The 70,377-nt window shown below is 52.8% G+C and overlaps 1 protein-coding gene and 1 long non-coding RNA gene across 4 annotated transcripts; one reads left to right on the top strand and one right to left on the bottom strand.

Annotated features, from left to right (window-relative positions):
- Nucleotides 1–27,630: 27,630 nt before the first annotated feature.
- On the bottom strand, nt 27,631–33,427 carry IRF2BP2 (interferon regulatory factor 2 binding protein 2). Of its 2 annotated transcripts, none has more exons than XM_016163365.2 (2): nt 31,760–33,427; nt 27,631–31,237 (listed from the first exon to the last, which is right to left on the bottom strand). In XM_016163365.2, the coding sequence occupies exons 1-2, from the start codon at nt 32,799–32,801 to the stop codon at nt 30,522–30,524; spliced, it is 1,758 nt and encodes a 585-aa protein (XP_016018851.2). In that variant the 5' UTR covers nt 32,802–33,427; the 3' UTR covers nt 27,631–30,521. The 2 variants fall into 2 exon arrangements, with proteins under 2 accessions (XP_016018851.2, XP_036091489.1); XM_036235596.1 differs by having other exon boundaries at nt 31,808–32,892.
- Nucleotides 33,428–33,573: 146 nt separating this feature from the next.
- On the top strand, nt 33,574–47,025 carry LOC107520033. 2 transcript variants are annotated; one of them, XR_004955467.1, is made up of 3 exons: nt 33,574–33,819; nt 45,725–46,018; nt 46,350–47,025. It is a non-coding gene; the product is annotated as an uncharacterized LOC107520033 (long non-coding RNA). The 2 variants fall into 2 exon arrangements; XR_004955466.1 differs by lacking the exon at nt 33,574–33,819 and adding an exon at nt 39,624–45,429.
- Nucleotides 47,026–70,377: the final 23,352 nt, after the last annotated feature.

A 70,377-nucleotide genomic window follows, 5' to 3' on the forward strand; every position in this document is an offset into this window, starting at 1 on the left:
ATTGTTCACTTAGTGATACAGAATGAATACTTTCCATAAGAATAAATGTTCTTCTACAACATAATTTTTAATGGCTGCCTAGATAATATTCTTCTGTATAGATGTATAATAATATACCTAACCAATCTCCTATAGTGAGATTTGCAGGTTGTTCGTAATTTTTCATAGGATAAACGTGTTATTATTAACTTGTGAAGAGCATGCTTCACATATTATCCTTGTGACTATCCTTCTGAATAACATACGATTATTTTCTTATAAGAAATTCCTATAAGTAAAATTGCATTAAAGTATATACATCACAGAGAATATTAAATTGCCTCTAGAAAAGGAGCATTACTTTATAGTATCACTAGTGCGAGCTTTTGAAAACATGATTTACTGGCAAATATGATTTCCTCTGTTTTGCCACTTGGAACAATTAAGGCAGAGACGGGGTCGTGGTGGGGACTCCACGGCAAGTCCAGGGGACGAGTCGCCTTCGTACAGATGAGGGACACAGTTTTACCTGTGTGTTATGTACACTCGCGTTTAATTCTCAGAACTTAAGGAGTTATTTTTTTATCCCTATTTCCAGGTAAGGAAAGTGAAGCTAAAATCCTTGCCTTTCCATTTGTCACGCCACGTTTCCCCCACGGCTTTCACATGACGACCCAGCTGTGATGCAGTCGAGAATCCTAGTGTGTCTGCAGCATGGCAAAGACCAGACCCGTCAAACCAGGCAGGCACAAACACTCACCTTTAAACGCATCGGTGATGCAAACATTCTCTTTTTTGATAAATGCAGCCTAAGAGGTCTTGCCCCTGGATTTATCCTTCAGGTAAAAATAGCTCTAGAGTTTTGCCCTCTTTTCTTGGGGGCGGGGGGCCCGGAGGGAGGGTGGGGGTGGAGGCGGAGGGTGAGGAAGAGAAACACGTCTTCCCAAGAGGACTGGGCGAGGTGTGAGAGCATGTCTTGTCCGTCTAGATTGGCAGGCTTCCTGCCTTGACTCAGAAGTGGAGAATTTGCTTTGGTTTCCTGACTGGGTTGCCTTGTTTATCAGCCACAGGGCAAGAAACATGCCACAGCAATGATACAAAGTTGACATGTCACACTGAGGGAAAGGGAGTTACTCGGCAGGCTGAGTCACAGCTCTGCTGCAGGTAGAGAGTGCGGCACCCCGCAGAAGGCCAGGGCAGACTGCCAGACTGCCGGGCTGCGTAACAGGGAGAAACAGGTCTGCGGATGACCCAACACACCCTTACTGTTTTGAAATTCCTGGATTGTAAAAAAAACCGCGAATGACCAAGTTTCGACAAGATCTCCATTCACTCTTACTGTGTGACAAAAATCAATCACAAGGTTGCACAAAAGTAGGGCATTGCATTCACAAGGGCAGTGGTGACGGTCCCTTATCTGGGGGGGGGGGGGCTTGTCGCCCTCACTCAGACTCACGCTCGTTTGGGTGGAGGCTGAGTTCTACCTTTTTCCGTTCTCTGCCCCATCGGCTGTCACGGACACTGCCATTTGTTCTCCAAACTGCGAGCCCCAGAGCCCGCCAGGCCGGAAGACAACAGCTCAGCCTGTCCGGCCAGAGAGTTAAGAACCTGCCCCTTCTGCCCGCACAGCAGCGAGGCCCCCGAAGGAGCGAGGCCCCCGAAGGAGCGAGGCCCCCGAAGCAATGCACTCTGGCCCGTGACCTAGCCGGCAAGCTATCACTCTATGCCTCAGTTTCCTCTTCTGTGAAATAGGGTTAACAGAAGGTAAAGCGAAGGCGGGCTCATCGGCCATCGGCCTGTGACGAGCTTCCAGAAACGCCAGCGCTGTCACCTGCTCACTCGATTCCGCTGCCCCGCCCTGCTCCGTGCGGCGGCAGGCCGCGCTCAAGGTCGGGCATTGGAACGCAGCGTTTGAGTTCAGCGTCCGGTAATTATTAGATGCCCGTCGTCCGACCCGAATGCTAGCAGTAGCGACAGAAGTAACGGCCAACGTTATTTCGTGCCTTGCTTGTCGTACTATCTTAACCCTCACAGCAACTTACTAACATAGCTAATATTATTCTCCTCATTTTACAGATGACATAGTGAGGCTTAAAGAGGATATGCAATTTGCTCAAGGTCCCACAGCTTGTAGGGTTCACCCAGGAACGCTATTCCCAGAGCGCACAACCCTAACCGTTATTCTGCCTAACGTCTCTCACCTGGTTTTTCTAGCCACAAGCACCTCATCATTCTATCAGTGGGTACACAGGACATTTTTCTTTGTCTGCCTTTGTCCTATTCTGTGAGGTTCTGTTAGGGCTGTGGAATCACCCAGGTGGAGGATGGGCAGTCAGAATCCTTCCTATAAACGGATGTACACACAACGTGCAGGAGGATTTTTCCGCAGAAGTTGCTTGCTGGGGGGCTGCCAGGGGCCGTGTTTCCCAGAGTGCAGACAGGGTCTTTCTTCGGAGAAGAGGACGAGGTCTACAGAAAAAGAGAAACAGAAACAGGTAATCAGAAATAAACGATGGCGGCTGCTTAGAAGCCCCGTTTCCGGCCCAGAGGCCCTGGTTCTCTTCGTTCCCGCCTAGCTGTTGCCGACCCAGCACTTCCACTGCATGAACCACTAGGCCCTCGCGTTTACATGAGTCTGAGTTGTGCTTTTATCTCTTGCAAGTCGAGAAGGGGCGTGAGAGCTGCAGACAAAAGGAGCACAAATGTGAAGTAAATTTACTATTAGTGAATCCGGTAAATGAGGTAGTGTTCTGAAAAACCAAGCTAATAGGAAATCATATTAAAAGCTGAACCCACTTTTAAAAGCGTTTGGTCCAAACCCCTCATTTTACAGAGGTGGAAACTGATTCGCAATTGCTCGATATTACAGGCTGGGGATGGACTCAGTGTCTGGCTGGACGCAGGTAGCCCCGAACTTTCCCCAGTACTCTTCCCATCACCCACTCTACCTACGGCTCAGGTAAGTGAACAGACAGATGAATGCACAGGTAAAAGAGTGTATAGACAATGGGTAGATCAGAGAACAGATCAACCGGTAGATGGACGGATGGACACTAACCAATAGATGGAGAGAGAGAAACAGGTTGAGTGGAAGGTTAAGCGTATAATGAAAACCATTAGGCAACTGAGATGAAACTAAGAGACGGTGTAGTCGGAAAAACACAGGACTGACAGAAAAATCTGGATTCTCCTGGCTCTGCGCTCCCCAGCCGCGCTTCCCCGGCGAAGTCCCCGAGCCGCCGTGGGTCTCGATGTACAACAGGGGGTCGTGGCTGTGTGTGGAGAAGCATAACAGAGTGCTGTGTGCAGCTGAAGGAGGGTGACGGGCTCCCACCCATTTATGAAACCCAGTGTTTGTACCGAACGGTGAGCCCCCGAGGAATGGGATCATCCTTGTCAGTACCCGATGCTCAACAGGTATTTTTGTTAATGAGCAAATTAACAGCATGGTTTTTATATGTGCTGTTCCTCAACACCATGACCCAGCCCAGCTCAGGGGCCCGTCCAGTCAACACAGACACCGAATTAAACCCCAAACGGCACATGCCAAGAGGGATGCGGAGGCTGGGGGTGGGGGGTCCATGGCTACCCCCCGGCCTCACTGGCTTCATCTTAACGAACTCTGGGGACTGGCCAATCCCTCTTCACCTCCCATAATCTCTAATCCAGTTCCGTCTGTCTTTTGTTTCTCTTAACACATTCACTTTTCCTGTCGCCTTGGAAATGTCCTCTACTTTTAAAAAAGATACACGCGGAGGGAAAAAAGCATTAGATGCCCACTTCCCATAATACTTAGAAGCCGATTCTAGTTATATTTCATATTTAAGTGTCAAAAGACAACTTTTCAAACGTTCTGACCACGGATCGGGGAGAGATTTTTTTTAAGCTAGACCAAACAAAATGTAATACTCATTAGAAGAAAAAAAGATTGATAAGTTACAATTCATTCAACGTTCGGATTTCTGTTCGCCAGAAGGCCTCGCTCTCCAGCTGCAATTTAATCGAGAGGTGGAAGCCGTGTGGGTGTATGTCACATTGGCATTGCCACCCCAGTGGTGAGGTGTTCGGCCAAAGGTCGCTGCCACACCCTGCACGGTAGTAAGTCAGGATGACACACACCTGGCCGGATCCGCGCCTTCCCATGAGGGCTTTAGCTAGGCGACTTAGGGACCGGGGGATGGAGCGTGGCTGAGCACGTGCCAATCCTTTGTTACCTGTGGAAACAATGTAAACGTGCGACCTAACCGATGTCATGAATGCCTCGAGGAAACGGGCATATCTTAAATTTCTCTGGCTCTTCAGGGCTGGGACCACTGAAGGCCCCAGCGCAAGAAGGGGCGACGTGAGAGCCATTCGCGCTCCGATGGGAGAGCTATCGCACGGTTCTCACCGGGGCTTTCTCACTCCTTCGCGCTCATGAACCAGCGGGTGTCCCCTCTGGCCTGTCAGACCACCGCGTCCGAAACCAGAGCGAACAGCAGCACGGTCACGGCCACGGCTACGGCCACACCCATTCTGCGTTTCGCGGCTTGCGAACGACTTCCGAGCGCGATGCCTCGTCTGAACGTCGCAGCAACCGAGTGAGATCGGATGTTCTTCGTTTCGTTTTACAGACGAGGAGACAGAAGTTCGCAGTGGCTGTGTGACTTTCACACGGCCATACAGCCGGGGCTCGGAATCCAAGGCAAAGGAAAAAGAGCGGGAAGGACCGTCATGCCCTCGAATGGAACTGGGGACACGGGCCGCAGCGAAGGAGGCCGCGGCTTGCTCCCCGGAAGCGCGTTCTGCTCACTCCCGGCGTTTTGACGGGGGCCGTTCCGCCGCGCCGCAGACCGAGAACACCCACGGGTCAGGGGACGGGGCCCCTCCCGGGCATCTGTCGAGACGCCCCGCCCGGCACCGACCCTCACCTCTCGCGTCTGGGTCTGATCCGATTTCCCTGACCCTTAGATGTCTCGCATCACAACTCCAGCGCCCAGTATTTTTCGAGGCGTTTGTTTCTCCAAGTTCGGAGAGATCGTGCCCAACGGCGATGGTACCCGCGGCCGCCCTGTAACTGCGGGCCGCACGAAACGCCTCGGACGCACTGTCTCACTCGGTCTCCCAACGCCTCGATGAGGCAAGCACTATTTTTGTCCCTCGCTGACAAGTGAAGAAACGGAGGGACGAAGAGAGGAAGTCATGTGCCCAAGGTCACCTGTCGCCCCACCAGCCTTTGTAGTCTTGAAACCCGTATATATCGATATTGGGATGTAATTGGTTGGTTGAAATAAATACGGAGCGGCGCCGAGCGTGTGGAGACCCTCCCCAGAGCGCGCCTTGGGAGACGGGCGATTTAAAACCTAAGGCAGAGCAGAGGGGAGATGAGGCCCCTGCTTTCACCTGACGAGAAGCAAAGTCGGCACTTCGAAATGCTACGTTGGAGGGACCAGATCCAGGGTAGAGAGGGGCCCTTCAGGCAGGAGGCAGGCGCCATAGGACGCAGAGACAGGCCAGGGGCAGACGTGTGAGCAGCTTCTAGAGGAAACGTGAGTGTCCGAAGCGAGTCAAAGCCTGGCACGTTGCTTCTGGCTCTTTCCTGGACTATCGGACGACTGCGCCCCAGCCCCTCCCCACCTGGGGCTTGTGGGGCTGGGCTCAGGGCCTGGCTCTCTGCGTCCTGACCACCTCTGCCAGCCAGTTCAGGCTGCTGTCCCTCCTGCCCCCGGGCCCAGAGTCCCAGCTCCGCAGACAGTGATATCATTCTCCGGCTGCAAAAATAACCGTTCTCACATTCAAACCTACTTCCTCCTCTTTTCCTTGGAGTCTCGTTCCCCTGACAAATGGCTGGAAGCTTCTGGTAGGAAGTAAAACTCAGTCGAGCTTCGGAGATAATGAAAAAAGACGAGATTCAGAATTGCGCCAGTGACCGGAGCGGTGGCCAGGCGACCTGGTCCCCCTCTGCTGGGCCTTCGCCCCTCTGCTCTGACAAGGGGACTTCTCTGCAGATGAGCAGCCGGTTTCGGGGCTGGCTGTCAACTTCTGGAAATGGCCCAGGTGGGGAGAAAGGAGGGGACTTCTCTCATCTACTGTCTCTAACAAATTGATGTCAAAGCCGGCACAGGCCTAATGTTTCAGAGTTAAGCCATCAGGACGGGAAACGCTCGAGAGCCGAGTCAGACACGGTGGGGGACAAACGTGGTAACGGATTCGCGAGCAGGTCCGCGCGCCGCAGGGGCCCCTCTCTGTGCTCGCCGGCCGAGCGCCGCTCGGCTCTTCCTCGCAGGTTGCCTTTCTAGATGGTGAAGACAGGCTGTGCTCCGGGCCTCACACCTCAAAGGGCTACGCGCGCACAAACACACAGGAGTAACACACACACACATGCATGCACGCGCACACACACGCACACATGCGCATATATACACATAAGCACACATGGACACATACATGCACACACATGCACACAGCAACATGCGCGCACACGTGCGTGGTGCGCACACGTGCACATGCACATGCATGCACATGCACACACGTGCACACGCATGCACATCAGTGCACACATGCGTGCACGCGCACACAGGCACTAAGTCACACATGGGACTCCAGCACCTGAGGTGCGGGGCTCAGTGCAGGCACAGCCACCTGCAACCCTAAACCTGCACTCTTGTGACCAACGCGGCTCAGGCCCCAGGGACGCCTCTCCTGTGCTTGACCAGGAAGGCGCCGAGACGATGGCCGTGCACCACCACCCACTTCGGGAGTGACCACCGTGCAGGGGCACAGCGGAGGCCCGAGCCGCAGACGCGCTGGGAGAAACAGCTCTGTTGCCCGTTAAGTTCTCCTCTCCCACGGCAAGGACCCAACGAAGTCTCGCGCGACGAGGAGGATTTCCCGGGACTGTCGCGAGTCCCTCCCCTCGTTCTCTTCACAGTCCAGCCGAGGGCCCCGGGGGCACGAGAAACCCACGGGCGGCACATGGGACAGTTTGCACACACTTTGGCTAGAGTTTGCGACATTACGCAACTCACATCTCCGGCTTTTGTGCATGAATATAGTTCTAGATACAACGTATGCGATGCGTAGAACCAGTTTTGACATTAGTGACTGAACGGACTTCGCTAGAATTGCAAATAGTTTTTATTTTTACAAAGATATGCAAGAAGATGTAATTAAATCTTTTTTAAAAAATCTGAAAACTTCCAGATTTATTTAAATACTTTTATTTTAACTTTTTTGCATTTGCTAAGTAACTTGTACTTGGCATTTTGGTTATAATAAATCACTTTGAATATTTTGGAAGAAAAATAAATTCTTTGAAAAATATATAAAGTAATTCAATGTTTACCTTCTTACATTAACATTAATTTACATATTGATGAAAATATATTCAAATTTTATACATTTTAGTACAATTACATTCTTTTAACCTGTTAGATTATTGCTATCAATGGAACACAGATTGTGACCATCTGGATTATAAGAATATAATGAATTAGTTTGCTGAAACAAAGGCAGCAATACGTTTTATTAAATAAATATATAGTGACCTGCGGATTTACGCGTTTATTCATCTTACTCATCCACACAGTGCTGGCCAAACGATATCCCAAACGAGCTTATAAATGATCACATTCCCCGCTCCCTTTGATATCTGGCTAACTTTTAGTCGTAGAAAGGCCCTGGCTCTACCAATGTTTTCCTCTCTTGTGCTGTGAGGATATGTCACAGCGGGTGGCTTTTAAGTGCCCAGGCATGCAGCACACAAGCCCCAGGCCCGGCGAGTGACCCGGCGGACTGCTGGCCGTGTGCTGTTTTCTGACTTTCACCGAGCGCTCTCTCCCCGCAGGCACCTGGATTTTGCTGGCCCGCGCCGCAATCCTTCCACGTAGGCGCCGTCCAGGTGAGACAAGGGGTCTGAGACATGGGCGAGGAGTCGCCCGCCCACGGTCACCGTGCCGCCCCGACCCCATCCCCACGGCAGCGGCCGACGGGCCGTGTTCCCTGCCCCCCTGGCTGCTTCCGAGACCCTTCGGTGGTGCCGCACTTACGTCGCCCGTTATGCGCCTCTCTGAAACTACCCGCATCGTTACACCTGTCACGGATTCAAGCTCGTTAGGTAACCTAAACACACTGCGCGCCACGTGCAAACAGACACTTGCTACGTTACATTTTTAGCACAATTATACTTGTAAAACCTTTGAAACAGCTTAAATGCCTAATATATGTAACGGATTTAACTGAGTTAATAAACTCTGGTATAGCTGTTCAATGGAATATTACGCAGGAAGTGAAAATGATGCTGACGAAGGCTATAACATGGCAAATACTTATGGCATAAAACACTAAGTAAAAAAGCACATAAAATGTGCACATATCACATGTCAAAATAACATAAAAATTAGGCTCCACATGAAAACAGGCGCTAGCAAGGAAAAAGAAAATACAACGAAATGCTAGTAAAAGTTGTGTCTAACAGTGGATATTGATGGATCAGAGCGATTTTTTTTCCTTTTTGTTCTATTTTCTATTTGAGGGATTAGGCAAGTTTCGCACTGAAAAAAAATATATATTCATTTAGAATGCATTTCTCTTTGAAACAGTAATGATGAATTTGGGCACGATTTTGTATAATTCGTGAACAGGCATGCCACTAATCTCCTCGGCTCTGTGCCTTCCTCGAGACGCGAGCCGTGTGGCTGAGGGGGGCTCCGGGAGCCTGCCCACCCTTGGCAGGATGTGTTTTAGACATCGAGCGCTCCGCTCCGTCTCATAGATTAGGAGGAGCAGAGAGGAAAAGAACTTGGGGTCTTGAAGCTTTAACACAAACTCTGCAGACAGAAAAGTTGTGTCACTTCCTAAAGGAAGCGCTGCCCACGGAAGGCCGCCGGGCCTGGGGCCACACCCCAACGCCACGTCTCCGTAGTGAGCAGCGCCTGTGGGCTCACCGTGGCTCCCAGCCTCTGCGAGAACTCCGGCATCCTCCGGGGGCGCAGCAGACGGGAAGCGAGCCTTGAGGGCCATAAGGACATCCGCGAATCGCTAGGTCGAAATGCTCGGGAAAAGCTGGCATGAAACCGCTGTAAAGCGACTCTCCGCCGCCGGCCTTACACACGCCTTACACACGCCTTACACACGCCTTCGCCCGCGCCCGTCTGGTTTTTAACACCGAGAGCGTGAGGCACACCAGGGCGAGTGCCGAGAACAGGACGGACCGACCGACGGGAGGCTCGGAGCCCCCGTTCTCTCCCCTCGCCCCCCGCGCCCCGCCCCGCCACGCGCCGGCACCGGCTACACGCCGAGGCCGCGACGTCAAACCAGTCGGGGCCCTGGCACCCGCGGGCCGGCGCGGAAGGGTGGGCCTCGGCTTGTGCCGGAGGCAGACCCCGGCCCGCCCGACCCCACGGCTCAGGATCTGGAGTTCAGCAGGTCCCTGGGGGATTCGAGGGCTCGCCGACGGTCGCGAAGCGCTGGCGGAGGACCCCACGGGGGCCGGCCTGTGTCTTCTGCACGCAGTTACAATACGATTCAGGGTCGGCGTCGTTATTTAGCTTTCGTGAACTAATTTTGCTTATTTTACACGTGTCGCCCAGAAGTATATGTGACTGTCTCGGGATCCACGGGCTCCGTCACGAGGGCAGTGACTGCCTGTGGCAGTGAGAAGTCCCTGCTGGGAGGCTTTGCGATGGGGACAGATAGGGACGGAGAGCGGAGAGAAGAGGAAGTGGGCGTGGGCGTCTGCGGCCGGAGGTCAGGACACCGTCAGCCGAGGGGCCATCGCCGCGGCGGTGGGCGCCGGCCTTGGTGGCGGCTGCAGCCGAGCGGCACACACCCTCCCTCCGCTCAGAGACCCAGTCGCCTGCTGAGCTTTGCCCCTGAACCTGCAGGTGGCCCGCTCCGCGCTCAGCAGAGAAAGGCCTGGAACATGGCGGGGCACCGGCCCACTCCAGTGACCCGCCTCTCCCTGCCGGAAGGAGGATTCTGGGGATTACAGACTGGTTTGTTTTGTTTTGTTTTGTTTTGTTTTGTTTTGTTTTGTTTTGTTTTGCTTTGCTTTGCTTTGTTTTGTTTGGAGTAAAGTTTCATTTTTGCTCTGATCGGCCTTTCCTCTACCTCAATAAATTAAATTTGAGACAATACACATGCTTCAGAGAGGATGCTTCAAGGACAAAAAGGATTTGGAGTTTTAACAGAGAGTATTCTCTTCTTGGTGTGGTTTTAGACCTTATTGGGGGCCGGAGTGTCCAAGTCAGGGGTTAGACGCCAAGGCCTATAGTCTCGCCTGCATCTCCAGACAGCCGGAGTGAACCCCTCATCATACAGGTAGGTGCGACCTCACCTCCCTCCAGCCGTCTGACCCTCTGTGTCATCGGTGGACACCAACTCCTGACTTAGAAGTTATTAGGAGGGAGGGGCATAAATAAAGATGGCAAGTCTCCCCCCGTGGGAACGGCTAGACACTAGCCCTCTTTATCCACGGTTTTGCTTTCCGCAGTTTCAGTTACCATGAAAATATTAAATGGACAATTCCAGAAACGATTCGTAAGTTGTAAATTGTACATCTTTCCGAATAGTGTGATGAAATCTCACGCCATCCCTCTCCATCCTGCTTGGGGTGTGGCTCAGCCCGTGGGCCAGAGAATCCACACTGTAGACCAGAGGTCCCCAACCTTTGTGGCACCTATGAGCATCTAAGGCCTGAGGATCTGAGGTGGAGCTGAGGCGGTGATGCTGGCGCCAGGGAGCAGCTGTAAATACAGATGGAGCTTCACTCACTGGCCCGCCACTCACCTCCTGCTGTGCGGCCCAGATCCTAACAGGCCACGGACCGACCGGGACCTGTCTGGGGACCCCTGCTGTGAATGCTCCCTAATGGCTATCAGACCAGTTAGAGAGAGAGAGACCACATTCACATACCTTTTTTACAGTGTATTGTTATAATTGTTCTACATTATTATTAGTTATTGTTGTTAATCTCTTGCTGTCCCTAATTTCTATAAACTTTATCAGGTGTGTACGTACAGAAAAATTCATAGTGTATATAGGGTTTGGTACTGTTCGTGGTTTCGGGCGTCACGGAGGGTCTCGGCACATACCCCCCTCAGATAAGGGGGATCTGCTGTATCGACAACATTTTATATGTTACAGCACACTTTATATGTTTTGGCGTGTGCAGAGGGTTCAGGTGCATTTACTGTCGATGGAAATAAAAACGGTCTATAGTCTACGAAGCAACAATTTATAAGGTACCAATGTCTTGTATCTAACGGCTGTATTCCAAACTATACACAGAGCATCGAGAATCAGTCAAAAGAGCCGACTCCGGACAAAATCCCTAAGACTGAACAGCCTGGCACGAGACAATATCAGGGCAGGGAGATAAAGTCCCCCGAAAAGCGTGTGGACGCACAGCGCAAGGCGCCGGCACCGCTGTGGAGGTGACCCCGCTGTTCCCGGGGAGTGTGGCGATCGGTCACACGAACTCAGGAGCCCAAGCGACCAAGTCGAAACCCAGTCGAACCGGCACTTTGCGATTTTAAGGCAGGGAAGCATATTACTTACTGAAAATGATTAAAGTCACATAAATTCATCTTAAACCCGCATTTTCTAGAATGTACTGAAGAAGGTTTGAGCATTCCGCAGCAGAGACTGTGGATTCGCGTCTCCACGGAAGGTTCTGGGGGCCCGAAGAAGAGCCCCGTCTACAAGAAGGAGCCTTTTCAAGAGGGGCTTCACGTCCACTATGGCTCCGACGAGGAACTCGGCTCCCACACAATGACAGCTTTTGTTTCAAGTGACACTTCTGGGGCGGCTTACGTATTAGTCTCCTCAGGCTGCTGTGACCGAATGCCGCAGAGCGGCTGAAGCAACAGACGTTAATTTCTCACAGTTCCGGAGGCCGGAAGAGTCGGGTGCTGGTGGGAACCCACTTCGGGGCGCCGCCTTCTCGCCTATGTCCCCACATGGCAGAAGGAGGGAGGGGGACCCCCACCGGGACCCCCACCCCGGCCTCTCGTCCTCTTCCTAGGGGGACACCATCGCCCTCATGACGTCATCTAAACCAAACTGCCTCCCGAGGTCCCATCTCCAAACACTGTCACATCAGAGGGCAGGGCTTTGATGTGTGAATTTGGGGGGCGGGGGGAAGGACACAAACATCCAGTCCACAATAACTTCCGAATGTCAAGGTACAACAGGAACGAATGCTGTAGCAGGCCTCGTCGGCGCCTCCGCGACAGTTAGCCGATGACAGATATTCACTCGTTCGTTGACGGACACTTCTGGGCCACTGTGTTAGTTACAGTACTCTGGACACAAGCAACTGAGAAGCTGCTTAAAAATGCAGCTTCTCGTCTTTAAATGAACACACAACTTTTTAATTTGGCTTTTCAGAACATTCGAAAATCAGGTTTGTTCCTTTTCCAACCCAGCACTCGTCTCTGTCCTTTATTTCCTCCCACCCAGTCCGATCTCCCCGGACACTCTAGAACGTGCAACGCTGTCTCCCGCCCGCGGCAGCCGCTCCCTTTGCCCGCACACCTACCGACCATCTGGTTGACCCGCGAACTCCTGCCCACGCCCGCCCCCGGCTCAGAGCCAGGCGGGGGCTGCGCCTTGCACGGTCCTGCCGCCCACGGCACGTCGTGTGAAGCAGCTGCTATTTGAGCTGGGTTAAAGGACAGGAGGAATTTCTACAGAGGGGCGGGTGGGGACACAGAGGCCTCTGGGTCCAGATCATCTAGAAAAAGCCTTGGAGACCCCAACACCTGACACTCTGGCCAAGAAGAGACAATCTTGTATTTTACAGCGTCCGTAGGCGGGTAGACATCGATTTTCTAACGCGGGGGAATGAAGTCTACATACTGTAAAGACCTTTTCGTCTGCGTCCCTGGGAAGGACGTGAGTAGCACGGCCATCGGGTTCAGGCTCCTGCCTCTCGCCGCGGCGCGTGCCCGGGAAAGGTGGTTTGCTGTCTTTCTCAGTTATTTTCACAGAGGAGCCTCACCCACGTCTCTCTCATGCTCCCCCAGAATAATTTTCAAACATGTACCAAAAGTCCCCGGCACAGCAGATAACCATCTGGCCCCCGAGCAGGGCGCGTGTGCTGGATGCGAGCCCGCGCGTGTGTGCATGTCATGTGTGCTTGCACATACGTGTGTACGTGTGTGTGTGTGTGTTCGTGCACGTGCGGGGCAGTGAGTCCAGGTCCCAAACGCGGCCAGTGCCTCAGCCCTGACGCTCAGCGCGGGGCTGGCGGGGACCAGTCCCGGTCATGTCTAAAGCCAGGATTCCCTTTCACCCACAGCAGACAGAGCATAAAAATATCTCGAGCGGGCATCTTTCCCGAAGGGGGGAGGCAGTCCACTTTCCTGGGAAATGCTGCCTATTTAAATAAAAACATGTCCACTCAAGGAGGAGGGGTTTTAAACTTAGCTGAGGTTTATTTCCCAGGGTGTTTGGGAGGGGGAAAGTGTCGAGTGGCCTTTGGGGAACCCAGAGAAAAAAGCTGACATGTCCCTTCCTTCTGCAGGGATCAGAAGCGAGGCAGGGGAGGTGAAGCTGTCCTCTGGACCCTCCCCTCACAGAGGCCCCGCCCCGCTCCCTCCTCCCGCCCCAGCCCCTCGGGCACCTCGTCCCCTCCCCCCTCACGAGCCTTATTTTCAAGCTACCCAAAAATAACAACACTCGATACCAGGCCTCTGAAGGCTTTGGCTGGGGTCATGTTTCCAAATTCTTGACTCGAGTATTGTAAATGAGAACTTTTTTTTTTTTTCCCTTTCCAGTCAGGCTATTTTTTCCCTCTTTTTTTTTTTTTTTTTTTTCTGGGGATGTTGGGAGAACCCCAACCAGGGAATCAATGCTTAATGGGTCACAGGGTGTGAATAGTAGTGTTGAGAAGTAACACAGGACTCTTTGTACTATCAGGCAACTGAACCTAAAAAAAAAAAAAGAAAAAAAAAGGAAAAAGCTTCCAAACACAGCCCTGAGCACACCAGCCCCGGGCTCTGCCGGTCGGGCAGGCGGAGGGGCGAGTCGAGGCTTCTGCTATATTTGTCCACTCCAACATTCCACTACGGACTTCTATTTAGGGCCTGGCTGTGTACGCAGGATACCCTATTCATTAAAAGGAGACTCAGGAAAAATCATTCCCTATATATTTTCGTGCTGCTGAGAGTTTCTAGGCATAAATTATGCAAATAAAGTGAGTATTGAAGTGCAAGCCCTCAGGTCTGGGCTCACAGCCCTGGGCCCTCGCTCTGGAAGGGTCCTTCCCTTGCCCACGAGGACGTATAGCAAGCTCTTCTCATCCATAAAATGGGGACAAACATACCTGGTCACTAAAAGTGACATGTGTTGCTTGGGGGGGGGCTGTTTAAATATGAGATGTTGTCCTAATCAAAGTCAACGTTCATCAGGAGTCAGCTGATGCAAGGTCTCTTGAATTCCCACCAGTGGCTGCAGCTGGAGATACGGAGCGTGGATTAATTTCGACAGGCCCGAGGGTGTTTTTCTGGGTGACGGTGGCAATGGGTGGCGTTATGAGGGCTGCCAATTCTTCTGTGACAGTGAAATCACAAGGCTCTAACAGAGGTACTATTCTCCCGGCGGACAGACCCAGGCCAAAGGGCATGTGACCGAGCAGCTGACAAGTGCAATGATTCTCAGAATCGTGTGGCTCAGGATGTGTGCCGGCTACTAAGAACTGGGATTTTAGAAGCAGAAAGTTCAGGTTACAAGCCTACTGGGCAGAAACTCGAACTCCTGGCGCTGGCAACATGCCCCAGGCACTCGGGGGCCGGCCAAGGTTCTGGCCGACCAGTGTCCTATGTTTAAATTCTGAGCCTGTCAGCAAAAGAAGTGGTTGGAACTGTCCCCTGACTTTGCGAATCGGCAAAATAAAGTCTCCTTTGGCAAAGAGCCTCTTCCTTTGTGGACTCGCCTGCAGGCCTCTTGAGCAGGATTGGCCTCTGGGATGCCATGGGCCCCCTCCCCAACTGCCTGTGCGTCCACCTTCCGGTGGGTGGCACCGGGTGGGGGGCAGGGGTGACAGTCTCGTTCAAATTATTGCATTAACCAGAAAATTAGCAGGAAAACAAAATAGTGGGGGGGCCTAAGCCAGGCCCTCGCTGGGCCTGGAGGCACCTCAGAGCTGGTTCTACCCATTAATGAGGGCGAGGATCTCAGTGGCTGCGTTCAGTGGGGCCGCGCGGGCAGAGAAGGCCAGGAGGGTCTAGGCAGCACCGGCTGGTCCTGGCGCGCACAGGACTCGGGCGGGCACCGCCTCCACACGCTGCAAGGTCGTGTCCTTCCGAAGGCACAGATTCCCGGGACATGGGTGCTGCTCTCAGCCCTGCCCAGGCTGCTGAGGGAACAGAGCCTTAGAAATCACTGGTGGGAGAGTGCGGGGCTCGTTACATTGTTACCGAATTTGAACCCAGACTTTTGGATGCGGAAACCTGGGCAATCACTTTGTTACCGAATTTGAACCCAGACTTTGGGATGCCGAAACCTGGGCAATCACTGACTTTGCTACACGCCCTCTCCCCACGCCTCCCGCCTCCCCGGCTCAGTCCAGCGCGCATAATGCATCTGGGACTCAAGGATGTCTCTGGGGGTGTCTGAGAGGCCCCGTGATGAAGGGGGCAGTGTCGCACGCGCCTAAGAACGCGCCCCACTGGAGAGGGCTCCTGGCTCTGTCCACACTCCCAGCGCCCAGCAGGTGGTCCGAGCAGCCGATTAAAGCCCAAGTCTCCACCGCGAGGCAAAGGTTCCCACGGGCTGGCCCTCCCTTGCCGAACTGCGGCAGGAGCGCGCCCAGGCTCCGTGCGTGATAGGCGCCCCCGCTCCGCGCGTGGTGGGCACCCGGCGGACCTCGGTGCGTGAAGGGGTGCTGCCTGGGCCTGGAGCTGCTGACCTTGCAGGTGGGATTTGAGCTCGCTCTCCATGCCATAGACTGATGAAAAGAAAAGCCGCATTTCACGAACATCTGTGCACACCCATGAAACAGCATTTAGACGCATCCTAACTGGTGCAGGTAGAAACGAGCCCGTGTTCTCGCTCGATTCCGCCGTAAGAGGCGGGCGCGCGCGCCTCTCCGCCTCGCAGGGTGACGTCCTGCGGCTGCTGCGACGCGCGCCCTGGACTCCGGTAGCTGCACTTGGAGACGCCAAGTCCTAGCCCGAAGTCACGCCGCCTCTGCGCCTGCCGAGAATTCCCGAAGGAAGATAAAGAGGTCAGAAACCTTCACCCCCTGCAGCCCCGACTCGACCAGCAGCCCGGAGTCACTACCCTAAGGGGCAACTTCGGACGCCTTCGGCGGGGTCACTGCTCCTCTTTCTAGTTCTGAATCGCGTGGATCCGCGCCTTCCCCGGGAGGCGGAGCTTGCAAAGGCCTCCACCGCATCTCATCCCCGCTGCGGGACGTGCAGCGCGGTGCCCGGTGGCCGCCAGCGAGCGAGTCACCGCGCCCAACGGGCAGTGCGCAGAGCGGCGGGCGAAGCGGCAGGGCGCGTGCACGCGGGGCTCGTCAGAGGGGCGCCGGGCGTCCCCTGAGCACCCGGACTCCCGCCCCGCTGCGTTCGGCCGGCCTGGCACCTGGCGGCCCGGCCCACTTCCCCACCGGTGTGTCTTTGCACCGCGTCCCACCGTCCTCGCGTCACCCAGGGGCTGGGGAGCAGGCGGAAGGGCTCGTGTTAGCCCAGCCTAATGACGAGTCCTTTTTCTTCACTCGTCTGGCCCTTTCGTGTAAATGACCCACATTCGCGGCCTCGGAGTCATCTTCCGGCCTCCTTCGGGTCCCTACCCTAGATCAGATCAGTTTCCCAGCCTTATCAACTCCTTCTTGGAAATGTCGCCTCTGCTACCTCGTCCTCGGCCGCCATCATGGTCCAGTGCCCCAGAGGGGGAGTGACCTCATGGCCAGGCAGCAGCCTTGTTCCATTCCTTATCAGACCCTCTGCCCGGGTCACTTCCGCCCCGGCCACCGTCCTCACGAACCGCCCTGGACCACTGCGCCTGCATGCCCGAGTCCCACTGACCCGCATTAGTCCAACTTTACCCCCATAATCACCCTTCGGTCAAGGGGTCACGATTCTTCTTCTCGATCCCCATTTGTATGACGCCAATTTCTGCTCTGCCCGATGCATCCCCGCGTCCCCTGGGAGCCTCCTCTTAGCCTCGCGGGGTCCGCCGTCCCCATGAGGCCTTCCGCTTCCATCCACTGCCTCTCCCGCTCCCTTCGGGGAGCCCTGCACCCAGCATTTGGCCGCGGCCGCCCTGCCGCTGCTCGAATGCTGCCTCAGCTCCGAGACACACTCCAGTGTGCTTAAGCTCGAAATGTCCAAAGAGACTCTAACCTCTTCCAGAGCAGGGTCTGAATCTTATTTCTGCTGTGTTCTTCACGGTTCCTGCCAGAGAGAACTTACAGAAATAATGCAATGTGCTCGTGCTTGTGCTCGACTCGATCTTTGCTGAGGAAAATGAGACAAGCGTTAATCAAGAGACGTTATACATATTCTATTTAGGATAAAGCGTGGCTCGCGAGGGTGATTTTGTTTGCAATGGCCACTGCCGCTGCTTCTTCCTTTTCTGCTTTTTCTTTCTCCTTCGCGCTTTCTCCTTCCTGTTCGTCAAATCCCTCTCTCGCGCGGTCCAGTCCTTTTTCTGTGAGTCACGAGACTGCTAGATCATTAAAAATTACAATAATCTGAGATCCTCAGTGCCTTAACATATAGGATGCATACAGTCAACATTTGTCGAACGAATTAATTCATGAAGCTTCTGGTATCTACAATCTGTAAAATCCCAAACATCTTCTTCGTTCTTAATGCCTAAACACTGGCTTTTCAATGTTATAGTCCCCTAAATACTTTACCTATTGCCGTTTTTCTGTTTTTTTCTTTTTTTTCCCACCTTTATTCTGTTCTCGTCAATCTTCTAGTGTTCTCTTAAAAATGATTATTTGGCTTTTAAAATACCCTCTTATGAAATACAGTTCCCTGATTATTAATTACAATTGTTGGATATTATCATATTTGCTATAGCAAAGGGTAATCCACTGAGATTAATCAGCGGAAAAGGTGCAATTGATGACATGACCTCTGCACACTCTAAGAGAAAAATTTAACGCATTAATGAGAGATGAGGTTGTTGGTGCATTTGTCTCCAAAGTCAGTTATATATACATATTTCTAGAAATCACCTTGACTCCCAGAGTCAGGGTGGGCATGGCCATTGATACTCCCCCTGAAGCCCTCCGTTGGCTGTGAACACCACCCTCTGTGCACAACGGGGCCGTCAGTGACGTTAAATGCTCACGTCTCATGCCAGAACGCTGCCACGCGCTACGGCAGAGCTAAGGAACCCCCAAGAGGCCCCTCGAGTAAACCTGGATGGAAATCAGGAAGAGGAAATGAGAACCGGTCCACAGATATTTAGCTTCATGCATAGACAGTATGTATTTGAACGCTAATAATTCATGTTTTCTTTGTGATAGCGACTCTACATTTTATCCAGCACGGCAATCACCACAATTGATTCATAAAAGCGAAATTGCCTAATCAATGGACTAGAAGTACAGTTGCTGTGAATATAAATTCCGTCCTCTTCTAATGATCCCAAGCTAATCATTCCAGCTCTTCTGGCTCATCTCCCTGATTAGGCCAAGAGAATAAAAGCAACAGAAGCATGTGACTCCTACATCAGCAAAGTAAGCGTGAAGAGTGAGCAGAAGCAGCGAGTAAACACAGGGGTCCGGGGCCTGTCTCGTCCGTTCCATGGCGCGTCTTTAATATCCCCTGTACCGAGAGGACCCCAAAGCGTCACTTGTAAACGCTTTAAAAGGGTGGTAGAAAGAAGACAGGGTTTTGAATGAGAAGATCTGGATTTAGACAGGCTTCACTTGTAGCTATAACTTTAAGCAAGTCGTTTGACTTTTCTTCGCCTCTGTTTTCTGTTCTGTAAAAAGGTTTCGAACACTTTCGTTTAATAGGCTGTTATGAGGATTAAATGAACCGAGAGAAGCAAAGGCTTTGTACATCGCAACGTATTGTGTGAATATTCAGAAGAATAATTTTTTTTTTTCTGCACAACTTAGAATTACGGCCTGTTTACAGAGCAGCACCCTTGTGTAATTTCAATAATATTTTGCTCCCAAATGCCTCTGTCCTTAGCTCAGAATGACATTCAGGCAATAGAAAAACTATGGATTCTTTTCTCCCATAGTCTCAGGTCCAGTGTGCTGTGCGGGTTCCTCCAGCACAAGATCGACCCTGGTCCCCTCGAGTGTGGGATCCGTGTGGAGCAGTGGCTGGTGCGACACGAGTGTGTCCGGCCGGGCTGGGCCCGCCAGCACCGAGTGTGAGAGAACGGGGCGTGGAGCACCGGCGGACTTTTCAGCGAGGGTGCAGCCGGCCCGTCTGCTGGCGTCTGAGCGGCATTCGGGGCGGCACTCTGGCCCGTGCCGGTGACCGCAGTGGCCGCGCGGCAGAGAGTCAGGTGGCACAGGTGGGTGAAAGGGGCTTCTCATAGCTCGTTAAGCTGTAAGTCTTAACTCCAGTCGTGCGGTGTTTATTAAATAATAAACACGAATTGCAGATCAGAGTCTCAGAGGCAAACCCCTCCCCTGGGCTGCGTCGGCCTGTCCTCTGCCTTCTTCCCGCATCCTGGCCGCGCCAAGCCATCCCAGCCGCAGCGGCGGGGCTCGCCCTCCTGCCGCAGTCCGGCCCGGTCCTGACAGCCGTCCGCTGGCTGCTGCGCGTCCCCCCCACCCCTGGTGGTCACTCCCTCGGTGGCGGAGAGGCGAACGGCTCAGGAACAGGGAGGTCCGGCATGAGGACACTTCTGCCAGTTGACCGGCCGCCAGCGCGCCCTCCATGCTGGACCAACTGCCCTGACACCCACGGGGGCAGCACCCGTCCTTCCGGGCAGCTGTCCTTTGTTGGGACCAGGGCTGCTGTCTGTGACCCCACAGGCCAAGACCACGCAGCCCGGGGGGCACCATTCCCTCAGGCTGCAGTGTCGCAGGCACCCCTGGTTCGGGCCGCACCGCGGCCCTGTGGCGCGAGGTGCTAATGCGACTCCGAGCGCCAAGTCCACCCGTCCGCCCTGGTGCAGCAGCCACTCATTTTGCAGGGGTTGATCCCGCACCCCCCCCCCCCAGGGAGACCCGCAACCAGAAGCCAGTCAGAGCACCCCATCCCCATCCCTGGGGTTGGGTAGGGCACGGAGAGGCCTAAGCCAATCAGCGCAAGCTATTCCCTTGGCCGCGAGGATGTCGCGACAGAGCCAATCAGAGGGAAGCTCGGCGCTCTCTTTTGAAAGGGACGCTCTGCTCTCTCCTCTAGGATGTGGATGAGGAAGCGTGTCAACCGTTGTAAATCTTGAGGGAAGCCGGCCTGCTGACCCAAAGCCGGCCTGCCTGTGGGTTTCTCAGTTCTAAGAGCCAGTGAGTTCCCTTTATAGTTTAAACCTGTTCCAATGGACTGTTTTGTGACTTTTCATTTGAAAGCATCACAACCGATAGAAGTATCACAGTCTGGGGAAGTCAGGGATGGAGAAGAAACTTTAGGAAGTGGCCATGATGGTTAATTTTATGTGTTACCTTGGCTAGGCCTGGGTCTAGCATCAATCTAGATGTTACTGTGAAGTATTTTATAGATGTGATTAACATTTAACTCAACACTTTGAATAAAACAGATTGTCCTCCATAATGTGGGTGGGCCTCGTCCAATCAGTGGAGGGCCTTAAGAACAAAGACCGTGGTTTGCTGAAGAAGAAATTCTCCAGACTGCAACATAGAAACCCCTCCTGAGTGTCAGGCCTGCAGAGTTCAGACTCGAGACCACAATATCATCTCTTGCATCAAGTTTTAGCCTGCTGGCCTGCTCTAAAATTTTGAACTTCCCAGCCTCCGCAACTGCCTGAGCCAATTTATTTAAATAAATCTCTGTCTAGTATCTATCTCTACATAAAATGTATGTCACAGAACCCATGAGATGAATAGGATGGAGACCAGGGCACTCCAAGCGAGCTGAGTCGGTGGGATGAGGAGGTGGCGAAGGGCAGCCAGCAAGGCAGAGAATGAAGAAAGGGGTTTCTGGGAGCCAATTAAAGACACTTTTTCACAGCTGTCTAACTCCAGACCTCGGCCCTGTACTGCAGGGTGATGCACCTCCATTTGACAAGAACTGTTTTGTGCCAGACATCACGGCACACACGTTATACACTCCTGGCAATTAACCCCTTCGACGACACTGTGGGGTAAGTAGCATCCTTACCCGTGTCACAGATAATTAAGGTGAGATAAGGGGTCAAATACTAATGGTAAAAGGAGGCGGGGAGGGAATGTTGGGGTGACGATCTGACTCCAGAGCCCACGTGCTTTACCGTGAGACAGATCTGTGCAGAGAGAGAGCACGCGAACCGGTGAGCAATGAACGAACGACTCCGACCAGAGAGGTTGGTTCTCCCCATGCGAGCTTTCCTCTCCATTTCTCAGCTCTTGCACGGCCATCTCTTTTCCTTCCAACTGCTTGTGAGTCTTCTCATCCGTGAAGAGTTTTGAACTGATCACTCCACGGGAGTCCTCAACCCCTCGGCAACCTCGCAGATGAAGGATCCACAGCTCAGTCTGGTCACAGGCTGGCCCTGGACTCGGGCAGTATTTGTCGCCAGGACCTTGAGGGAGTTCCTTGCAGCAGTACGGATTCGTGGTGTCCGTGAGCCCTGAAGGCCCGTGTGCACAGGAGTGTGATTTACAAGAAAACCAAACGATATTTTACAAATCTGACATTTTTGCCGAGATCAAAATTCAATGAAGGTGTTCTTTTATTTTTCATCGTACGTCATTGTTATCATTTTTTTAAAAGGGCAATGTGCTCAAACATATCCTCCTCTCCCCCACCCTCGACCCCACACACACCTGGTCACACCAATACCATCTTTGCTTTTAGGGTGATGAATGGACTATGGTAAACCATTTTGGTGGTTTACAGATAGGCCGGCCCTTCTGTAAATGAATCCGAACATAGAACCTTTTAAGAAAAATATTCATTTTCTTTATTTGTGGGCTGTATTTTTATTTTATTTCCAATAGAGCCATACACCTCCCAAGGTGGTAACTTCACAAAGCATCTGGTCCTGTGCTTTGCAGCCAGTGGGGGTCCCAGGTACAAGGATTCAGGCCTGAGAGGCGACGCGTCCTCTGTGATGACAGCAGGGGGAGCCCTTCTCTCCAGTGTCTCAGGCTGTCCACTCTCACCTCCTTCCGTGTAACAGAAAGTCCGTATTTTTGGTGGTGCACGCCCACCGTGACCCCGCACCTCATGGGCGTCACGTACACCCATTACTTTCTCATGTTGGCAGATGCAAAACCAAAGTGCTCTCAGCCCCGGCGAGGTAAGTACATGGTAATTTTTAAAAATGATTATGAAATAGAAGCACAAACGTCAACTGAATAACCTGAAAGGACCACGGAGGCCCGAAGTGTCCGGAGAGTCCCTGACCTTTATTCCAGTGACCCTGCGTCTCTGGGACAGAGCGGGACCATTCCACCGTGCGTTTTCACAAACACGTGGTTTTGCCTCTGTCAGCACAGTTCCTCAAAGAGCCCTGTGCAGAGGCGGCGGGGACCGGGAGCTGCTGCAGGGAGACAAACAGCCCCAGGAAGAGAGCCAGAATGACCTCCCAGGACTCGAATTCCAACCTGGAAAGGCTTCCAGGTTCCTTGATAAAAAACGTAAGGAGTGGACTGTTTTGCACGACTTGCATGTCGAGCTTTGAAAATGGTTTTTGCGCCAGTGATCTGGAAGGAAAAATACGTTGTTGAAGAAGTCTTTTGGTGGGGTCGTTTCTAGGTGTTCTCAAGCCTGGAGGAAGGCTTTATTTTTTTAGCTTTCCTCTTTTTTTTTCCCCTACCGCAATCACTTTTTAAACAATGACTGAAACTGTAATACGACATTTATAGTCCATGGTGAAGTCTCTACGCCCCCACCCCAAGGTTAGTAGTGATGAATGTCATTTTGTCATTTTTTAAAAAAGGACGGGGGCCATATCTTTTATTTTTTTTAAAGATATTATTGTATTCAATTGAATAATTACCAAAAATTAGAAGTTAATTAATTGGGTGGCGCCTCCAGTACCCAATGGTACTATGACAAAAGAAAAAAAATTTTTTTTCTAATTTAAATGAAGACTTCTAGATTTTACAAAAGGGCAACTCCCTTTTAGGCAGGCAGTTACAGTATTTTGACCTCGCAGTTTCCACGTGGCATGTCCCGAGGTGTGCTTAATAAACATTTTTATGAACATGCGCCTGCACTAGCGCGCTTCCTGCTAAGACAGATGTCCCTGAAGCAGGAGCGTTTACTCCACCGGCACGGAACATTTGCCTTATTATAGCTACAGTCTTTAAAAAAAAAAAAAAAAAAAAAAAAAGGCAGCACCATGATTTCCAAAAACGGAGCGACATTGGGGGCAGCTCTCGTCTTGCGCCCTCTCCCGCTTCTGGGGCGCCTTCGCTCTTCTCCCGGGGCGCGCGGGGCGCGCGGCCCCGCGGGCGGGAGCGCGGCCTTGGCCTCCCTTGGGTTCCGCGCGCGGGGTCGGGCCCCAGGGCGCTCCACGTGCCTCGGGGCCGGGCGGCGCGGGGACAGGCCGCGGCCCTCTAATTATAGCCGCGGCAGCTGCGCCGGGTGCGGGGACACACGGGGGCGGGGTGCGGGGGGCGATGGGGAGCGGGATGGCCGCGGCTTCCGGGGTCCCACTGCCCCGGGGTCCCCGACGCGCGGCGCCACGTGCGCAGAGCGGGCGCGGGGAGAAGGCGCCGCCCGGGTCCGCGCGGGGCTCTGCGGCCCAGGAAAAGTTCTGGAATCAGTGAGTCCGGGCGCTGGAACCCGCGGCGGCGAGTTAGGGTGCCTCCTCCCCTTTCCTTCCCCTCTAATACAATCAGAGCTTGGCAGCGCCCTGGCTGTTTTCGAACTAAAAAAAAAAAAAAAAAAAAAAAAAAAGCCATTCTGAGCAACAACAAAAAGTAAAAAAAGAAAAAGCTGCACTGTGACCATCCTGACCTCGCCCCGCCGTTTGCACCCCGCCTGCGATTTGCGCGAAGGCAGCGGGTCATGCGTGACGTGCGCACGCCTAGCAGAATGAGCTCAGTGCGTGACACCACCTTGGACTTGGCACTGGGCGCCCACGTCAGTCCTGCCGAGGTTCAGGCTGGAAGTTCTAGGAAGGCGCTCAGTGAGCCCTCGCTTCCCGGACTCCTGGAAGGAGACCAGCTCTCGGTGCTGGTGACTCGGGTCACTACCCGCCCCTAAGCTCAAGCGAGCTGCCATGCCCCACCAAAGCCTCGATGACGTGCCGCACTTAGTAGGTGTTAGATAATAATAACAGCAACGACCTCTGGGACTAATTGAGAGAATATCATCCCAAAGCTGCTGTAATGACTCTGACCCTCCCGTGAAATCCCGATTTCAGTTGTATGCGGGGTACAATAAATCTCTATCACACACACAGAAAGCTAATTGAATTGCTGTTTGGAGGCAGAAATAACAAAATGGGGGTAAGAGGCTTTTAGCCTGTGCTGTTTGGCAGTTAACACATAGTCCCTGAGGCTGTGGAGAACATGGGAGGCCCAAAGCCAAGGCTGTGTGCGAAGAAATGCTGATTTATTTATTCAGACCCAGACAGTTCCACTTCTCTGCAGGACTCTCACTAGTACGGTTAGTATTTTTAAATCTTACGCTAAAAGAAGGTATATAGCTCGGTAACTTGAGGCGCTTTCAATAAAGTCTCCCCATACGTTGAAATAAATTTAGACCCTTACTTCAGGTGAAATGTTTCTGGATTTATTTTTCCTGGAGATATAAGTAGCCATGTTTACAGATCAAATATTCTATTTGAACTGTCATAGGAAAGATGTTTTCCAAATGGCAAACATGCGGTGACCTAAATATTTATGGGCTGAAGTCGCTACCGGAATACCTCCACGACCAAACGTGACTCACCTGCTGTGCACTGTGCCTGACCTCCACGGCACCCGAATGTTACTGACGGTAACACGCAGAATGACACAGTAATAGCTAAGTAAAAGTGGTAAGCGATGGGACCTACGGATGATATAACACGGCTCCTTTTCCCCCAAATACAAACTATATTTAGAAATATTCAAATGCGACATTACTCTTCTACACAGGATGTCTTATCTCAGCCTCAAGGGCTTCTGCTGAATGGCTGGCTGGCTGGATTATGCAACCCAACTTCTAAAGCCCATTCAAAGGATGAGATCAATCAGTGCGTGGATGTCTGCAATTTCAGCGAGGAATGCTGGAGTCTTGTCTCCAGACCTTGTCTGCCCTGGGAGAAAGTCATCTCCTAGAGGATTTTCACGGCTGATCTTGTGATAGATTTTACGTGCCCTGAAGACTTGCTATACTACTTTGAGTTTTAAAAGGCTATTCTACATTTTTTTTCAAAGAAATATTTAAGTAAGATTGTATTAGAGAGGAAACTTTATACCATTGTAATACGGATGTTCAATTAAGATTGCATTTAATCTCAATTGTTTTTCAGATTATAAAGTACAGCTTTAAGGCCCAGTGTCTAAATGATTCCAATTATTTGCTTTGGTATACTTTGTCCTCAAAGAATTTTTTCTGTGGCTTGTAAGATTTCATGTTGTTTAGTGCCATACAGAAGCACACACTATTCTGTGATAAAAACCAGTGCAGATGTAGACTCTAGATTCTATAATTCGAAAAAAAAAAAAGACCTCACATTCACAAAGGAAGGCTGTTTGCAATCAAGCATGTTAAGTTGTATTGTCATGAGGAAGGAGCAGGTAACGGGCTGATGGGTTAACCCAGAGTTCACTTTTAAATCAGGCACAGGTTGGTTTGTTAGTGGGAAATATGGATAGTGTAGATATTGCCAATCCCGGATTTACCTGGGAATAGAGACAGCCACAGATAATCCGTAAAGCCTGTCATTTTCCATCTTTCAACCTCTTAAGTACTTTACAAATTGACTTTTTGTATATTTTTGTGCCTTTTAAATTACTGTGCGGGGTTCACGACTTTTGAGGAAAGTGCAGGCCGTCAACAGAGACGGCAACGAGGGATGCTGAGAGCTGGAAATCTGGGAAGTCGTACCCGCAATTTTTATTTGACTGCAACCATCCGTGTTGTAACCAATACCGTTGCTGTGGCACTGAAGGAGTTAAATGGCCTTCCCTTCGCCCCACAGAACCTCAGAGGATGGAGTAGGTGAATGTGCTCCATTCACTGGTGCCTCTGACCTTGGTCTGTGACAGAGGAAAGGCGTGTCTTCTCACACTGTTCCCAGGAAGAAAAGGCAAGCGAATGAGGTGACTCAGGACTGCTAGTGGCCTACACACAGCTGCATGTTTTTCTGAATGGTTCCACGCACACGCTTTGGAATCAGGAAGAGACATTTTACTCTTCGCTAACCAAATAAAATCATCTATAAATCATATGCAAAACAACTTTGAGTAACCAGAAACTTAAAAGTCTAGGAATTAAAAGGAGTTCCATATTTTCCCTTTAACTCCCCCGCCCCTTTCCCCCTTTGGGGTATAAACAAAGGCATCTGCCACATCAAGAGTCTCTGGCTTGTTTGTTTCTTTTTTTAACTGGTAACTGAATGCAGTCATTAAAGTTTACTTTGGAAGGAGCTTTTGAAATTTTAAAAATGACTTCTGCAAGTGGCACTATTTTAAATTTCACTAAAAATAAAATTTAGCATTTTTAACGTTTCTTTTAACCTAATTATGAAATAAAACACCGTGTTGTGAATTATAACCTAGAATTAGCTTATTAAGGATGTTTCTTAAAAACTGCCTTCGACAGGCTACTAAAAAATAATTATTAAAATACATATAATGATGGGTCCCCCAAGTTACCGGACCACCCCTAATGAAAATATATGCGACTACACGCTAAGTGCTGTTTAATTTAAAACATAGTCTATACCCTATCCTCAAACTCTTTGCAAGTTGCACAACTTCCTTTCATAGAGAAGTGTGCCAAGCCGCTGATCAATGAGTACAAGCTGCAAACGCCTAGAAATTTCTTCCTGTGTGATAGTAGAGTAGTCTGGAAACGTGTCTCCTGTTTTCCACCTTTATCCGCTTATCAATTCAGGTTTCAGGACATCAAGGAAGCTTGCACATGGCTTCGGGTCTGACTGATGCCAGTTTTCCCAAAGGTAGGCGCCCCCCCCCCCGCCACCCACCCCCCACCTCCGCTTTTGTCTCCAGTGCATTTCACTTGGCCCGACAGGGCTGTTTTATTCCACAGCTTTCCAGAGAGCAGCCCCACGTCTCGACAGTCTCTTCGATGGCGTCACTATCTACTATTGCAGCATGGCTGGCTCTACTGCAAGCTGAAAAACAAACAAGTGCTTTCTGGCTGCGCTTTGCTCAGCGCATCTCTTCATCTCAGCTCCCCCTATCCCGTTGCCCTTCCTCAGTCCCGAGCACTTTCGTCCCCTCCCATTGGTTGCCTTTTTGTTCTGTGTCTTTTATCTCCTGTTCTTCTGCGTTCCAGTGAAACCCCAACCCCAAACCCACACATCCTTTAAGTCACATTGCCCTTGGTGATTAAAACAACAGCCGTTCTAACCTTACTTGAAAAAAATTAAAAAATGCCTCAGAAAATGTTCAGTGCTCCCAATTTTATTTTTATTTAATGCTAAAAGTTAAAAGAAAAAAGATACTGTAAATCTGACAAATGACAGAATGCAGGTGATATTTCCACAGTGTGATTTTAAAATATAATGTTGATATCTGAGATTACACTCACTTCAGTTGACAGGAGTTTCATCATATATAGAAAAAGTTATCACCTTCAACTTAAAAAAAAAGTAAAGGTCAAAAGGTGGCACACTTTAAAAATACTTGGTGGCCAAGGAAAGGTATATAGTAAAAGCTGTAAACCATGTGTACGTTCTCATAACTTTTAATGTGAGGCCACATGAAAGACAGTACATCTGTTAAATTCTATAAATTGTTAAAGCAAAAAAAGGGAAAGCTTCGACACCCCACCCCCTAATACTCCGAGTATTAAAAAAGCACAGCTGAAATGTTAGGATTTGAAATCTGATACTGCCCGTGTACAGTAAGTAGCTTTCTGACATTTTTATCCAGCTGTGGGGGATCTCCACACTGTCATCAGGTACAACAAAAGATCAAACCCATGTCCCAATGTTAACTTTTTAACTTAAGAGAATGCCAGGAAAATAACCCAGATCGACACTTCCCAGCTGCAAGCCTTCCACAAAGGCCACCCAGGGGCCAGGCAGACTCGCACACGACTTATTTTTTTAAGAGGAGTAACCTGCACGCAACACACAGCCCTTTAAAGTTGTTGGTTTTCTCTCCCGGAAACTCCGGTACAGAGAAACCACAGGTTGCCTTTCCCACAGCTGGACAGACTTACTCAGAACAGCAGGATGGTTCTGTATTAATCTTTTTGGAAAGCTTATCTGCATTCAGATTGCAAAACATACAGATAGCTACCACAAATTAGGTCAAGTGACTGATAAACTTGTAACATCTACGAGGTCAAATTCCAGTTTATAATAAAGTGCCTAGATACGCATTTATACAACAGACCATAATAGTTGAGTTCTTTACGAATGTCTTTATGGGCATGGAAAAGAGACTGTTTCTGCATGTGTACATTTACATAAGAGAAACCAGCCTCATCTGAGTCATAGCTACTCCAATTAAAAAAAAAAGTGTAACAACAAACTGGTTCATCATGCAAGTCTGTTTGTCACAGAACGATGACCTGGTAACGTGAATCTGCACAGCGTCAGTGATAGGTGCACTCATTAAAAACACTACGAAAAAATACTGTATTTGGTGCAGTATCTGATTTTCAAGTGTTAATAACCCGACCATTAAAAAATATTTGAACAATTTTCAAAAGACAAAAACATAACCAAAAAATAACCCGAAGTGGGTAACAATCTATATTTTCAAATTAAAAGAGAAGCAGGGTTGTGAACAATACACGACTTGTAATAGACCTTGAAGCGATGATTCAGCCTAATTATAGGTCCAAGTTACAAACACCTGAACATAAAAGGACTTAAAATAGTGTTCCCGTGGATGTTAAATCATAACAGTGCAAAAGAGAAACCAGTATCACTGTGAGACGACTATTTCTAATAACGGATGATTTATTGGTTTTAAAAAAAATCATTTTACTGATGCAAAATAGTGATCAAAAGAAATTAGTTTACAAAAGGCTTCTAAAAATAGTTCGAGGGGTGGAGCCTGTTTACTATGTCAAACCTTTTCTTTGATTTTCACTAGTTTGTCATTTTTTTCCAGAACTGTATTATTCACTTGGTATTTCAAACACATGTAAGAAGGAAATTACAGGTTTCCTCCACCCCGATGTGGGCTGTCACTGACGCGCCCGCGGGCAGTCCCGGGGCACCGAGCGCTGCCACTGTCATTGTACCATACTGTATTTAGCACTCACGACAAAACAGGGTGTAGGTGATAGTATCAACAGCAAAAGCGGTACAGGTAAATGATAAAAAAACAAAAAACAAAAAAACACAAAACAGAAACGAAACCAATCCCACAATCTCCAAGTTCACCTGGACTGTAACTTCTCTTACAACGCTTTTTAAAGGAAATGACAACAGCAACAACACACAGAGCTCCGGGGCGTTTGCAGAGACAGCGGCGCTGCGGAGCCAGGCTCTGCTCGGCGCGGGCGGCAGGGCCATCTTGCGCACACACCGCCCCGCGTTACCGCCGCCTCCCGTCACCGACCTGCGCGTTATGTAACCGACTAGCATGCAGCGTTATCGTCTTACAACTGATCACGTGGGCAGCGAACAGTGGTCAACTCTGCCTTAAAAAAATCCCCCCCCTCAAAGCCAGTCCTGAAAATCTCTCACAGCAGCAACTCTCAGGCAGCCCTCAATACCTCAACAACTCAACTTTCGGAACAAAACAGAGAAAGAGTCACAATCTATTTTCCTATTAATCTAAGGACACTGTTTGGGGGTAAACTTGGTACTTCCCGGTGGCATGCCCACTTCACGACAGTGCCCTTTGCACTCATTTCCTTTCCTCCTCCGACTGGCCTCCGGCCTGAGAAAGGGGCCGGCAATAAGGAACGACAGACAGTAAGGCAATCTTACAATGTCAGAAAATGTATTTGGCTTTTTTTTTTCTCTTTTTAAAATAAGTGCATACAAATACAGCTAAAAAGCATTTCGGATTTGCCAAGTGCTCTAAAAAAGCAGCGCAAGTCACAGCCTACATTGACCGGTAACTGTCACCAGGGTAATAAAGCACAGAGATATGCTAATAACGTTAACAAAAGAAGAAAATGCCTTTATAAGTACATACCTTTTGTCGTCAAAAAAATATAGAAACACAATGTATTCAAAAAATCAAAATTATACAGCCATGTTTATGGAGTCTACATTTCCCTTGTCTTGGATATATATATATGGAGATATAGACACAATTCAAGCAGTTTTAGTTAAGGGTAATCACTGGGTTTTCTGAAACCGGAAAGTCACGAGTCTCTCTCTTTTTTCACTTTCACATCTCCAGCAAGGATGGTTGCAATTTCCCCTTGCATAAAGGCCCAGGGGACATTGGAGCCCACAAGAGGGCATTTTTCTCCACTGGGACAATAGACCTCTCCACTAGCTCCCTGCTGTTTGATGCTTTGTCTGGAGCAAGGGAAGCAGAACTTGTGCGAAGGGACCGATGGGCACTGCACGAAGTGGGTGTCCTCCAGCCGCTCGTGACAGAGGGTGCAGCACAGAGGGGCGCTGGCTGCCAGAGAGGAGTCCGGGAGGCTGGCGGGGTGCACTGGCTCCAGTCCTCCTGTGCTGCCTGCCCCCTGGCCCCCCACCTCTCTGGGGCCGAGCCTTCTTTGGTTCACGGAGGACGGAGAGGGTGGACTGCTGCTGTTCCTCCTGGTCGTGGAGTGGACCTGGGTGGCCTCTTTCGAGGCGTGACTGCCCCCTGCACTGTCTGCTACCAAGATCAGCGCAGCCATGGGGGACTGGCCATTCTGGGCCGCTTCAGGCGGCGTGGTCCGGTGGGAATGAGGGGAGGCAGTGGGTGGTGGTGGGGACACAAAAGAGGATGTAGGAGTAATAGGGATCTTGAGCCCTTCTGCGGACGTGGACAGCCACGGCTGTGCCTCTCCATTGATCTTCGGGGGCCCGACTTCACCTTCTGGCTCTGGAGAAGGCTTCCTTTTCCTCGCTGTTCTTGCAACTGGAAAACAAACAAACAAAAGGGGGCAAACAGGAAATAAATGAACACGCACCGGAAAGGATTTCACAAACTAAGACATTTCTGTTCGTTAAAATCTCATGAGGTGCACGTGCACGTGCAACTTAAAACAGTCTTATGGGGCTCTCAGGCTGTACAGCAGTTTAAAAAAAAATGACACACACAACTGCCTGGTTTCACACGCGCACGCGTGTAACCAGGCGACACTGTGCAGATGAGGGCCGCGGCCCCCACAGGCTCAGAGCCGCCGGGGCCGCCCCCCGGGAATGCGCTGGGAAAGGGAAGCCCCGGCCTGCGCCTGCCCGGCCGCCTGACTCATCTCTGTTGTGCTGCTTCAGCACAGAACACGCTGCCGCTGAGCCTGGTTCCGCCGCAGGCAGGGCAGGAAGTTGGGTGTTTGTTGTTTCTGGGCTGGGGTAGAATGCTGAATGGAAAGGGCACCCCCGCCCGCGCGCTCTGCCCCCCTTTCTCCCCTGGGGCCCCTCGCTCCCCGGCCGCCCCTACCTGCTTTAGACCCGTTGGCCCCGTTGGCCTCGAACCCCAACAACCTGCCTGCAGTCAGGGCCGGTTCCTTCTTAAACTTGCTCTCGAAGGGCCCCGAGTGGCCGTGCTGGTGCAGCGCCAGCAGCGTGTCCCGCACGGTCTTGGGCCGGTTGACCCAGTCCTGCTCCGCGGGCGCGCGGCCCTTGCCCGCCGCCTCGGCGCCCAGCTCGGCGGCGCCGGCCGCGGTGGACAGGCTGTCGGCGGCGCCGCGGTGCGCGGCGGGCGGCTTCTCCTTGGCCGCCGCCTCGCGCGGCTCGTGCTCCGCGGCCGCGCTGCTCGACACGGACGCGGGCCGCTTGTGCGCGCCCAGCTCGGCCGGCGGCGCGGAGCCCAGGCCGGCGGCCGCGGCACCGGACACGGCAGCCAGCGAGGCGGCGGCGCGGCCGCTGAGGCCGAGCGCGGCGGGCAGCGGCGCGGCCGAGCCGTTCATGAGCGGCACCAGCGTGGGCGGCACGGCGTGGCCGCGCCGCGGGTTCGGGCTCTGGCGGTTCAGCTCCGGCGGCTCCTCCAGCTTGGAGAAGCCGTTGGGCACCAGGATGCCGTTCACGGGCGGCGGCTGCGGCGTCGGCGGCTGGGCCAGGCCCGTGGCCGGCCGGGCGCCGCCGAAGTCGGGGCCGAGGCGCGGGGGCCGCTCGGCGGCGGCCAGCGGGTAGCGCTCCAGCGCCTGCGGGGCGCGCGGGGCGGCCTCGGGGCCGGCGTGGCCGAGCTGCTGCTGCTGCTGCTGCAGGAGCAGGTCCTTGGCCGACAGCGGCGGCGGCTTGGCGGCGGCCGGGGCGGCGGCGCCGGGCGGGGAGCGGCCCTCCGGGAAGCAGCCGTGCGCCCGCTTCAGCTGCCGCGCCGTCTCGATGACGAACTCGACGCGGTCGGCGCCCTCGTAGTTGACGCAGCCGCGGCACACGGGCTCCGTGAAGTCCCAGATCATGGCCCAGGGCATGCGGGGCAGGTCACACAGGTAGCACGACTGCCGCCGCGACGCGGCCGCCACCGCCACCGCCGCGGCCATGTCCGCGGAGCCCGCGGAGGAGGGGGCGCCGCCGCTCGCCGCCGGCCCCGCGTGCGCCCTCCGGCCCCCCCAACCCCGCGGCTCCCCCACCAGCGGCGGCGGCGGCCGCAGGGGCGGCGGCAAAGGCAGAGCCCGCGCGGGCTGGGCGCCCGCGCAGCGCCCCCGGGGCACGAGGGGCGGCGGGCGCGGGCTGAGGGGCTGCAGCCGCGGCAGCACGGCCCCCCGGCGGGCGCGGGCGGGCGGCGGGCGCGGCGGCGGGGGCTCGGCCGGGGCCGCGGCGGGCCTCCAGACCGGGGCGAAGACGGGCCGCGCGGGCGCGGGCGAGCGCAGCAGGTCGCGGCGGCGGCGGGCGCGGAGTGCGGGGCGGGGGGCGGGGAGGCCGGGGGGCGGGGGCCGGGGGGCGGCCGCCGGGGCAGGCTCAGCCCGAGCGGCGGGGCATGCCGCGCCGGGGCGGCGGCGGCGGCGGCCGGGCGGCGTGGAGCCCGTGCGCGGCGCGGGCCCCGGGTCGCTCCGCTGCTCCTTCACAGCTCCGGGCGTCGCCGCTCTCCAGCGCGCGCGTCAGCGGCCAGCCCGCCTCAGCTCCGCCGCCGCCGTCGCTGCTGCTGCTGCCGCCGCGCCGCTCCACTTCTACAGACTTGATTCTTCGACAGCTTCGCACGGCGCCTGCGCAGGCTCCCTCCCCTCGCGCGCGCGCCCGCGCGCCCTCCCCCCGCGCGCGCCCGCCCCTCCCCCGCGCGCCGCGCGGGCGCTGCCGGGAGAGGTGGCTCCGCGCCGCGCGGGCCGCGTCCGCGGCGAAGGCGCTGCCGGCGCGGTCTGCTCCTCTGCAGCCGCCCGGCCGCCTCGGCTGCGCAGGCGGGCCTCCCTCCTCGCCAGGCCCGTTTGGGATAATCGTGCTAAAACTCGTGTGTCTTGCCAGCGAGGCCACGTTGTGGCTTGGGGCTGTCAGTACTGTCTGCAGGATGGGGACTCTCCATCCGGCGTGGCCCACGGGTTTTAGGATTTACACTCGGACCGTTCAGTAAGTGCTTTACACTCGCATGTGTCTCGGGAGGGACACGCGCTGCCGGTCCCTTTGAGTTTTCCTAACGGGACAGCGACTTCCCAAGCCTGGGACCTTCCGGAGGGCGGGGGTCCGCTGCAGAGAACGGCCTCACGACCCCGAGTCCTGTCTGCCCCGTCCCCCCTCCTCGCGGCGCCACCGCCCGGCCGCTTCTGCAGGTCCCGCGAGCGCCGCCGCCGAGTGCGCACGCTCCGCGCGGACGTGACTCGCGCCGCTGGCGGCCTCATTGAGCGAACGCACATTCCAAGGGACCCGGCCCCGCGGCCAGCGCGTCGCGTCACCGCGCAGGCCCCGCCCCCGGCGGCCTGCGCCCGCCGTGGACTCGGGGTGGCGCGGCGCGGGCCGTGGGGTGAGCGGCCCGGCGCGGTCGGGGGCGGGGCGGAGGTGCGGCCCGGCCGGGCTCGGCCCGGTATGGGCGTCCGCGCCGGGGTTTGGCCGCACGGCCCTGCCCGGGCCGAGCCGAGCACTCGAGTTCCACTCTTGCATCGGGAGGAGGAGCTGGTGCGTGTAATAGTAAATCACCTCTGGCTGGTCCTTAGCCTTACTAGTGGACGCGGGTTTATCACCGTCAGTTGGGATTTTGACACTTCACCTCTCAGAACAGCCTCTGCAACTGCTTTTGTTGGAAAACCGGCTCCCTGAGACTGGAATGAGCTGGTTAAGTATGGGAAGTACAGGGTACTAATTATATTATCTTTCCTACCACCGGATTGGTAGGTGGAGAGAGAAAAAATCCTGCTGACGTTTCTCGCTAGTTGTTGCTATTGAAAATGCCAGGTTGCTTCAAAGGATTAACCACAAGGAAGGAAAAACACCCTTAGAAAAACAGTGGAGGGAGCCGCTTGAAGCACATGAAAAAACCTGTTCGCAACGGCACAGAAAGTGTAATGCCAGACTTAAATGTTTTTTCAGGCTGACGCTGAACGTCGTCTCGGGGATTTCCAGAGAGGGAGCGTGGGCCGTTAAGGGCTCCCCATCTGCTCCGGGTCCTGCCCCGCAATTGCAGCCTGGCCTCACCCTTTCCTAGCCAGGGAATCAGACCTGCCCCTTCCTGGGAGCAGCTGGGGCTAGGAGGTTTGGTTACTCTCCCTGGAGACAGGGTGCCACCCATCTTGCACGTGACTTGACCCACCGGGCCACTGCCCAAAGGCAACGAGGCCCAGTCTTTGTGCTGCAGAGAGGTGAACCATCTCAACACCCCCGAGAGATGGCCCCACTAGGCAGTGAGGGAAACATGACAAGAAAACTCGGGTTAGAGCCATGGCCTAATTATGCTCATTTACCTGCCAGCGGGCACTGACAGCCTCAGGGGAAAGCCCAAAGTAGAGCTACTGCGAGCAGACTCTGCCTTGACAAGTACTAAGTAAGGATTTTTGTAGAACAGAGCTTTTCTTCTCCAAAGAGAGAGCATTTCCTTTTTATCTCACACTACCAGTTCAATGTCGAAACTGGGTTGCTGTAACTTCCCTAATGAAATGCCCGCAGGAACGTGGAAAGGCTATTTCAGTACTGGACTCTCTCGCCATAAAAGGATCCGGGATCAAGGGGGTTAAGGCTGGCCCCGGACCCTGGGCAGCAACTCCTTATATTGTATCAAAAGCCTTTCCTGCTGCCCGGCCTTTCATGCAGCTGCAGCGGCTCTATCGGTGTGTGCTAAGTAAACACAGCTTTGTTTTGGTCTCGCGCCCCCTCCCTCCGCGCGCGCAGCCCGAGCTGGATCCCGGCCAGTCCGCGCGCCTCCTCCGCGCGCTGGGGCAGGGTTTCTGGGGTGAGGCAATGCGTCTGCAATTCGCGGGGACAAGGCAGGAATTGTAATTGTAGTTCATCATGTGATGACTTATGAAAGAGGAAGTCGGTATGTTTTAGTCACGTAGACCCAGCCCTCCTGCTCAGGGCCCAGGCCCTCTCAGAAGGGAATTATGGTAATCTTTGCCATTCGGAGTCAAGGTTACCGGCTTGGCTGCAGTGAGCTCCCACACGTTCTTGTCCACAGGCAGAGCAGTGTGGTGGGGCAGTGGGTTGAGGCTGGCTTCCAACCACAGTTCGACTTAAGAACTGAAGGAAATAGTCTATGGAGAACACTCCTGCTGAGTCTAGACGAAGCAACAGCCCTTGCTAGCTCCAATCTCTAAGATTTAAGAAAATGATAAAAATCACAGCGTAGGAGCAGAAGGCAGGCCTGGGTTCTGGTGCTGGCAGGGACAGGGAGGTGACGGGAAGGGACGCGGGAGGGAGCAGCGCTGAGCTGTAGCTCTGTGGGACGAACAGACCCGGCCTCCCCGCACTGAGGCGTCCTCTGTGAGCCTTCAACGTCTGCCATCGGAACCTGGTCCCCAGAGCTTATTCCAGGGAAGATGCTCTCGTTCACACACCTGCAGGGCAGTCTAGAGAAGTGGTTCCCGCCCGTGCTCAGTGGGTGCTGTCCAGGAGGTGGTGTTCCTAGGGAATGCTGGGTCATGTGTCCACTCTATATCCACACGTGGAATCACGGGGCCTTCATTCTTTAGAGTGGAGTTTCTATTAATAGCCCGATGTCGCAACCACACTGAAGCTTCTTAAACTCTGACCCTGGTATATTTGAAAGAGAAAAAACTGCAGTGACGTGCGCTTGGGTGAAGTACCGTAAGGTTGGAAGGACACGTGCGGTGCACAGGGCTTTTCCACGTTAAAACGTTATAAATATGCGTTTGAACATTTACGTGAATATATAGCTACACATCCTGTGGAGAGTCAGGACATAAATGAAACTCGTGATAGATATGAGAGTCTTCTAAGTAATAGCACTTGATGAGACAATTCCACCATTTTTCAAATCGCAAATATACTTTTCAGAAATACTTCTCCTTTGTTTGACCTCTCCCCATAGCCTGCCCCCCCCCCCCCCCCCCCCGCACAGAAAGCATGCGGATATTAAAGAGACTCTTGCATGTGGAGGAGATAAACTCTCTGTGGAGGGTCTAAGAATCAGGCCAAATGAAGTCCCAGGAGCTCTTAATCACCCACATATTATACACGGAAGCCGTTAATCACGGCCTACGTGTAAACATACGTACAGGTCCCCGTTGGAGTAACGTTTGGGGTCTTGATGTAGGTTAACTTCTTACCGATTCAGAATTTAAATTGCTAAGTGAAAAATATAGACAAAGGAAAGACCGAGGTCGTTCACTCACTGAGTCTGCAAGGGAACTTGTAGCAGAACTGGAAGGGATTCAACGGCCGTTCGCTGCCGGCCCCTCCTGTTGACTTTATGGAAAGAGCATGATGAAATATACTTCTCTGCAATAATATCTGGATGTGAGTTTAACACGTTTAAGACACTCAGTAAAATCTTTTAAAAGATACGAGTAGGAAGATGCTGACAAAATCGTGAACTAACTCACAGATAATGTTCGAAAATATTAAAATGGTAAATTTTCTTTTCATCGGCTTGCCTACTTAAAAATGTAACTTTCCTACATACACACCCAGTAATAAGGGAACAGAAAAAAATAGAGGATGTTACAATTCTAAAAGGTGAAAAATAACGTAGCTTCGTGTTTATCGTACCTTTCATATGGATGTTCAAAAAACCATTTTAAGCATACGTTCTATTGTCATCCCTTTTCAGAAACTAAAGACCTAAGATATTAAAAGATGAAGCGATTTGCCTACAGTAACACTAAAAGTGAGTGTCAAAACCAAAATCCAGGTGTGAGTCCTGTTGTCTAACAGTATAGTCTAGAACATTCTATTTGCAATTTGCATTTAAATAGAATATTTCCTTTCGTTCTTAAGCACAATTTAGAGGTTTAGTAAATGAATGTTAACATTTGTGAGTGTTAACAAAAAGAGTGTTAAGATGCTTATCTATATATAGGAAAAAGAAAACCCTGGTATATTTCATAGGACATGCAATTCAAGGAAAAGTAAACAATTACAATAGATAGAGTAGAGGTGAGAGGCGCTGGCCTAGCCTGGGACTCCTTAAACGGCAAACCATTATGCACCGGTCTTTATGAACCTTAAATAAAAATGGATGTTGGTGTTAGTATAAAAGATTCAATCCTGGGATTTAGTTTGGCAAGGAAGTGGTTTGGGCACTCACCAAACTGGAATACTGCACCTCCAGCTCTTTATGACCTATTTCCTTTAAAACAAAGAGGAAAACCTCATGAAATCATTTAATTCCAATTGTAGGACTCCAATCCTGGCTACTTTGCACTCAAACAAATAAATATCATGAGCTACGGGGCACCGAAGAGGGAAAAGAAGAGGTCAGACATTTCATAGAATTTCATGGGGCGGTACGAAGCAAAACAATCATTACCTGTTCAAATAAGCCTCCACTGTTAGTGTTAGCATTGCTTATGAAATAGAAGTTAGGCGACATGAACTGGACTGCCTTTCCCTTGACAAGATGAAAATATATTTTTAAAAGAACCATCAGCAGGAAAATTTGGTCTTTGTCGGGTTTCAGTAATCTGTTCTGGTGGCTTACTTGCTCCGGTCTAATGTGTTTGGCAAAAAAAAAAAAAGTAGTCTTATTTGTGTGTGTGTCGGTGGTATTCCATTGCTATCCATTCAAATATCTAAACGTTTAACAATAAAATTCTTCAGACTCGTTTTTTTTTTTTGGTTTTTTTTTTTGGTCAGTTTTATATGTAAAGGAGTCAGAGCTCTCTCTGCAGAAGGGAAAGTTAAGCCTGGCTGCGGACCGTGGCTGACAGATCGGAGTGGACATGGGGCGCATTGGCTCACCTGTCCCTGTGCCCACGCGGCAGCACCTCCCTGCCACGGGGAGCGCAAAACCATCGGGAGAACTGGTCCCCACTAAGTACGTGGGGACAGACAGCCCGGGTCGAGTCCTAGCGAAAGGCCACTGGTAGACAGAAACAAATCGTCACAGACAGCTAAAATCGAATTCGAATGACCTTTGGAGGGGCTGTCGGAGAGCCTGTGCCACACTTCCAGTGAATTCCTGAGTGAGAAGTGAGTTCTGAAACACGCCTGGGGACTACACACACTGAGCTTCCTGGGGGCCATTACCTCCCAGCATTGAAGAGCTAGATTTTAAACATTTTTCAGACTGCTTTTATTCTCTCTAATTTGCATTATCAGAGCAATTCGTTATTCTTAACAGTGACTAAGAACATCAATGTCTGTTCGCTTTATGAATTTGGTAAACCGAGGCACCAAGAAAATAAGGGCTTGGCCTTGGGACAAAGACAGTGTGCTGTGACAACATGGGTAGAATTCGGGTGTCCCAAACCGCAGTTCTTCCGTTAGCCCACTGGCGGGCTACCTCCCGTTTCTGGTTTCTTCCCAGGTTCTTTTTTACACACATGTGGCACCTGCACGGGCGATAGCTGAGTCGTCTTCATACACCTGGCGTGGGACCCGAGGCAAGTCGCTTGGGCACTCCGGGCCTGTGTTCTCCCTGAGCGGCCGCTGAGCCTGCGCCGTTCCTGCTCTGACATTTCGCGCACGTTGGGTGGGGGCGGCGGGCGTCCAGGGCACTGACAGACCCAGCCCAACGTGCTTCTGGCACGTGGTGTCACAGCGCAGTGCAGAGAAACGACGCGTGACCGCCTGCCCATCGTTCTGGGCACTGCGCCGTCCGAATCAAGCTGCCGGCTCGGGGCGTCCGCGCGGACGCGGCCTGCGTGGTTCGGGCCCAGGGCCCAGGCCGGGGGCGTCCACACCGCGGTCCTTGCCTCGTGCAAGTCATTCTGGGCAGGAACGCCTGTATCAGCATGAAGATACCAAACGAGTGTTTTTCAGGGCTTACGGAAAATATTTCTTTCCACGAGAGACACATTTTATATACATGGCGAAGACTCCTTCCGCTGTGCACAGGCCTATCGGGTCCCTGCGGAGGGCCCCGGCCGAGGAAGAGCGCGACAGTTCCACACACTGACAGGCGCGTGGCGGAACAGGGCAGCAGGATGTGGAAACTCGAGCTGAGGTCTTTGGTATTCTCACCCAGGGCCCCGCTGCCTCGTAGCTGGGCTTCTCTGCTGGCTACATATTGAACTTTCTAATGACGTTACATGAGAGTGCGTTCTGGGACGCCTGATGTTTTGGAATTCACTGTGACTTTGTTGCCTATAGCGGCATGTTATACTCATGGCCTCTATCCGATTTTCATTTATTTGGGTCTTGTGAAAAAACTTAATGAAGCTTCTTAAATGTTGTGTTTTTCAAAAATGGTCGTGGTGGGAAGCATTTACATATAATGTTTCATTTTAACTGTCATTAAAAAAAAAAGAGAGAGCCGTATTCTTTACTTTCTGTCCACGGGCTACTCGATGTGTTTTAAAACGCATGTTCCAGAGGCAGACTTCCAGACCCGCTGCCTGGAGAGGGCAGGAAGGGTAGGCAGCCCCTCTTAGCTGTAACAGGAGACATTCTTTTAAAAGCCTGGAATGCTGAGCCCTCTCAGACTGAAACATGTCCGGACATGCCTTTTTGGGATGCTGTCAAGTGGTTCAGGCTCAGAATTCTGCATTCCATACTTTTGAAATTGTTTTCTGTTGGCAGACGACCTCTTGATTATTTTCATGTGGTGGGTGTTCAGGCCAGCCTCTCCTCTTCCAAGCAATTAAAAAACAAACAAAAAGAAAACCCAAGACCCATGCTCTGCGAAGTGTCCATATTTCAGCGTACAGTTACAGGCTGTGTGAGCGCTGGGTCGGGTCAGCGAGCCTTGTCACACTTCAGAACAAGTCAGTTCAAAGGCAGACACACATTACCCAGAATGCTTCATTCTCCAGTGCTCACTCCCTCTTCTTAATAGTGTCACTGTGTTAAGGATTGAAAAATTACAGTTCTTGTAAAAAAAGTTTTCACTTTTAAGGAGCTGTCATTTCCCTAGTAAAATTGAATGGTAATTTCCCTTCACCTCAGTTCCTTTTGGGACAAAGGCTGGGAATGGATTAAGAGACAAATAAATGAATGGACGAGTGGGTGGAGTCCCCTTCTGACCGAGCACGCACAGCTTCCCCCTTGCAGAGAGGTCTGGGCTGGCTGCAGGCCGGCCGGCCCACCCCACGGCCCCTGTTTTTAGAGTTCTGATCCGTGGGTCACAGCACGGCACTGAGTCCGTGTACTGGGTAGAGTGACAGCGATGCTCTCCTCCTCCACCCCGCCCCACACCACCAGCGAGAGTCCATTTTACAGGCGCATCTGTGAGTCTAGGACAAAGGTGGCCGGCTTAAAACTCCGCCACGTTTGCCTTATCATAGACTGCACGTTAGCAGATGGTTTTTCTTAAACACCAGCAGGCTTCTCAACATGCTCCAAAACGGAGAGGCATGGTCTCGGGTGATGGTTAAAAAAGAAAGGTCTCATCTCATTTCACTCGTGGGAATTATTTTTTAATTGTCTGTTTTATTGGGCAATTTCCCAGAGACTTTTATACAATGAGAAACTAGTCTGGAAGAAGACAAACAGGACAGGCATAAAAGAGTCAGAGTTCTTTTAAAATATTTCATTTTGCAGACCAAGAATACAACTTGTAAATCTGTTTTATGCTTCTATTATGGTCCATGAATTATGATATTTTAGGAGAAGCCAATAAAGCCAGAAGAGGGAAGAAAGCCACTTTCTTTAAGCTTTCCATAGGTAGTATAATCTAATTCTGTGGTGGCGTTTCAACACCTCCAATTGAGACCGTTGTTTACGAAGTAAGGACAGTAATCCTCGTGGAAAAGGCGGTTTTGCCACCCTAGACAGCAGATGGTGGTGGTAAACGCACAGGCAAAGTCTAAGGTCAGAAGGAACTAACGATTAACCAGAAATATGATCTGTCACAGTCGTTTAATGGGTAACCTTCCCGATATGTGCCACTTGTGTTAGCGTGAGCGTTGGGAGGTATGTTGTCAAGCTCAGAGCAGTTACACAAGCAGCTTAGAAATACTGTAATTCTATTCTCGATTAAGCATTTGGTGAAACCAACAAACCAGAAAGAAAGCGAAAATCAGTGAGATCCCCTCAGAATATTGCTTTCTGCCGCCTGTTTTGAAAAATACCGATTCAGATTGCACAATTTCCTAGCCACCCCCTAATATAATTGGCCTCCCCGAGCTAATACTGTCGAAATGAGGGATTTTAGACCGCTAGCGTGAGTCGTTCTGAGACCTCTCTACGTCGCTATAGGCATCTGTTTGGCCCCTGCAGACTTTGTCGCGTGCAGGTGATGAGAGAAGGTCTGGGCACGCACGACAGCCAACGGGGGACAGCTGGAGTGGGGACCAGGGGCCGTGAGCGGGGGACAGGCCGTGGGCACAGCAAGGCCAGACTGCCCGGTAAGGAATGGGGCACCGTTGAAATCCGGAAGCGGGCTCAGTTTCTATTGTAAATCAGATACGAGCAGATCAAGGAGGTAAGAGCTTTGTGCACGCCGCCCCGTTCCTTAGGAGGCTTTTCCAAGGAGAGTTCGCCATGGAGAACGTGCGACCTGTTTCCTTGTCAGTCAGGACTTTTCAGGACGAGGAACCGAATTCTAAATCCACCCGAAGGAAAAGGCCAGCAAGTCTGAAGCACAAAGAACAAACTCCTGGGTTCGACTCTGGAAGCGTGAACCTTGCTTAGCCCACAGGCGAGATCTCCCGGGAGAGTTGTGAGTCCCGCTGCAGTGTCAGCCGATCCGAGAGCGGCGTCTGGAGAGGCCGAGACATCCCGGTGTCCCGGGGTTAACAGAAGTCGAGCAGAGAAGCACGAGTTTCGGAGATCACTGGCTAAACAGGGCAAATGAGTGGGTGAGTTCCAGGCTGGACAAGAACATTCGTTAAATTTCCCGGCTCTCGCTGTGGTGAGGAGGGCAGAATCACAGAATGCATTCTAACGAGAACCCTTTTCTTATGCAGTTTCACACACTTAAGGATGTTTATGTATATTTCTCCCAAATTCAATTGCCCGAGGAAAGCGCAGCCTCTGAAGGCAGGGACCCCCGATTTGAGACCCCCATCTCAGGCAGCTGGATGTTCCATGCGGAACCTGCAGCTGTCCTCGGAAAAGCCAGTGAGATACCCTTGGGCTGCATGAACGAGAACTTTCTGGAGAGCGGAAGACTGGCGGAGGTCCAGCTGGAAAACATGCGGCCGCAGAGGCGGAAAGAGGGCTTCGTGGCCGGCGCCTCTATCAAAACGTCTGCGGCCCTGACAGCCTGAGGTCCGACCGAGCACGGTGGCCGCTCGTCCTTCTAGCCTACGGCCAGCTCGCCCGGGCCGCAGCCAGCGCAGCCCCCTCGGGCGCCCCGTGGGACGGTCGGTGCCAGCGCGAGAAGCGCCTCGCGCCGCCACCCACCTCCGAGGCCAGGAGCCCGTGCCGGCCCCCCTCCAGGGGAGCCCTGAGACGGCGGCGCGTCGCGTCAGGCTAAAAATCCCAAAGTATGCAAGTCTCTGTCGACGGCGTTTTATAGTCGATGGGTTAAGGGGAAAATGGCTGTGGTAAGCTCCCGTGTAACCGCACGTGAACCGAGAGCGTTTGGGGCTACGCGGTAACAGACTGGCTCAAAGAGCGAAGCCAGGCGGTCTGGACCACGGCGAGCGGATGGCTCCGTAGGTAAATGCACAGCCGCAGGTTTTACAGCGGCCCCTCCCCCTGGGTCCTTTCCAAAATAAGGGGGAGCACTCTACTTCCAGGGATCGTTTCTATAGTTATTACAAGATAATGGGGGAAGTTTTCCCGTGTTCATTCTCCAGGAGAATCGTCTCAGTGCTAATAACCATTTGTATCTGTTGCTATTGGAATGCCATGTCCCTTAGAAAAGAGATCAATTTAGGAAGCAATTGTTTAGAATATTAAAAAAAAAAATACTTTATAAAGTCTGTACTTTACCAGAAGATTGTAAAAAACAAACAAACAAACAAACAAAACCCTGATAAGTTCCTCTAGATAGCTTGAATAGTGTTAGGTTTTTAAACATGTAACCACCTTGGACTTTTTCAAGATGCGCACGGGTCGGGCGGGGGAGGCAGGTGTGCATTCCCACGCCTTCGTCCTCAGCGGCGGCGGCCACGATTCAGCCACAGCCGCCACTGCCGTGTTTCTTAATGACATGGTAAATCCTGTCCCCCTTTCAGCGCCCGGCATGGACACTTCACCACCGTTTTCCTAAGCCGTGGCACTGGCCGCGAAAATCGGGGCCTGACTCTCCTGCCCAGTCGCGATGGCCGCCCTCCGGTTTTCTCACGGTCCCAGGACACACGTCGCCAAGGCCCGTGTTTTCCTCCCTGGACAGGGAAAGGCCGATAGGTCAGCCACACGCACTCCGCGCCGTTAAAGCAGTGTCATTAACTTTTGGTAAAAAGGAAGCGAATTGCAGCCCTTCGTGCTTGGGCTCTTTTCCTCTTAGGGACACAGAGCAATAACCGAGACGGCCAGTACGTGTGTGCGTGTGCGTGTGCACATCTTTATTATTACGTTATACACAATTACCTGCTGATATATGTTCTATTATATACATAAATATGCATTCGTATATATATTTAGAATGATGTCAGGTAGTATGTTACTCATTTAGAAGGAGCTTTTCATGCATCTGGACAAAGAGGGGTGTGCACCCCAGCCTGCCTGGGCCTAATGGGGAAGGGCTTTGAAACCCGGCGTTTTCTAAATGGTCAGGTAGAGAAAACAAAGTCACGTCTTCTCGAGTGAAGCTTCCTCTTTGCGGGGGGGGGGGGGGTTGGGGGGGTACGGGGCGGAGCAGGAGTCCAGACATAGCTCTGGGCTGGGGCCTGGCTAAATGCTTGTCTTTTTAGCGGGGTCCCGACCTCTCCTGGGCCGCCCGCTCTGCTCCACACGGTACCAGGAGCTCCGAACCCCTGGGCACTGTCCCTCCGAGGTGTGTTGTGCTCCGTGAGGGGGCCGATCCTGCCTCTGCTGCCACGTTGCTGTGTAAACGCAGGTAAATCGTTCTCCTGTGCCTCACTCCCTTACCTGTGTAAACTGCAGAACAACAACAAAACCGGGTGCCGGGTCCTGTGAGGGTCACTAGTAGGTCCGCGGATGCTCGGCGGGCCTGTCTCACCCAGCGGGTGAGAGCCGGGCCCGGAGGCAGGCGGCCGGGGCTCTGACTCCAGTTCTGCTGCTTCTGCCAGCTGTGTGGTCCTAGGCAAGCTACACGTCCCGAGCCTCGATGTTCTCCTCTGTGAGATGGGTGTGAGGCAGTACTCACTACACAGGTCGATGGGAGGATTAAGTGACATGTGACGTGCTGGCGTGCGGCGAGGCGCGGGGCGGAGCCTCTTACACGACGAGCTTCCCGGCAAGGCCAGGCCGGAGCAGGCGCTTGTCCCAGAACCAGCGAGCTCCTCTTCCTCCCTCGGCCGGACTTCAGACTCTGGCTTTAGGGGCACCCGCCAGGGCTCCGCAGCCCTGCACGCCCAGCGCTCCAGGACGCCCTCACCAATGGCGCTCCACGACTTCCCCTTGACCGTCCTGCAGAGACTGACCTCCTGTCCTTCCCGAGTCACCGGCCTCTTTCGATGGCACGCCCTCCAGCCTTTCTCTCCCTCTGGCTCTTAAAGTTGCGTCCTGTACCTGCCGAACTCGACGACGCTAGGAACGTAAGAAGTGCCCGTGCAGGTACTTCACCCGTTTGGCCCCGTCACTCCGGGCTGCTGCGGGCCCGGCTCGTGCCCGCGGCCGCCCTGGGCCGCGTCCCCGCCCCTCCGTGCTGCGGTCTCCAGCCCGAGCCCGAGCCGCACTTCCCGGAAGGTCCACGGCGACGGCCGTGGTCAGCGCGCCCTCGAGGGCCGTCTGGACACGGCGTCCGGGCTTCTCTTCATTGGAGACTTGAAATTCTTTATGGTTAAATTTAACTTGTTTCAGATTTCCAATTTTTCTTTTTTCTTTCCTTTTTCTTTTTTTTTTTTTGCAGGGGTTACATTTTTAAGATCTAAACTTCTGAACAGACTTCGGAATGAAATCCTCTGAACGTCAAAGCCACATAATTATTCTGAAAACGACTCCTCTCAGGATATGTAAGATGCATTTTAACAGGAGAATCATATTCTTTGAGGTGGAACCCAAGGATATGCATGTTAAAAATACAGTTCCTTTCTTAAACACAGCGAAGTTCGATAACTGGTCGACCTCACCCCGATCCCTGTGCTGTGTGTCTCAGTTTGGGGCCACGTCACCAAAACAGGACCAGGCGCCAGCGAGAATCAAGGTTCATTAAAATAATAGCTTATACCATTTTAAAAAAAGGGTGACCTTTCCTTGCACGTAACACACGCACTTTCCAGAGTCGACTACACATGATTTTTAAAAAATTACCCATTATTTTGGATTATTCATACCATTAGGCACAAGAAGGCCATGATACTTTCAGGGACCCATAAAAATGTTTTAGTTTTAATTTCTTTTAATATCAGAAGGGAGAAAATATAACAATAATATATAATAATTCATTCTAGGTTATATTTGTCTTTATATTTCTGCAGTTGTAGAATATAATTTTCGACCTAATTTTTTTTTTTTTTTTTTTTAAATGGACGAAGGAGCCCACGAAGGCAGAAATGGCCATGGCATTTCCAGGAACCCCAAGCCATAACACAGCCCTCGCGACGACAACCGCGTCTGTCGAGGTTCGCGTATCTATTCTAGCAATTCCTGGAATGTTTTTATATTTTTAATTTTTACATTGCCCCAGACTTAGTCTTTGGTTTTCTAGTTTTTTTTTCTATTTTTATGGGCCCCTCGGAGACTTCCTCTATTTCATTGTTTTTATTCATCGTCTCTATAGTAATGACTCCCAAGTCTCTCTCCCCACAGTCGAATTCTAACTTCGGCCTTTCAACGGCCCGTTGGGCGTTTCTGCTGCACCTCTCACCCCGGCTCGAAGCCAGCACACTCGCAGCCGAGTTCATCTTCTCCTGCTCCTCAGCCTTCTCTGCTTTCCCGTCTCTTAGAATTACTGCCGATGTTTTATTCATGGAAGAGCCAACCTTGAGCGCGACTCCTCCTCCACTCCCCGGTCTGCAGCTCGGCGTGAGCCTTGGGTTCCCAGGCCCGCTGTGTCCCCATGAGCGGCGCTGCCCGTCCCTGCGGGCTCGCTTCGCTTGCCTCTCACCGGAGGCCCTGACGCAGGCCCCCGCCCAGCTGCTCTGCCTCCGGCTCCTGCAGCGGGACCCCTGACCGTGCCCGACGAGGTCTAAGCGCTGCTTCTGTGCCTTCTTGCAGACCGGAATCCCGCTTTATCCCCAGCTCCTGACCTGGTTTCTGAGGCCCCGCTCAGATGGGTCCTCCGTTCTGGCCAACGTGTCAGTCGTCCTACTGATGAACGCCCGCCAGGGGTGACGAGGACCGCCTTCACTCGCCCGCGAACCGGATTTTCTGTTTCTGTCTTCTGTTCACGTTCTTCCTTCAAGTCATTCATGTATTCGGCAGTTTGAGGGACTGCTCTGCTCCAGGCCCCGTAAATGTTCCCTCACTACCCCGTTCCGCCCTACACCGCGGTCATGCAGCCACGAGCCCAGCCACGATCGCCAGGCTCTGCTCCGAACCCCCGGGGCACTCGCAGACACTGTCCGGAAGTCAGCGCTTGGTCGTACGCGGAGCCCAGGACTTCCTCGCTATGCTGTGTGCTCTTTGCCTGGGTTTTGTGAAAGCAACGAGCTCTCCAGACCATCTGCCTTTTCTGTCACCCAGCCACACCTGACATCCAGCACAAAGCTGATGTTAATGAAAACTGCTGTTTTGCAGAGCTCACTATGCTAGGATCCAGGCGCTGACCGTGCTGAACACCTTGTAGACATTCATGTTTACGAGGTTGATATTATCACCCCTTTTTTAAAGATGGGGAGCTGAGGTTCAGAGAGATTAAGTGACTTGGGGAAATGTCCATAGTCTTTCAGCAGCTAAAATGGAATTTCATTCCAGGCCAGACATAATCCCAAGCCTGTGCTCTCAGCCGATTTGTTAAATTAACCCTACTTTTTGGGTGATTTGCAAATATTCAGATCTACTCATTCTCTTCCTGGTGTTAGTTAGTTCTCTCTCCCCATTTTTTAAGACCTATTATCCTGTTCTTTCCGGGCTACTCTTACGTCAGACCCACTAAACCCTTCTAGAGTCTCATCGTAATGTCCACCAGGTACTGGTTACTAGGGTGACATGTGTACATACACACACACATGGATATAGATATAGATATAGATGTAGATACAGATATAGATGTAGATACATAGTTGTAAGCACTGAGCTCACATGTGGACCCACCCAGCCTTTCTCTCTTGCGAAGTGGTACGTTTTGTAAATTAAAACTCAAGATTAAAAATATAAATGAATAAACATACAATGGAAACAGAAATTGAAAACATCAAAGTGGTATCTCAGATGAACTCCCAACCAGGGATTCTTCAGCTGGGTCGGCAGTACTGCTAAATCATTAATACTGTGTTTCTCCGTTGTTCTCAATAGGCCCTGATCTGGTTGAGTTTTCTAGGCCATTAAAAAGCTTTCTATGACATTGGGAAAATAATAAGTTGCTTAACTATAATGTAATAATTTTAGGAACATTTTGGGGGGCTGAAAACTTGAGATGTTTGTGGCGAGGCATCATTTCAAAGTGACATCTGTGGTAGAACGATGCCATCCCTGGATTCTGGAGCCGTCCCATTGCTGGAATATGGTATTTGCTCGCTAGTCCTTCAGGGCAACTTGCCCCCTGTGACAAAAACTGCGACCTGTCTCTCCATGTCCACCCTCTCTTCTTTCTTAATAACAGAACCCTGGATTTCAGCTGGGCTTGTTGCCCTACTGGCTGGTTACCAACCCGTATCTTCTTCTCGGGCGCAACTAGACACCATTTCCCAGCCTGCCCTGCAGTTACGCACAGCCACGTCTTTGAGTTCTGGCCATTAGTGTGTGGAAGTTTATGTGTCACTTCTAGCTCTGGCCCGCAGAAAGCTCCCTTGCCGATTCTCCATGCTCTTCCCCCTTTTACATCTTGATGGAGACAAGAAAGGAGATTTTGGAAGACAAATGTCGAAGATGGCAGAGGCACAAGATAGAAGAAACCTGGGTCCCTCGATCACTGCTTGGAGGAGAACCACCTGCCAGTCAAGAACATGATTTCGAGTTAATGTGTGCATAGGGTATGAGGTTATGGTTGAAGTTTATTCTCATGTCTGTCGCCATCCAATCACTCTGGTGCCGTTTGTGGAAAAGTCTGCCCTTCCTTTATTGGATTGCCTTTGCGCCTTTGTCAGAAATAAGCCGGGCATGTTCGTGTGGCTCTTCCACTCCATTTCACTGATCCGTGCATCTCTCTTCCCACCAATCCCACACTACCTTGGTTGCTACGGCTATGTGGTAGGCATTAATATCAGGTAAAGTGATACTTCATCTTTTATTTTTCTTTTTCAAAATTGCTTTAGCTAGTCTAGGTCCTGTGTCTTTCCATACAAACTTAGAGATAAGCTTGTTTATGTCTACAGAAAAACCTTACTGGGATGTTGCTAGAAATCACATTAACCCTATAGGGAGAATTGACATCATTACACTGTTGAGTCTTCCAATATGTGAGTACAATATGTCTCTTATTTATATCTTCTTTGATTTTGTCAGCTATTTGTAATTTTCAGCATATAGGTCCTGTGCATATTTTATTAAATTTATTTCTAAGTATTTTATTTTCTTTGGAAAGATCATACATGGTATTATATTTCTAAATGTTTATTGTTGATATATAGAAGTGGATTGATTTTTGTGTATTGATCTTGCATCCTATGAGCCTATAGACTCACTTACTAGTTCTAGGAGTTTTATTTGGTTAATCCTTGGGATTGTCTATGTAGACATTCACATGATCTCTAAGTAGGCACAGTTCATACATTCTTTTCCAATCTGTACGTCTTTCATTTCTTTTTCTCGTTTGATTGCTGTTGCCAGAACTTCCAATACTGTGTTGAATAAGAGTGGTGATAGTGGACATCCGTGCCTTGTTCCAAATCTTTAAGGGAAAACATTCAGTCTTTTAGAATTAAGTATAATGTTAGCTGTAGGATTTTTTTCTTTCGTTTTATTATTTTGTTTTTGTTTCTGATTTTTTCTTTGTGGATGCTCTTTATCAAGTTGAAGTAGTTCTCTCTATTCTTCGCTTGCTGACGGTTTTTTTTTTTTGTAATCATTCATAAAGATTAGATTTTATCAAATGCTTTTTCTGCAATTGATATGATTACATAATTTTTCTTCTTTCGGCTTTTGATATGATGAATTATACTGGTTGATTTTCTAATGTTGAACTAGCTTTGCATATCTGGAATGAATCCCATTTGGTTAAGTTTGTAATTCTTTTTGTATATTTTTGTTTTCAGTTTGCGCATATTTGGTTGAGGGTTTTTGTATATCAGTTCACAAGAGGTAATAAGTCTGCAGTTTCTTTTTTAATACTGTCTCTGTTTTGTTGTGGTATTGGGTGATTCTGCCTTCATAAAATGATTTGGGAAGTGTTCCCCCACTTCTGTTTTCTGGAAGAGATTGTGTAAATCTGGTTTTATTTCTTTAAATGTTTGGGTTCACTCTCTAGCGAAAGCATATGGGCCTGGAGATTTTTTTCTGGAGCTTTCTAGTTACAAAATTTGATTTCTTTAAAATGGTTATAGGACTATTCAGGCAGTTTATTTCATCTCAGCTGAGTTTTGGTAGCGTGTGATTTTCAGAGAATTGCTCCATTTCTTCTAAGTTGTCAAATTTAAAATGCTTTTGAATATGCATTATCTGCAGTAATATCCCGTTCTGTTCCTGATATTGTGTCTTCTTTGATTTTCTTTTTATCAGTATCACTAGAGGTTTATCAGATTTATTAAAATTTTCAAAGAACTAGCTTTTTGTGTCATTGATTTATTTTCTGCTGTTTTCCTGATATCAGTTTCATCGGGTTCTGCTCTGAACTTCGGTTGCTCTTAAACTTGCCTTGAGTTTGTTTGCTCTTCCTTTTCTAGTTTCTTCTCAGATATTTCACTTGAGATTTTTTTCTCTTCTAATGCACGTGTTTAATGCTATTAATTTCCCTTTCATCACTGCATTAGCTGCTTCCTACATGTTTTAATATGTAGTATTTTCATTGTCCTTCAGGTCTATGTATTTAAATTTTTTGAGAATCCTTCTTCGACCTTTATAAAAGTTGATTTTTGAATTCATAGTGTTTGTGAATTTTTTAAAAATAATCTGACTATAGTGAAGGGAAGTGGAAGAATTAAATTTAGTCATTATCGAGAATCCAAGAAAACCAAATGTAAGTCACAGCGAATACTAAAGTTTTGAGATGGTAAAGAAAATAAGAACTGAAGATAGATTCTAGTGCCTTCCTGGAAAATGGTAATATCTAGTTTTCGTGAAAGAGTTCTTTTCATTTTCTTTGCATTAAAATAGTGATTGCTTTTTTCTTTTTTAAAACCTAAATCATTATTTTCTCTCTGTTAAAAAATAACTCAGCCAAATAGATTTTCTTGCTGAAGCTATAGCGTAAGAATAGATAATATTTTACTATAAACTTTTTTGCCTTACTTTGCTTATTTTGCTTTTACCTACATCTGTTTGTCACCTTTATTCTTGAAAGAAGGATTTGGGATAATACTCTGAAATAGGGATTAACAGGAAATGTTCCTGGACAACTTTGATTTGTAAGCAAAACAAAGAATTTATTGCTGACTTTGTTACCAGAAACAAAGTAATCAGGAATTCTATGAAAGAAACTGCAAGTCAGCTTCTTCCGAAGTTACTTTAAAAAGCCAAGGTTGATTTTATAGTCTTGGTTAGACTCTAACGATGCACATCATTTTCGCATAGTGTTGGGGGCGTCTGTTGCTTTTGCCTGCTTTACATCCATTTCTTCCTGCAATACTAGGACCCGAGTTTTCTTAGGGAGCCAACCCCTTCCCGACCGTCAGTCCCTGCCATTCTGGTGGGGCTCACGTCCACCCTTAGCCTCGGAGTCTCCGCACCCTAAAGGATGGAGCCGAGGCAGCCTGCGCCCCCAGGAGTTCAGGCCGCCCGTGCCTGCGGCGGCTGTGTGCGGAGCATGGGTCGCGGTCGCCCACAACTTGTGTACGGGGAGCCCCCCACTGCAAGGGGGGGGGATCCGGCTGTCAGCATGTCACTCGCTGTGGCGCAGAGCCCCTCGGTGACCCGAGAAGCGTCCCCGCGGGGGTACGCGCCTTCCTCCCGTGCCCACCGCCGCCTTCCCGGCCCCGCCGTGTGGGTTGCATGCGAGTCGCTGCGGGAGGCCGTGTGCCAGCTACGACGTGGCCCGGCGCGCCCCGAGTTTCCTCCTGTGCACGGCAGGGTCCCGCACGCCGTCCGGGTCTTCACATCCGAAGTGGCTGCTTTTCTGAGCCCTCCCCGGGCCCTGGGGAAAATGAGGGCGTCACGGGGAGAAGCGGTCAAGCTCCCCGGGAGACAGCGGAGCCCGCTGGGGAGGAGCCCCGCGTCTCAGGTCCCATCTCTTGTGTTTGTCAGCTGCGCATCTTTCAGGAAATTTACATTTCTCGAGCCTCAGTTTTCTGTGGGGCGTGGTCAGGTGACAAAGTGTTGTCCCCTTAACCCAGGGCCAGGCCGATAGGAAGCCCTCACCACAGGGTATACTGCTGCGGGTATTCTACAGATGAGGTGTGTGCGTGACAGGAAGGTGCGTGCGTGTGTGCACGCGTGTGCATGCGTGTGCACGTGTGTGTGGGCAGAAGTGAAGGATATGATTGATAAGGCTCTTAAGAGTTCCCGTAGCTGAATTTTCTTAGGAAAATATGAACGCGTCCACATTTCTTATGTATCATTTGGGGGGGTGACTTAGACTTCTCTATCAGCTTTTCATCACTTGAAAGAAAAAACTCGGTGACAACAGGCGATTTTAGCGGTCTGTGAGCCGAGCTAAAAGCCGAAACAAGCGGGGCCGAAATTCCGTCTGTTCCTGGAGGAGACCCTCGGTCCCTCCCTCTTCGCTGACAATGTCACCTTCGTCCTGACGCCCCCTCTCTCCGCGGCCTCTCCATCCGTCGTTTCCCCCCATTTCCTCTCTTTCGAGTAACAGTGTCAAGTATCCAGCAGCGGGAAGAACCTGAGATGACTCTTGAGGGACAGGAGCCGGTGCCGATGGGACACACGGCATGACCGCACGTCTGTCCGAGGCCCCTGCCCTTGGCGCTGTAGAAACAGAAAATCACGAGTTCAGAGGAGGCACCATAGTTTGGGGTACGGCCACCGCGACGTCCCAACTCATTCCGGAGAGTGAGTTCTAGGCAATCGCGAGCTTGTCTTTCAAGCACTGAAAAGCAAAAATAAAAAAGAAAAGAATGAAGGAAGGAAGGGAAAGAGGGAGGATGGAAGGAAGAAAACAAGAGAAGAAATTTTGGGTGGAAACTTTCTAAGATATAATTCAACATCTCTTGCTCTCTGAAGGAATCTGGGGAACCTTATTTAACACCTTTTTTTTTTTTCCCCTTGGTCTCGAAGTCATCATACTAAGGACCTATTATTCTAATCCTATAAGTTCCGTGCTCACCCAGCCGGGATAGATATTCACCTGCAACTGAGCGGACCCAACCTGTGGTACCTCCTCTGTACCTCCGATTTCCATTTCTGAAGTATAAGGGCATAGAAGTGAGAAAATCGCGCTGAGTAGGGCTACGCGCACGGTGCACATATGGGCTGTTGTTCCTATGAGAAAAGTATTTCTCTACTTTCAGTTGTTAAAAGTTTTTTTGTTCTAGGCTATTTTCTGGATAAGGGAAATTAAGCATTGGTCAGCTCTATGTCAATAAAAAACATATTCGGTATTATCGACCCACCCACTGCCGCCCCTGCCAGCTGTCAGTTACTCGGTGCTGCATTCAGGTAATGTACTTCTTCAGTGCCCCGAAGTTTTGAAAATGTTAGTAGCTCTGTGGATTGAACTGACATGAGAGAAAAATATTTCGAGTCTCCTTCAGTGACTTTTACGCTCATGAAATACCCTCGGTGTATCGAAGGCAGCGTTCGATCACAGAGCAGAACCATCCAGAGAAGTCTTCCTGTGGGAGGCACCTTCCTCTCTTCCCAAGTGGTTTATAAGATGCGTTTTCCGTGACTGGCCAGGGCCGCTTAAGATTCTATTGGTCGCAATGCGATCTGGGCAGTTGCCAGCTCCAGGCAGAAACCGTAGCGAGCATTAGACACCTGGGAGTGGTCAGGCACCGCGGAGTGTCCCGTTCGGCTGTGCGACGCTGCCGGCTCACGGCTTCGTCCCCACTGCTCTGGTTCTCTCTGACAAGCAGACGCAGCTTGGGAGGCCACGGGACCCAGAGCAGACTGCGGCTGTGCCGGCCTTCCAGAAAGATCTGCGCACTGGCCCCTGGACCCTGGGAGGCCTCCGCTCCGCGACACTGTTTGTATTGGCCGTCACATACAGAACGTCACGCGGTGCACGTCACCGTCAGCAAGTTTATCTTGCATTAAAGTTTCGCCAGGAGAGAGGAAGTCGTGTTGACCCGAGTTCAGCGGGGAGTCACGTGCACACAGCACCTGCGGGTCCCCCTGCCGCTGCTCCTGCCACGCATGCTGGGGGAGTGGGGGGCGCCGGCAGCCCTGAGTCTGGGAAATGCTCAGATACCACGAACAGTTCACAGCCACTGCCCCCAGGGGCACGGGAGGTCACCCCTGTAGTCGGCACCACGTTCAGAGGCTGTCAACACCTGTCCCAGCGGAAACTCGGCCGGAACACACAGGTAGAAACTGATGCTGTGAGCAGACAGTTCCTCCCGGTGACAAGAACACTCTCTACTCAGAATGTGAGAACACGCGTCATAATCGAAAAGGGTTTCGTGAACTGGGCCTCAGTATACTCCGCCCTCTTGGTCCGAGCGTCAGTCCCAGTGAGGTAAGCACTATTCTAAGTGCTTTAAAACGCTAATTTGTTCAATCCTCGTAAGGAGTTCGTGAAATTAGTACTATCACCCCAGTTCACACTCACGCAGACTGAGGTGCATATCGTAAGTAATGGGTCCCGGCCGCGCTGCCTCCCCGCGCGGACTGGGGTTGACTGTCCTGGTTTTTTTGTTTTTTTCCCTAGACAAAATGGAGTAAAGTTGATTTTTAAAATGATCTAGGGTATTAGCTTTCCAGGGCTGCCATCACAAAGTACCACAGAAGGGGTGTGTAAACAACAGAAATTTACTTTGCCGCCATTCTAGAGGCTAGAAGCCCCAGATGGAGGCACCTGCGGGGCCGGCCCCGCTGAAGCTTCTCTGCTCCCTGGGTCCTCACGGGGCCGCCTCCGTGTGTCTGTATCTGAACCGCTCCTCGTAAGGACCCCAGTCACACTGGATTAGGGCCCGCGCTCACAACCTCCTTTTAACTTCATTATCTCTCTTATTACCCTTTTAAGACCTCGGTATGTGACTGGAGGTTAGGACAGCAACATGTACATTTTGGGAGACACATCTACCAAGCGGCCGTAATATGCTAGCCATTGAACGAAATCGCAAAATGAGCTCCACGTTCTTTACGAAGAGACAGTATTCAAAAGGGACGTTTCTTTGAATGACAAAGTTGAGACAGCTCTAGGTTCTTTGCGAGATGGTTGGCTTGACACGTCTCCAGTGCGGAGTGGGCACTGTGACAGTAGCGCTGAAATCGCTATTTTAACTTGACTTCTTCCCTCCCTCTTACGCCCAGTGTGAGAGTATGGGGAGCTCCGCATCTGTCTGTCTGTCTGTCCGTCTGTCTGTCATCTATCTACTTACCTACCTACCTAGCTACAAAACTAACATGAAGATCTACCAATCGACTTTAAACCTTCTCTAAAAACGTGCTTCATAGAGTTCAATTTTCTAAGCAGTCTCTGTCAATGGACGTTTGGGTGGATTCCAGTGTTTTTCTGAACAATGCTGTAATGCGCACCCTCATCCTGTACGTCGTGGCAGAATTTTGCCAGCGTGGTCGTAGGCTAAATTCAAGTGGTAGATTCCTGGGTAAAAGGTTCTGTCCATTTAGAATTATGATTAATATTGCTAACTTGTGCTTAGAAGAACCTTAATATTGGCCAAATGACAACCGGTTGACAGTCCCCGTGATAACATTTGCAAATGCTGCTTTTCCCACATATCTTCACAGGCATTAATTATTGTAAAACTTTACAACCTTTGCCAATTAGGTGAAAAGCTGCGTTCTGTTATCGCTTGGATATGCACCTTTAACTTCCAGGGGAAGTGCCTGTCAGACATTTGTATTTTCTCGTAAATTGTCCGTTTCTCGTCTTTTCTTAATTTTTTATTGGGCGATTCTGCTTTTTCTTTACTGGTTTGTGCCAGCTCTTCATAATTTAAGGAAACTATCCTTGTGTTTCTCATACGTGTTGCAAATATTTTCCCTGTTTTGACACTTTTTAAAGGTACTTTTGCAGTACAAAAGCATGCATGCTTTTGTGGTGGGAAATTTTTACTCTATGGCTTCTACACCAGGAAGGACTTTACACAGAGATAATCACTGCGCACACCCTCATGGTTTTAAATCTCATGGTTTCAAATTTTGTCTTGAAGGTTTGTATCCTCATGGAATGCATGAGGAGCAAAGAGTAAGGTAAGAATCAGCTTAGGTTTAATTTGTTTTTCCAAATGGCTAGGCAGGGTCCCAGCCGTTCGTTCATTGAATGTCGAATCATTTCCCTTTTCATGCTTCCAAACAACTCTCACTGCCTTACCCTGGGCCACACTCACCGAGTGTCAAACGCCGACCCCTCTGGGCAGATGACAGCCCCCATCCGGAATGAGAGCGAAGGTGCTGTTTGGCTTCGGGAAAGGAGGGAGATGGAGAAGGCCCATTACATCACTCCTCCCCACAGGCAGGTACATGCCCCACCGCGGGGGCCGGGCCGGCCACCCAGGCCTCCGGGAGGACAGTTCTATGATGTCTCTTGGGCAGGTCTTTTGGGGGTGGGGCAGGGGATCAAAGGAAAAGACACTCTTCCCAATACTGGGCAGAATGAGCCCCAGACCTGGGTCTCAAGTCCTGCTCTACCATTCACGGGCCCAGGGCTTTTCATTTTCTTCTCCTTGAACTTCAGTTTCCTTATTTGTAAAGTGAGAACAACGTCTTCCAGCGTAATTGTGATCATTAGATGGGAAATGGCACGTAGCAGGCCCTGCCACACAGTTGGTGTTCGACAAGTGTCGGTTTTTCCCCTGGTTCTTGGTTATGTTTCCCCCTTGGTGGCCAGAATGGATCCTTTGAAAACTTCCCGAACCAGGGAAGGGGAACCTTTTGGCAAATGAGGTCTTTAACTCGCAGAGGGAAAAGCGATAGCCGAGGGCCACGTAAGTTACACATAATAATTTTATTTTATTTTTATTCCCACTCCCCATCCACCATTAGCTTTTTCTCTATATTTATGAGTCTCTTTCAGTTTTGTTTCCTTTATTCATTTATCTTGTTTTTTGTAGATTCCACATATAAAAAGTGGGATCATATGGTATTTTTTTTTTGTCTGACTTGTTTCACGTAGCATAATACCCTCTAGGTCCATACATGTTGTCACAAATGGCAAGATTTCATTCATTTTATTGCTGAATAATATTCCACTGTGCGTGTGTGTGTGGAATGCATTACACACACACATACACACATTACACACACACATACACACATTTATACATTCTCCCCAACACTTGTTTTGATTTATTGATAATAGCCATTCTGATACCTGTGAGGCAGTATCTCACTGTGGTTTTAATTTGCATTTCCCTGGTGATTGGCGATGTCAAGCATCTTTTCTTGGGAGAAACATCTATTCATGTCTTCTGCCCATGTCTTAATCGGATTATTTATTTTGGTGCTAAGCTGTATGACCTCTTTATGTACTTTGGACATTTTCAGATGTATCATTTGCTGCAAATTCCTTCTTCTAGTCAGTAGGTTGTGTTGTCACTTTGTTGACAAGCTTCCGTCACTGTGCAGAAACGTTTACGCCTGATGTAGTCCCGTTCGCTCATCCTGTTCCATTGCCCAAGGAGACGTGTCCCGAAGGAAGTTGCTCAGTGTCAGAGTTCACTGCCTATGTTTCCTTCCGGGAGTTTTATGGTTTCAGGTAGAACGTTTAACTGTTTGGTCCATTTTGAGTTTATTTTGTACAGCGTGGAGGAAAGTGGTTTCATTTTATTTTTCGGACGTGTCCCAGCACCGCTTCCTGAAGGGACCGTCTTCACCCCGTTGCGCACCTGGCATCCTTCACTGTGGATTGATCGACCATTAAGCAAGGATTTATTTCCGGGCTCTCTATTCCGTTCGAGCGATCTCTGTGCATTTTTATGCAGGTGCCATGCTGTTTTGATTACTGTAGCTTTGTAGTATAGTTTGGCAGTTCTTACTCGTACGATCTTTTTCTGGACCAGTGCACTAGGCACAGTCACGCTTTCGCAGAGTGCCTTCGGACCCTGTTCAGCAGAAGCTACCAATAAGCAAAACAGAATTTGAAATAAAGCATTTGTCTCCATGAAGGTGCACAGCTGTGGGACTTCACCGACAGGCGGGGGTCTGGAGGAAGGTGCTGGCTCTTGGAACGGGGATTCATCCGTGGCCCACTGGGCCGGGCTGGGGATTCTCTGTGAGATGGTCACTCCTGCCTCTCACTGTACGGTGGAAGCCAGGACCGAGCTGAAGATGGCCCTATGGCCCCATCTAGACCGCTTGAGAAGAGTCACCTTGGCACTGGGATTCAGCCCTTAGCGAGGCAGGCGGCTCTTAGAGTCACTAGCGTGGACATTTGTACCTGTGACCCAAAGGTCTGGGATCCAAGCCAGCGGCCCAGGAGCCTCGGGGGAGGCCTGGGCGCCTTCTTCCCACTCTGGAAAGGTGCAAGGACTGTCGGCCAGCCCCTGGTTCTGGCCTGAGACAGGGAGGCCCTCCCTCTGTGGGTGGGGCCGTCCCCGCCACCCCCCCCCCCCCATGGTAGCAGGGGCTGGATTCTCCCAGGACCCGCAGCAGCTTGGAAGCCCACAGCGGGAGCGGGAGCCCCGCGTCCCCCCGCTCAGCGGCCACTGCTCTCCACGCTGCGGCCGGGCCCACACAGACGCCCCGGCACTCGGGCTGGTCGGGGAGCCAAGTTCTTGGGCGAGAGGGGGAGGGGAGGGCTGGCAGGTAAAATCTCCCTCCCCCACCTCCGCCCCAGCCCCCAAGCTGTGCAACGGCCTCGGCCTCTAGCTCCTCAGAAATGGAGGCCCCATCTCAATTCAAAACCGATTTTAAGATGTCGTGCTAATGCACCAAGCACAGGACCTGGGGAGATGTAGCTCCAGCAGGTAACGAAGTCAGGTTGAGGAGAACAAGCATTTCCTGTAAGTGAAAGTGTGACCCGGAATGCAGGACCAAGCAGTCGCCATAGTTTTTTTTAGGCCGAGGATGGCTCTCATCTGATCCCTTGTTCCTGACTTTTTTAATCACTCAAACATCATGGCCATTTGCTGAAGAAGGTTGAACGACTCCTACCTTTCTGTTAAAAGGGGGGAAAAAGGCAGCTCTGAAGTAAATGGCTTCATTGAATCAAGTCGCTAAGAGGCCAGCACAGCAGGATCCCCAGGCCCTGCGGGGACCCCTCGTTTCAAGCTCGGTCTGGTGGGGGGGAGTCGCCTTTTAGGTAAAGCAGCAGCCGCCAGCCCCTGGGGCATTGCAGCAGGACGAGCTCACCGAGGTCCTGGCTCTAGTCCGGTCACTGGGCAGGGGAGGGGCCCACCCCGTCACCTGTGCTGCCGAGGCCCCAAAATGCGCGACCCCAAACGACTCCACTGTCATTACAAGAGCAACGAAAATTATTTTGCCAGAAGAGTAGCGTCACTGTTTGGGTCTTGAGAAGTTCAAGTGTCCCGTCTCCTCCCCAGGAGGCCCGTGGGTCTGGGGCCGGCGCCTGCGGGCTGGGCGCCCCCGGGCAGCAAGGAGCCGCCAGGCCCCTAAGGCCCATGTCGGATTTCTCAATCTAACTTTGTCTAGTTTGGGGAAAACATTTTTTTGGTCCTGAAAAAACCGGCTGTGGTTTCTTTCTCTCCTATTGCCACCCTCGGTAATCGCGGCTTGCAAGAGTCTCATCATTTTCCCAGAAAACCTAAAAATGAGGATGTCGGGCAGACATGCTTTGTTTCTCGTCTGCCATCTCTGGCGGGTCCCTCGGCCGCGCCGCTCCGGGCAGGCCAGTCTGCCCACCGTCCCCACACGTCCCCCGTTCACTGGGGGCTCCGGCCAGGCCTCGTCCCTCTCCGTCCTCCTGGTCAGACTTCCTCGCTCGGAAGCCAGCTCGGCAGCCCCTGGCTGAGCAGCAGCGCGAGAGCCTCGGGGGGACCCTGGGGGCCTGCCACACGCACTGTCCCAGGACAGCCCTGTGCCTCCCGCCAGCGGGGTGGCTCCCACCTCCGCCCTGCAGTCACCCCAGATTGCCTGCAAGCGCTCCCTCTGCTTCTCTTCTCCCTGCCTGCTCCCCCCCACCCCCAGCTCATCGGTTTGCCCGTCAGCCTGCAGCCACCGAGCGAGCTCCCATGACAGGGCAGCGTCACTGTGTGACGTCACGCCCGCCCCGTGCGGGTCCTCTAAAGCCGTGCCACGGGCGTGGGCCCGCGGGCACCCTCTCCTCGGCCCCTCACACGCTCTGAGGGATCCTCCTGGGCGTCGTTATTTCCTGTGGCCGGTCCCCTCCCCGCGGGCTCGCTCACGCCTCGGCCCCGTCCCCCGCTCGGCAGGGCGGCGGCAGGGTGAGCAAGGCGTGAGTCAGAGCTCCCGCTGCTGACTCACCACGTGAGCGTGGACGAGCCACTTCCCCTCGTCAGCCCGACTTCTCCAGCCGTACCGGGCTCTGCACGGCTTGAATGGACACGACGAGAATAGACGTGGTGTCCCTGTGCACGGGGAGACTAGTTCATTGTCCAGCGGTCACTTTTGAGAGCCAGAGGCGGTGTGTGTTCGCGGTGATGCTGGGACAGGCTCACGCAGGTTCTGGCTCCACGTGGAAATCGGAGGCGGCCGCGGGCTTTCCTCAGCTTCTCGCCTGGCCCGCGGGGACTGTGGCAGGAACAGTGGCTCGCTGCACCTCGTGCCCCTAGCTTGGCTCTCGAGAGGGGGCGGGAAAGCCCAACAGCCTTCTGCGCATGTCTAACCTACGTGCACAAATCAGGCACGGCCCTCCGGCGCTCAAAGGCCACCTGAGGAATGCTGGATGGGGCTGCACAAAGCTGTCACAGTGACCACAGTGAGCTCTTCCCTGCTCGGAAGTCCCAGCCTCGAGCGCTACGCCATGCATGCCCTGCCTGTCCGACGTTTAAACTCCCGGATGTCAGGCACCTGCCCGTTGGCGGATGTAAGTGACCCCTGGCGAAGCCGATTTGGCTGGGCCCGGGGGAAGGGCCAGCAGGGCTGCACCGTGGCCCTGGGGGCCTTAGTGTCTTCTGAGAATGCCAACGGGGGCTGTCTGCACGTGAGGTCTGCATTTGGGCCCGCCGCTCTCGGAATCCCTTCTGGAAGGGGACATCGGGCACGAATGGAGATGCAGCGGGCAGCTCGCAACCGCGATTGGGAGTGGCAGGAACAGCCACCGTGCTCGGCTCAGAAACCAGGCACAGGCGCTGGGCAGGAATTCGCCCTCGGGAAGTGTTGCTTAAGCCTCCAGCTCCTCGGGCTCCAGGCCTCCTTGACAGAGGCCAGGCCAAGCAGGGACCCTGGGTGAGGCCAGACAGGCCAGCCCACGCCAGCTCAGCCGGGGTTAGACGGGGGCTGGGAGGGGCCCGGGCAGCCCAGGCTGCCACAGGCATTGGGCGGGTCCCGGGGCGGCAGGTTCCCGCAGCTCCCACCTCCCAGGCAGAAGCAGGTTTCCCAAGGCCATTGAGCAAAAGGCTTGTGTCCCATCTGGCCAGAACCGCTTGGGACCCAGGGGAGGGAGGTCCGGGTAGTGCCCTTGCCCGAAGCGATGAGAGGCTTGGCTTCGACTGGATCTTTATAGGTGACACGTCTCAAGCGAGAGCCCAGCCCCTGGGTGCAGAGTCGGCAGGGTGGGCTTTGCCCTCGGGCAGCCCCGCTGACCTCTTGAGGGGTGCTTCCCCACAGCGGGGGGCAGGAGGGGAGAAGCATGAGGATGGCTGGCCGGCTTATTCATTTTCTTTTCCTTTAAATGTAAATGGAATTGGAAATGTCCACGGGGCATTCTGATTGTCAGCCCCCGGAGGAGGCCCCCGGCCCAGACTCTGCCGTGCCCTGCGCACTGTTGGCGCTTCGCGAATGGGTGACAATGCCCCCGTCGCGGGACATGCGCGTGGCCCAGGAGGGCGTTCGGCTCGCAGGGGGCGTCTCCGCGTCAGCAAGGGGCAGGCCGGCTCTGAGCCGAGCACCGGGGCGCCCGGCGCCCCTCTGGGGGCCGTGGGTGAGAGTGGGACGGGTGCACCCAGAGGGCTGCCCCCCGGGAGGGCACGTCCGGGGACGGGTCCCGCTCCTGTCATGCTGGCGACACGTACCGGCCGTGCGCACACGCCGCACCTCTGTCTGCTCAGGGCGTCGGATCTGGGGGCCGGCCCGTCCTTGGCTTTCCTGTCACTCAGCCCCAGGTGCAGCAGCTCCGAGGACGAGCTGCTCCTGGGGGTGACAGACAGCGCCGGGGTTTCCACACAGTGAAGGCTGGTGGTTGGGGTTCCGAGAAGCCAACGTGTGTGTGTGAGGGGGTGGGCCCCACGCAGCCCCGCCCTGCCCCACCCAGAGGAGACACAGCCTCCCACTGTTCCGGCCTAAGAACTCTCTCGGGTCGCTGGGCTCGGAGGCGGTCCACACGACACAGGTCAGCTGGGCACGTGGGAAAGCGGAGAGCCGTGCTTCCCAGACAAGCTAGACTGAGTCACCGGCCAGCCCCAGGGGTGTGACACCTGCAGGCGGGCGGGGGCCCCGAGCTGCGTGCGGTGGGGACTCTGCAGCGTGGGGCTGAGAACCGCGCCCTCCGGGCTGCCCAGAGCCCCCCGCTTCTCCCCTGCATCCACCCGCCGCCCCCGCAAGCCCGGCTTCCCTCGGTCATCTGCACGTGAGCCTCTAGCCGCGTGCTCAGCCAGCCCTCCTCCCACGCGCCAGTGTTTAAGGGGCGAGGCGCCCCGTGGACACCACGCCATGGGGGTGGGGGGGCCGGGAGCTCCAGGAGGGCGAGTCAGGACGCCACCGGGGCTCCTGAGGACGGAGGCCGTGGGTTCTGGGCCGCGTGCTCTGCGTTCTCGGCGTGGGCTCACCCCGAGGCCCCTGCGACCAGAAGAGCGCGGGGGAGGGGCCTCCTGGGAGCCCGTGTCCTTTGGGACTCCAAGAACACGAGCTAAGCGGGCACCCGTCACGGCCGGATGAACGCCTTCATTTATCCATTTCGTGAGGGATTTTCCATTTCTTTCCAAACGATCCCAGGGGATAGGCTGGGCGGCATGTGATTGTATAGGATGGTATCTGATCAGTGAAAGATTTGGAGAAAAAAATCTGTCAGGTGTCAAATGCCGGGCTACCACTTTGCATGGGAGCCACTGGAAATTCGTCATTAAAAGGGAAACTCCATTTCTCTTTCCTGCGCTTTCCCACAGATGAAGGGAGTGTGCCCACAGATGTAGCACACCCTGGCGTGGGGGGTGGTTCTGAGCACGCGGGGTGCGGGGTCCTTCGTCGACTGGGGCCGGCCGGGGTGACCAACCTCTCCCTTTGGCGTCAGGCGCCTCCCTCCAGGGCGCGGGCCGTCACCGGCACCCGGCCCGGCCACCTGCATACCGGCCCGCGGCCCTGGCTGAGCGGTGGCCCGGTCCGTGGGGACCCGGCCCGAGCGGAGCCCGGGAAGTGAGCCGCGCTCGCGTGAGAAGCAGCCGAGCGAGCGCGGTCGTGGGCGGCGTTGGCTCGAGCAGGGGCCCGAAGGAGGCGCGGTTAAGCCAGGACCGGAGCCGGGAGGGGGCCGCGTGCAGACGCGCGGGGGGCCTTCGGGGGGCGGGCCGCGGGAAGCCAAGGCGCGAGCACCGCGGACCGCATGGGGCGCCGTGAGAAGGTTCTGGTAGGAGGGGCGGAGTCCTGCAGCCGTATTTACTGAGAACGGAGCGCGTGCCGGGGCCCGTGGTCGGTCCCGGGGGCCCAGCCGCGCCGGAGACGAGCTGAGACGTCTTTCGGTTCGGGGGCTGGGCCGGGCGGGGAGCGGGTTCGGGGGCCGGGCCGGGCCGGGAGCGGGTTCGGGGGCCGGGCCGGGCGCGGAGCGGGTTAGGGGGCCAGGCGGGGAACGGGTTCGGAACCGGGCCGGGCCGGGAGCGGGCCGGTGAGCCACGCTAAGCAGGCGCCCGTGCAGGTTCGCAGGCTTGTGCAGCTTGGGCGGGAGGGACCCCAATCCTCAGGCGGCAGGCGGGGAAAGGCACGTGGCGTCCGGACCCACTGAGCACCTGGCAAGGGTGTGAGGGTCCGAGGGGGCGCACGGGGCAGCGGGGAGGGGCGGCCGGCAGCCTGGGCCGATGGTTCCAGACAGCAGGAGCGTGGCCTGGGCCGGTGCGAGGCTGGAGCCGCTGGCGCTGAGAAGGCGCAGGAGGGTCGCAGAGCGGGCCAGGGCCCCCCACCCGGGAGAGGGGCGCCGAGGCGTGGCCCTGGTGCAGCCGTTTATCTCTTTTAAATAAATCTGTTAATTCTTTGCTATATAAAAATAAGAGACCCCCCCAAAGCTCCCCGAGTCCGCCATTCTTCCCGAATCGGATTTTATTTGGTCTGAACGTTGTCATAACGATACCGCGTTTACAATCTGCATCCTGCTTGTCTGTGTTGTTTCACCTGTTAAATTTATCGCCGTTATTACCGACGTTCGTTTCTATGCATATTTACACGAAAAGGCTCACTTCGCCGTTTTTCCTTCCTTAGCAGCGAACATCATTTCCCTCGTCTTTCTCCCCGCCTTCCGCCCGCCCTGCCTTTCTCTCACGCTTGGAAATCCCCTCCTCACGGCTGCCTTCCTTTCAAGGCTCCTCCTGAGTCCCCACGGCGCATCCCCTTAGAATCGGTGTATCTCTGTAAGACGGACACGGAGAGGTTCTCTAAGGCCTTTTTTTGTGTCACCTGCTGGGCAGAGGAGAGATTTCTGCTGACAGCAGGTGTCACCGGGAGGGGTTGGGGCCTGGCGGCTGATGACTCCAAGTCAGGGACACTTGTCAAGATGAAGAGAAGCAGACAGACGAGGCCGAGGCATGTAAGGCGTTTCCTGGGGTTTACGGGACCGTAGAGTCTCAGAAAGAGTTTTAATGTTACGTAGTTTTTACAGCGATGTTTCTTAAGAACCGGTCCGCCCTTCCCCTGTGAGCTGTCATCGTTGCGGGGGGGGGGGGGGGCGGTATACACAGCCTCTCGTATTCTGGCACCCTCGCCCCGCGCCCCTCCCCCACCCCCCTCAACCCAGTGACATCTCCGAAGGACCCTCTGTCCGGTCATTGTAACAAGCTCTCTCCATCCCAAGTGCCAGTCGCCGTCCCCAGCCCTTCCTCGTAAATTTGTCACGGTACTGCCAGGAGGTGGGTGCTATTATCACAAACAGAGAAGTTACCTCAGCATCCGAGGCCACACAACCAGTATGTGTCAGAGCCTGGGTCTGAGCCCAGGTCGCCTGCGCCCGAAGCCCATTCTTTGAGCATTACACCACACCCGCATTTCCCTGCCACACACCTTCACTTCATAGTTGTCAAACAGGATAAAATGTAGTGGGCTCTTACTGCGGAGGCACCTGTGATGTTCGAAGTGTGTTCGCCCTGCATGTAGACGATGTGCCAAGAACGATGCATGTTTTTGCAGCTCGATTTCCGGGCGGTGGCATTTTTAGGCCAGGAAAACCTGCCTTCACTTAAACCGTCCAGAGATGTGTTTGCAGCTTCGCCTGAGCAGGACGGCCTGGCTCTGTGCTCCTCTGACGTCCATGGCCAAGGACCTCAGAAAGGACAGTGTGTTCCGCTGGCCTAATCTAATTAAATGGTGCTACAGCCGCTCTGTCCGCCCCCAGCGTGCCATCAGAGTTCACGCTCCCAGCCTGCAAAGCCTCCGTCCCTGTCTGTTTATGCACTAGCAGTTGGGGTTTCTGGAGTTGCCAGCCTCGTCGGGAAGAGGGGTCCCCAGCGTGGACGGCCAAAGAGCCCTCTGCGGGGCTCCCTCTGCCTCGGTGTGGCAGCCCTGCCTGACGCCCACCCATGCCCACTGCCACATGCTTCCTGCCCCAAACGTCAAGGGTTTCATTTGACCATGATATAATGAGCTGTATCAAATTAAAAACAGCCAAATACCATCTTATTTACAGTAATTTTCTATTTTCTGAAGTCGTCGCAGAAACCTCTCCTTACCCAAGGAGAGGCCCAATCACTGCAGCCACAACCACAGCATAAATCAGCTCGGGGCGCCCCGAGCCCGTCGCCCTCGCTCCGTCCTCAGCCCGGGCAGGATTTTCCGTCACGTGCTTTTTCGGCAACGCGGGGCTGGGGCAGAGGGAAGGCTCAGCTCCCTGTCACTTAGAGATCCCTCCAAGTGAGTAACCAGGGTTCAGAGGGAGGCCTCGTCACGCTTGCTGAAGCTAGGGGCTGGCATTCGGGCCCCCAGGCGCCCGCGAACCTGCACTCAGCTGCGGCCTGGGCCCAGCCCCGGGTCCCTCCGCTGTCGTAGCCCCATCTTGGCCGGTGACCGAGCCACAGCCCTCCCTCTCCTAAAGGCTATTTGTTAGGGCTGAATTGTGTCCCCCCAAATTCTTATGTGGACGTTCTAATCCCCTGCTCCCCCCAGGGTCTCAGACTGTGGCTGTGTTTGGAGGTAGAGTCTTTAGGGAGGTTAAATGAGGCCGAAGGGCGAGTCCTGCCCCGGAGGCGGGAATCTTTGGAAGAAGAGGGCGAGACCCCCAGGGGAGGAGACCCGGTGGGAACACAGAGAGGAGGCGCCCCGCCTCCCTGAGGGGTGAGGGGGAACAATCGGCCTCGCCCACAGCTGGGTCTTTTTTTTTTTTTTAGGCGAGGCAAACCTTGATTGAGGTCACAGATTGCAAGGACCTTGTCAGTTTACAATCTGTTAGTTTTTAAAATTTTTAAATTTTTTTATACCTACAGTACCTGGTTTTCCTAGGTGGTCTCCCATCCATGTACTAACCAGGCCCGACCTGCTGAGCTTCCGAGGTCAGACAGGATCTGGCTTGTTCAGGGTGGCAGGATTGTAGCCAACTCTTTGGTCTTGGACTTCTAACCTGTATTTTGAAAATACAATCCACTAATAATTTGGCTGCTTGCTGGATTTTGTTTTTACTCAAACATATAACATAATCGCATATCTCAAAATAAATTACGAGTATCATGCTTCAGTATGATTTCCTAACATATCCGAGTCTGGTTTTTTCTTCCAAATTGCCCACCCCTACAGTCACGCTTTCAGAATCGTCGAGTATAGATTTAATCATCCAGCGAACCTCTGCTTTTCATCAAGCGTTGTTGCTGGGAAGCCGGCGACAACGGGAATCGCCTCAGCGCGGACTGTATTTCACCGTGGGAGCAGCAATGTAACTGAGAGTCTCATTCTTGATTCGACACCAAATGAATCTCAGACGTGACCATAATATGTCACAAAAGCAAAAACACAGCAGCTTTAAACCTCTATAATCGATTACAAGAATAAAACTAATGCAAGCCATTTTAAATGGGATTAAGTAGATTGCACATCGTGTGTAATAAAGGCTCTGTGTGTGTGTGTGTGTGTGACATAGAAACTGTCCCCGTCGTCACACCTCTTCCCCGACAGTTCGTCTTCACACTGGCACCAGATTAATCTTCTTAACTGATGAGGCTCCGAGTTGATAAATTTCGCTAGCTAGCCTTCACTCGTGGGACCAAGTTGAAAGCCTCGCGCTCTGATGCCCACCACACGAGAGCCTTGGCCGCCTCCCGGGCCCCTTCCACCCCGCCCGCCAGCCCCGGGTCCTGCGCCCCCGGCCCGAGCTGCTCTGCCCGGCGCCTCTGTCCCCTCTACCTGCCTGAGCCTCGCCCACGTCCTCACTCCCACGCAGCCCGCTCCTCCCGGCCCCGAGGACTCACCGTGCCTGGCGTCGGGGCGCCGCTCCGTGCCGTCCCTGCCCTGGGCCTGCTCACGCCGCTCGCCGCTGTACTCCGGGACGGGACAGGGACGGAGCCCGCGTCCCCCGAGGCCCGACCGCGCGCCCGCCGCGCCAGGCCCGGCGTTTTTGCGCGCGTTCCCGCGTGAATCCTCAGAGCGTCGCGTCCGGCAGGTGCCGGCATTTCCACCGGTAATGACCGAGGGAGCAGACAGCGAACAACTTCTCCAAGTAACTCAGCTAAGAAGCAACCAGGCCAGAATTTAATCCCGCAAAGTACACAGAGAGGGAGTAAAACTAGAAAGCACGAGATCGCCAAGTCAATTAACCTCTCCGAATCGCATTTTCTCTCATTAAGGAAGAGGCCTAACGAAGCCCGGCTCAGGCTCCTGCGGATTGCCTGCAGACGTCCCTCCCTCCGGAAGGTCTTCCCCGCGCGGAGCCGTCGCTCCCACGGTGCCTGGCACACGCCGGTGCTGGACGAGCGCTTGTCGCGACCCCGAAGTCCAGGCCTCCTCCCGGGGGCTGCAGAGTCTGCTGGTCTCACCTGCCAGGTTCATCCTTCCCCGCAGCTGGTGATGACAAATACTCACGTTTTCGGCGCTGAAGAAGCGGTCGCGCGGGGGTCCGCGGAGAGCCGTCGCCGTCGCCGGTGCCGAGCGTCAGCGCCGAGGCCTGGGCGCGCGCGCTTGCCGACGCCGCTCCGCATCCTGGGGGCGGGGGGCGGGGCTCCCCGCGGCCCGTGCCCCTTGCTGACGTCGCTTTGCATCCTGCGGGGGCTCCCCGTGGCCCGGGGGGCTCCCCGCAGCCCGTGCCCCGTGCCGACGTCGCCCCATGTCCTGGGGGTGCTCCCTGCAGCCCGTGCCTCATGACAATGTCGCTCCGCGGCCCGGGGGGGGGCTCCCCGCAGCTTGTGCCCCATGCTGACATTGCTTTGCATCCTGCAGGGGCTCCCCGCGGCTCGGGGTTGGGGGGCTCCCCGCAGCCCATGCCTCGTGCCGACATCGCCCCACGTCCCGGAGGGGGGGGTCCCCCTGGCCCGTGCCGCATGCCGACGTCGCCCCATGTCTTGGAGGGGGGGGCTCCCCGCAGCCCGTGCCGCGTGCCGACGCTGCTCCGCGTCCCGGCGGGGAGGACCCTCAGCTTTCCCACCGAGCCTTTCAGAAACTTCCGGAAGCGGCCTCCTCTCGCCCCGGCGTAATCGGTGCCCGACTCGGGCTCCGGGGGCCAGACCTGGCCGCCGTCCACCGTTTCTCTCCTGCTCGTGAATTTCCTCCCATCCAGGGGGTGAAATCAGCCGCTCCCTACGCGGTGACCGCGGCCGCGGCAGCTTGAGGTCCTTCGCAGGAAACGCGCATGCGCTCCGTGCTCCTTCGCCCCGGCCGGCCGTGTGAAATCCAAGCTGTTTTTAAGGTGCAGGCGTCCACAAAAATGGGCGCCAACGGCACTTTCACACATAAAGTTAACAACTTCTACGTGTAGGCTTTATTTTTGTCATACGTTCCTGCTCTCTGAGACTATCCAATGATCAGAACAGAAACCTTACCCATTTTTATCTATTTTGTCCAATCTCCAAGCCTTGCTTACTCTACCTAGTTTGACTCCTCCTACATGTTAATGGGTCCCACCGATGCATCTTACGTCCGGTATCAGACACCCGCCAGGGTGGACCTCGGGTGGTTTGCCCCCCTGAAGCAGGCTCACGGGTCTCTCTTCTGGAGAACCCGGCCTGGAGGAGTCACAGGACAGCTCCTCCTGCTTCCCCTGGCACCCGAGGGAGAGCCGGACCTGCAGCCCTTCCTTCTGCCTCTGCGCCCACGGGCCCTTCCTCTGCCTGGAGCAGTCTCCGCTCGCTGCCCGCGGGGTCGTCCCCCACACCATTTGTCGCTCGGCGTCCAGGCTGCCCGGCTGCCGTGGCGGTGGCCCTCCCTTGCAGCTGGCCCGGGTGGCCGTCCTTCTTGTTCCACACGTCCTCCTAAGAGCCCTCCCTGTGAAGCAGAGTGTGACAGGACCAGGGTCACCTACGGGACTGCTAATGGGTGGCTGACAGACTGGATGGGGACACTCATCAGTTAAACGAGCAGGGTCACGAGAGAGCAGGGTGCGGTGCCAGGGCTCAGACCCCGGTCGTCTGGGTCCGGAGTCCATGGTCTTAGCCTCGTGCATGTGTGTGAGTGCACACACAAAGGTGCGTGAAAGAGTCATGTTTTAATGACACACATGGAGATGGTGATAAACACACACAGTTCCTGTCCGAAAGAGTCTCCCAGACAAAACAGTGACTCCAAGAGCTTTCTGCGTGTCTATTAAATCTTCTCCAATTCTCACCATAATCCACCAATGTTTTCCAGTTTATCAGTGAAAAAACAAACTCAGAGAAGTGAAGTGAATTTCCCAGGACCATTCAGAGTCCAGAGGCCATGATCCCGCTAGGAGACCCCAGGCCTTGTCCCCTTACCTGGTGTGTGGGCCAACCAGATACCAGG

This window comes from Rousettus aegyptiacus, unplaced genomic scaffold (genome assembly GCF_014176215.1).
Source record: "Rousettus aegyptiacus isolate mRouAeg1 unplaced genomic scaffold, mRouAeg1.p scaffold_m13_p_18, whole genome shotgun sequence".
NCBI classification, from domain to species: Eukaryota; Metazoa; Chordata; class Mammalia; order Chiroptera; family Pteropodidae; genus Rousettus; species Rousettus aegyptiacus.

Bases quoted from the DNA above. Each gene is read 5' to 3' on its own strand.
- IRF2BP2 (XM_016163365.2), bottom strand. From the start codon at position 32,801: ATGGCCGCGGCGGTGGCGGTGGCGGCCGCGTCGCGGCGGCAGTCGTGC. The intron at 31,238-31,759 runs GTAGGGGCGGCC...TTTGTTTTCCAG, and splicing joins GGCCAACGGGTCTAAAGCAG to TTGCAAGAACAGCGAGGAAA.